General features: G+C 41.3%; 2 protein-coding genes across 2 annotated transcripts; both read right to left on the reverse strand.

Annotated features, from left to right (window-relative positions):
* Window positions 1-9,433: 9,433 nt before the first annotated feature.
* On the reverse strand, window positions 9,434-11,256 carry LOC311493161 (natterin-3-like; the record flags this gene model as incomplete). The annotated part of the gene is made up of 2 exons (XM_084551722.1): window positions 9,434-10,578; window positions 11,241-11,256. 2 exons carry the CDS (start codon window positions 11,254-11,256, stop codon window positions 9,434-9,436), a joined length of 1,161 nt encoding a protein of 386 aa, XP_084407848.1.
* Window positions 11,257-41,844: 30,588 nt separating this feature from the next.
* Window positions 41,845-53,135, reverse strand: LOC311493162 (natterin-4-like; the record flags this gene model as incomplete). Its single annotated transcript, XM_084551723.1, has 6 exons — window positions 41,845-43,313; window positions 43,725-43,803; window positions 47,599-47,797; window positions 51,982-52,286; window positions 52,436-52,523; window positions 52,882-53,135. The coding sequence occupies 6 exons, from the start codon at window positions 53,133-53,135 to the stop codon at window positions 42,193-42,195; spliced, it is 2,046 nt and encodes a 681-aa protein (XP_084407849.1). The 3' UTR covers window positions 41,845-42,192.
* Window positions 53,136-72,089: the final 18,954 nt, after the last annotated feature.

Here is a 72,089-nt window from a genome sequence, read left to right on the forward strand (position 1 = left end):
TCCACCCCACGTATGTTTCAGTCTGTGGAAGATATAAAAGGAGTACAAGCTAAATGTAATGCCTTACTCTACAACACCCAGCAGCAAAGGGGCGACTTGCGTGAACGTGACCAGCTTTGCCTGTCAGCAACACACCATCCATCTCACATGCATTGTGAGGACTTTATGGACAGTAGTGATGATGAACATTATGGACAGAGAGAGAGAATACCCATACTGAAACCAGGCCAGTTTGATGGTTCAGGCTCTTGGAAAAACTTTCTTTATCAGTTTGAAAACTGTGTCAGGGCTAACCCCTGGTCGGAGAAAACCAAGGCTGTTTAGCTTAGATGTAGCCTGACCGGTGCAGCTGGCGCCATTGTCCATAAAAACCCCAGATCTGCTCAATGGAGCTTACCAGCGGATCATTGATGAAATGGAAGCTGCCTATGGACCATGCTCAGAGTACGCAGCAGCTATTGGCATTGAACTGAGGCAAAGAGTGAGGGCGCCAGGTGAAGCTCTTCACAGCCTGAGAGACGACTCTATGAAAAAGTCTCTATTGTGTATGCTGATCGTACAGAGCGGGAGCAGGATGTCATCAGCTTGGAGATTTTCATCAATGCCATAGCCGATGCTGATGTGGTGCAAAAGCTGTTGGAGGAGCAACCACGCACCCTGGCCAAGGCCTATGAAATAGCCCACAGATATGAGACAACTAGAAGAGCCGCTAGAGCAGTCACACAGCTTATGCAACCAGGCCAGCGGACTTCAGCAGAACAAAGGGTCAGAGCAGCTATGGTACGTGAAAGTGCTCATGTGATGGTGTGTGGGGAGCCAGAGCAGGCAGCTGTTGGACCAGACAACCCGTTACAGAGTGGTCGCCACAACCCCACCCACAGTGGCAGCCCAAGAAAGGCAAAAATGTGAAAACTGGGAGAAAGTTGTTTGCCACAACTGCAGTGGTAGTGGACATTTACAGAGAGCCTGCCCTTCCCCTCGTCGACCCAAGCAGCATACCCCAAATGCCAGTTAGACTCCAGTACAAGCTCCAGGTACAGTAGTCACCTGCACCACAGACCAAGAGGAGGAGACGAGTATCCCAATATTGATATATGGAGTAGAAATGTGTGCTCTGCTAGACTCTGGTGCACGGAGAAATGTGCTGCCTCATCACCTTTTTGAATCCAGACCCCCTGAATCCAGACCCCCAATACAGCCATCTATTGCGCAGGTCTTACAGGGCATCTGCCATGGAGTTAATCTACCTGTGCAGATTGGAGGAAAAATTAATAATGTGAACTTTATCATGGCCAACACTGCAGAGAGTACTGGGGCTATCCTGGGGCAGCCTTTCCTCCACCAGGCACATGCCCAGCTGGACTATGGCCGCAAAGAGGTAACTCTTTTTGGCGAAAAACTGCCACACTTCAATTCCAGCCATCACACTCGAGTCCACATTGTTAGAGTAGCCCGCACCACAGTGTTGGAGTCAGGAGTATGTGGTGCCCGGTGCCGCCCATCTCCATGATGTTGCTGATGGAGACCTGATGCTTACCCCAACTAAAGGCTTCATTGAAAGGCACCATGTTCTAGTGGCCCGAGCAGTTGTGCAGGCATGGCGATCTACCACCATTCCCATCAGAGTCTTCAACCCTGGTGCTACACCTGCCACCCTGAAAAGAGGGGCTGTAGCCGGAGTTCTGCAACCAGCGAGGGTGTTGGAGAAGGTGGAACCCCAGCCGCCAGGAGCCCCTGCAATGCTTGTACCTATTAACCCTGTCTCTGCTTCTGTGCCTAATCATCTGCTGACCCTATATGCTGAGAGCTGTGCTAACCTCACGGAGCAGGATCGTGGTGAGCTGGCCCATCTGCTACAGTCCCATGGCGATGTTTTCTCCACGGGGTCCTCTGATCTAGGACGCACTAATCTTGTGCAGCATGACATCCTGACAACCCCGGGTTCCCCTGTGAAACAGCCACCACACAGAATGTCCAGAGAGAAACAGGTAGCAGCAGACCAGCAAGTGCAGCAGAGTCTGGAAGCAGGGCTAGCTCAACCTAGCAACAGCAGCTGGGCTGCACCCATCCCAAAAGAAAGATGGGAACCCACGACTATGCGTGGATTACAGACCTTTGAATGAACGGACTATTAAAGACGCCTATCCTCTGCCGCGCATCCAGGACACTCTGGACACACTGTCCACCGCCAAGTATTTCAGCACACTGGATCTAGCATCAGGGTATTGGCAGGTGAAAATGACGGCAAGAGCCCACAAGGCTGCTGCTTTCTGCACACGTAAGGGATTGTTTGAATGGAATGTGATGCCCTTTGGACTTTGTAATGCCCCAGCCACATTTCAGAGACTTATGGACCGTGTGCTGGCTGGGTTACAGTGGGAGACATGCTTGGTGTATCTCGATGATATCATAGTCCTGGGGTGGGATGGCGCTGAAATGCTGGAACAGTTGGGCCAAGTTTTCACCAGACTGTGGCAAGCCAACCTCAGGTTGAAACCCTCCAAGTGCTGCCTGTTTCGGGAGCAAGTGGCTTACCTGGGGCATATCGTCTCCTCTGAAGGCATTGCTACCGACCCCCAGAAGATCCAGAAGGTGATAGAGTGGCCAACACCCCAAAACATCTCAGAGGTACGGCAGTTCGTTGGCTTGGCTTCGTACTACAGATGTTTTGTGGAGGATTTTGCCACAGTTGCTAGGCCACTTCATGGACTCACCAAAAAGTATGCATGCTTTGACTGGACAGACGAATGCCAGGAGGCATTTAAGGAACTGAAAAGACGACTGACATCTACACCTGTTCTAGGCTATCCCCTTGACAGCGGCGAAATGTTCCTTGACACCGATGCTAGCGACTGGGGGAGCGGAGCAGTGCTCTACCAAGTACAAGGAGGGGGGGAGAGGGTCTTAGCCTACGGGAGCAGGCGGCTGTCAGCCACAGAGCAAAACTATTGCACCACCAGACGTGAGCTCCTTGCAATGGTGGAGTTCACTGCCCACTTTAGACAATACCTGCTAGGGAGACCATTCACCATCCGGACTGACCACAGCAGCCTGCGCTGGTTGACCAGGTTAAGGGAGCCAGAGGGCCAGCTAGCTCGATGGCTTGAGAAACTGGCAGAATACGACTTCCAGGTGCTCCATCGTCCAGGTGCCTCTGAGTGGGTGTGCAGGTATGGAGCTCCACACAGACTACACAGTGACCAAGGCACCAACTTTGAATCAGCAGTTTTCCAAGGAATGTGTGAAATGCTAGGAATTGAAAAGACACAAACCACTCCATTTCACCCGCAGTCTGATGGACAAGTGGAGTGTTTTAATGCCACCTTACAGAAAATCTTGGCTTCTACTGCAGAGCAGTGCCACTGGGACTGGGACTTGATGATCCCATATGCAGTTATGGCATATCGGGCAACCAAACACAGCTCCACAGGTCTGACACCAAACATGATGCTCTTTGGATGAGAAATAACAGAGCCAATTGACCTGGTCGCTGGCTTGCCACCTGGTGCTGACAAAGTAGACACCATTCCACACTATGTTCTACAGCTCAGGGAGTGGCTGGAGCTTTCCCACCAGCTGGCTAGAGAAGCCCTGGGAAAGTCCATTGAACGCGCCAAAAGACAATATGATAAAAATATTCGCCAAGCTCAATATCATGTTGGAGACGCAGTGTGGTACCTTGTTAAAGGCACTAAAAGAGTGAAAAACAAAGTACGGAAATTCGTGCCTTCCTACGAGGGCCCATATTTTATTGTGGGCCTACTGGACAACTTGATCTACAGGATTAAAAAGGGCCCGAGGTCAAAGGCCAAAGTAGTGCATCATGACAAGCTCAAGCCATACTATTCTCGCACCCAGCTGGACAACGCCTGGGTCTTCCAAGATGCGGATGCCTGGAAACCGGTGGAGGTGCTTCCTCCCCTGCCAGATCTTGACTCTACAACCTTGGATATTGGTCCCCTCAACCTGTAGGACACACTTTCAGCTGCTGAGGATACTGCCACATTGGAGACTCCCTGGAGCCCCCATCTTCACTCCTCATCACCAGCTACGGCCAGTAACCAGCCACCGGACAGCCTTGCTCAGTCTCAGCTGGATGAGATTGCGGAGCTGGGCCATCGTCCTTCAGATTCGAACCCCCTTCGGAGGTCCCGGAGGGTCCGCAGATCACCGGACCTGTTTAGTGACTGGGTCGGTTACTAGATACAAGGAACGAAGACCTTTAACCTGAGCCAGGGTGTAGGTGGATCACTGCCCTGCTCAGAGGAAAAAAAAGAAAAGGAGTTCCAGAATTGTAACCTGACAAATTGTAACAGGATGTTAATTAGGGCTGCAACTAACGATTATTTTAATAATCGATTAATCTGCTGATTATTTTTTCGATGAATCGATGAATCGGACAAAAAAAAAGCATTAATTTCCAACCCTTTATTCAAAAACAGAGCTGACAGAGCAGAAAGTGCATAAACAGGTTGCTCCTTGAACATCTCTGAGCTGTTAAAGTAATCATTTAAAAAATTATTCATTCAATCACTTTAAAAAAAATCGGAGTCTGCAGTTCGCCTCATAAGGATTGTTCAGCATGTTTCAGCTAATCAACGAAATCACTTCATTCAAGCTGTAACAGCCAGTGTTTTACATGGGGCAGTACCAGTTTATGCCACACGGTGGCGCCTCCTTTGTTTTCATCGCTTAGTTCAGCAGGTGTCACTCTTGTTGCATCCGTCTTTTTTTTTTTGACTTCCTCCATCTCCGTAATGTGGACGCTGGTGAAGGCTACAAACCACGAACGTTTTATTATCTGTTATTATATTTTGTAATATGCCGTGAGACGCCTTGCTACTTCATGTTGAAGCATACTAGTAGCAAACGTGGCTAAGCTTCTCTCCAACTTCACGTTACAAAGCCAGCAATCATTAAACTTACATCTTGCCCATCTCCCAAGTTGACAACGAGGTTCATGTGACAGGAGAAGTCTCGAATCCAAAAGGCATGAATACATATCGCTAACAAACGCTACGTGACAAAAAAAATCTCCCCGCTTCGCCTGCGCCGTACTACCGTATACTGAAGCTGCAAGGGCTGCTATCATAGCGGACCTTAAATCAAAAGTACGCAAACAAAGGCAGCTTTTTACCAGTGCCCACCACTGATAGTGGTGCGGTAGAGTGGGTATACAGGGAAAATGTTGAACTCTTTCTTGGTGTAAAAATGCACAAATTAATTTTTTTTTTTTTTTTAAATCAGTGGTTATTTTTTGTTTGCTTCAATAAACACATACACACACACACATATATATATAATTTTAAATATATATATGTATAATCCAATTATACACACACAAACATATTTAAAATGGCAGTTTTACCATATCTGGTTAAGTGCGCGGTCTTATGTGGACCTCTGGTAGTGTCGATGAAAAATTGTGGCCCCCTCCATCATTTTGGTTGCCCATCCCTGTTGTAGACTCTTATGTTGCATTTATGTCAGAAGGGTATGCAGTGTGCTTTCATGAACATTTTATTTGCCTTTCCATCAATGGGAGACCCATTCAAGGACCATGGGAATTGTGGACTCTTCTGGAAGGAATGTTTCGGCATAACAATGTTCTTATATGTCCTTCTTGAATAATGTAACTGTAGCAGTGCTGGAGTGATGTTAAGGGTTTAATCATCATCCAGAGTGGGGGTAATATTACAGGCACAGCCTGAGACAGCTGGGGGCCTTGGATATGTGTAACCAGGGAATTGTGGGAAAAAATAAGTGCCAGAACGGTGTGTGCAAGTGGGCGACATTACAACTCCGCAGGTGAAGCCAGGCAGTTAAAAACAGTGTCTCGATAGGCTCAGGGCTACAGCACCATAAGTTGTTAAGGCCGCTGTTCCTGTCGTCCAAATAAAGTTCGTTTGTGACCAGCATTCCACTTAAGTCCTCCTTCTTCTCAAGAGGTGCCCAGACATTAGCGTGTTACCAGCTAACCTACGAGCCGCAAGCGGAAAGATAAATAGAGGCCGGTGCGCTCCCAACTACGGTTCGGAGCCGACTAGACTGGTTCAGGTAACAAGCGGCCAGCATATCAGCTTAAATAAATAATCATATAACCTGTCATTGAGGACTTAAATGTGATCATATATCTGTCGTCCACATACTGAAAACCTCACTCAAGGAGTTAAATACTGCAAGCCAAAATGTATGAAGAGTGGGACATGTCCAAAACATGTGCATTAAGGTCGCCCGTGCCTGTTTGCACCGGTCACATGTAGGATCAGTACTGGGGTAAATCTTAGCCAGTTTGACCTTGGTTAAGTGAACATGGTCATATCTACTACATGAGGAAGATGAGTGCACTTGATCTAAAACTGACTTCCACAGATTATCAGAGAGAGGTGTGCCAAGATCTTCTTCCCAGATAGTCCTAATATTGGCAGTGGGCTGAGGATTTATGTTGGTAAGTGTGTCATAGATCCTTGTGATGGCACCCTTATGACCTTCCCTTGTGGCTAGTAGAGTATCTAGGGGTGTCTCTGGGGGTAGCTTGGGGAAAGGATGGTAACCCTTTCGAACAAAGTCCCTAATCTGAAGGTAGCGGAAGTGATGTGACTGGGGTAGATCAAATTTTCCTGCCAGTTGAGCGAATGATGCAAATACCCCCTCAGTACACAGATCTTTAACAACTTGTATCCCATTCCTGCGCCACGCGTGAAAAGACAGGTCTAACTGGGCTGGTGTAAAGAGGTGGTTTGACGCAATGGGTGCCATCAAGGAGGCTTTTTGCAAGCCGAATTGTTTCCTAAATTGTGACCAAATTTTAAGTGTGTGAGCAACGACGGGATTAATGTATAATGTACAAGTTGCCAGAGGTAATGGGGAAGTAACTAAAGAGTGAAAAGGAAGACCATGTGCTTCTATCTTTACCCACTGAGGTGCATGCTTGAGAGGATTGCTTTGGACATGTGTGATAACTTTCTGAATGTGGCTAGCCCAATAATAATGAAGAAGGTTGGGCATGGACATTCCTCCCAGTATTTTGGGTCTTTGCAGAAAGGCCTTACTAATCCGAGGTTTCCTGCCATCCCAGATGAAATTAGAAAACATCCTGTCGAGAGAGCTAAACTTCTTTTTAGAAATGAATACAGGGATATTCTGGAAAAGGAAATCACGAAACTCACAAGCAAACGACATAGTGATCCTACAAGATGACAACTCACCAAGAAACGAATGGAAGCTTGGCAAGGTTGTGGAAGTTCAGCCCAGCTCAGATGGCATGGTGAGAAAGCTGAAACTGCTTGTCAGTGATACTACATTTGAGAAAGGAAAACTACATACCAGAGCTATTCACCTGGAAAGGCCCATCCACAAAGTAGTTACCTTGATAGAGGCCAACTAAGTCACACACACAATTTCACATCCATACAGATTCACTCATTTACACACTCTCTTACTATATTTGTCCTAGAAATCCCTCATTTCGAGTTAATGAGTGATTTGGTGGGAGTGTAAGTGTTGTTATATTTGTGTTAAAATATTAATTCATAATTTCATGACATGGCGGCACAGTGGCGAGGTGGTTAGCACTGATGCCTCACAGCAAGAAGGTCACCGGTTCGAATCCATGGGCCGGCTGGCCTTTCTGTGTGGAGTTTGTATGTTCTCCCTGTGTCTGCATGGGTTCTCTCCGGGTACTCTGGCTTCCTCCCACCATCCAAAGACATGCTGGTCAGGTTAATTGGTGATTCTAAATTGGCCGTAGGTGTGCATGTGAGTGTGAATGGTTGTCTGTCTCTGTGTGTGGCCCTGCGATGGACTGGGATAGGCGCCAGCAGACCCCCGTGACCCTTAACAGGACTAAACGGGTATAGAAGATGAATGAATGAATGAATGAATTTCATGACATTAAATAATTGAGATAAAAATGATAGATGAGTAAAATCATTTCACCTTGAAAGGTGTGTGTGTTATAAGACAAAACAAGAGTTAATTTCATCGTGTTCATGAATTTGTTCCATGGGTGCTGTTGTGTTCTAGCCTGACGTAGCCATACTCAATTCTAGTCAGAATGTGAGTCTGATACCGCTCCATTGGGCTGTGATTATGGGGCGTGTTTCAACCGAACCAGGAAAAAAAATGCCTCTGCACTCAATTGGATAGACCTATAACCAATCAGAGCAACGGAGTGTGTGACGTGTGTTAATTGTGTCCCATCTTCTTAGCAAAACTTTTGCCGAATCCCGTAGGGAGGACAGCAAAAACATCTTTCCGATTAACAAATGCCTTGATCGCATTTATCTGTTCCTCTTTTAAAATTAATGCGCTGTCGATATCTTCTAGAACAGACTCGATGGCAGAATCAACACATCTCAGTTCTCCAGCGGCAGCCATCTTTGTTGTAAACAAATGCAACCCAAGCGCTCTTTGGTGACGTGATTACATTACTGTTGATCATCTGTCCATCATCGTATAAAGCCCGCCCTGAGAATCTGATTGGTACGAACAGCTCCTGTTCGAGCATAATTGCGCCTCAACAGAGCAACGCCAGACCGAACTTCCAGACCTCAAATGTTGTGGGCGGGACTAAGTTCGGCTGGCACCCAGGCTAGTTGTGTTCTGCCCCGGAACCAATGTTTATTACCTGTGCGCTGCCACGGCAGGATTAATTGATGCTATACTGCTAAGCATGGACTGATGTGTGTCAAGGACCTCTCTTCATGACAAGCGGCTAACGAGGTAATTTGTTTGTATTAGCGATGCATTTTGCAACTGTCTGTTGCCGGAAGAAAGCACTGAGAGCATAGGAAAGAGAGTTCAGTTTCCCCAAGATGGCGCCCGCCTGGATATGCGAGCCAGACGCGAACGGTACTGTATTCCCTTTTTAATAAACTGCCTGTATACTTGCAAAGTTCTCAATGCTTCGGTTTACATGTAGAGACCCTAGTTATGCTACCGTGTAAGTGTGGTGATATTGTGAGCCTTGTTAGTGGTATAGAAATAGCGATTTCTTTTTATGTGTAGGTGTGCCCCGAAGGCTAGCGTTATACGCTAAATAGCGGTTTGCAAGAAAACTGGTCACATTTGACTAACAAAACAAATGCATGAAAACAAATACCAGAGAACGGTCGAACTCGGTACACATGTGTTATTAACCCCAGGTTCATTTTGCGCCGGAGTTCCCCTTTAATTTTTCACGAGAAACCAATCAAAGTTAAATAAGTAGAGTTGAGTGGAACAAAAGGGTCACAATGCAATTTTTTGATTTTATTTTTATTTAACAATTTTTCAAACTAAATTGAACTTATTATTTAAAATTCCATTGTAACATATGCATAAATTTAGTCCATTTTTGTGTAATCTATAGATAGTTATTTTCTATGCAACTGAACGTTGCAGACGTTCACTTGGTCATCACTATCTTTTCTTGTCGTCAATTTTCTTGTCGTCAATTTTCACCAGCACAATGAAACGAGTGACCTTTTCTCCCCCTCATGCACTCAACTATCTTAGAACAAGGCGTGCCATTGATTAGAGGTTCACAGCGATCTACTACTGCCCTAACTTCTCCAATCTGGACGCCATTGTATGTCCCTGAGATCGATATCTGTCTGACCTCCCCGTTGCGGTAGGTGCGGTTGAGATGTGCATTAAAAGGGATGTTTGACTTGTACTTATAGCCCAGCATGCGTACTTTGCAGCTGTGGTTTGGTGGGACATGCATCTCTACAGAAACAGAGTGGGAGATTGTTTCTGTATAAGTATGTCCTCCTGAGAACTCCATTGTAACCGCAGCACTGATCTGAATACCTGCAGATGTAACGCCGGGGACTCCTCCAGTGAATGTATTACTTATACCAACCATGATGGAACTGCTGATGTGCCACGTTCTCTGCTCCTGCGTATTCTTTAAAAGGGTTGTTGTCTCTGTCACCGTACTACATTCATGGTTGATGATGGCAGAAGAGAGCATGGTTTCTGGAGGATACGATACAATCTCAGCTGCATCAGTGTTGTACTTGACATCAGAGATGTGCTGACTCACGACATCCTTATTTATGGTTAGGACCTCGTAGCTCTTGTACCAATATTCTTTTCCTTCCCAAGGTAGAAAGAAGGCCTTGTTTTTAGGATGCACCTTGCCAAGTCCATATTTGTTTTTCCCTACATAGATTTCATCATCTCCAACACATGTTTTGACCGCGTGTTGAGGGACTGAACCATAAGAATCAGATTTCCACTCCAGGATCTCAAAGTTGTCTTCATTAACAAGGATCTCAAATGACTGGACACGATACTCTTTATCTCCATAGGGGTAGTGGCAGTAGGAACCCTTGCTGGGCCTGTAGAACCCAGCTATGCATCTGTATTGGCAGACATAGTCCAAGTGTCCAACATAGTTGTTGTAAATTGAAACAGATCCGCTGGGGAGAGAACCAGACCAGGTCAGCCATTTCAGCTTGCCTAGATCATCAACTGTGGAGGAGGAAGCCTGATTTAACTTAGCGAGAAACAGGGCAAGATATGTTAAGGCTGATGTGTAAGCGGGGATTTCAGGAACTCTCTCCTCAAGATCGGGGTTCAGGTAGGTGACTGCATGATAGAAATAAGTTTTACATTAAATTCAAGAACAAAACAAAGTAAAATAAACAACAACAACAAAAAACACAACTTAAATTATAAATAAGACATATTTTACTGAGTTTAATTTGAAATAACTGAACCAAAATCACTAGGGGGAACTTAAAATGTGGGTCTAAATTAAATATATTATGCTGCAATTCATATTGGTCTGTAAAATCCATCACATGCTGCTAAATTTAGTGGATCAATTTTAGCTTGCGTACTTTCAAATGCTTTTCAACACTATGAAAGTTACTTTTAGTCGTTTTATTGTTTAATTAACCCTTGTGTACCGTTAAAAAACACTACCCTTTCATACGGTTAGTGGCTGAAAACAGCCACAAAGTTAGTGGCTGAAAACAGCCACTAACTTTTAATGGCTGTAAAAATATATCAGATAAATATTTTTTTCAACTTTTTTTTTGCATAAATCTGTTAATCAACCTCAGTCCTAATCAAAACTGCAAAATATATATATAAAAAAAAAAAAAAAAATCAGGATTTTAACCCTTTAAATGCCAATTTAAAAAATAAAGTCACTGATTGTTTTGTATGTGTATGTCCATCTGTATATATGTTCTTATGTTTGTGTCTCACTTGGCTCTATCGCCGCCTGCCCCCGCAGTGCTCACCAGCCACTACCTCCATCATATGTCTTTTGAACTATAATAGAAACTGTTAAAGGACTTAAAGTCATCACCGGAGCTCATCAGACCCAAACTAACTCCTCAGCATTTTGAAGGCATATCTGTTAAATTAATATTTCATGTAAATAAACAGTTGATTATTGGCAGCATTTATAGGCCCCCACCAGTCCATCCTGAATCAACTAAATGTATATTATCTACTATTAATTCTATTGAAAATCCATGTGAATTAATTATCCTTGGAGATTTCAATACCAACTGGCTTGACCGCTCCTCTACAGGTGACAAAAATTTGTTCCAAAGCATTAACTTAACTCAACTGATAAGTGAGCCCACCAGAGAAAACCTCCGATCCAAAACACTTATCGATTGGATTCTTGTAACACATCCCGAAAAGATTATTAAATCTGGAGTTCTCTCTGACTGCTTCAGCGACCACTCAGCCATCTATTGCGTATGGAAAATTCACTCCCCCAGATCTCCATCAAAATGTATTCGAATAAGACAATGTAAGAATTTTGATGCTGACAGGTTCATACACTGAAAAAAGTCTAACATTGCTGTTGTTCGTTTAATGTATATTTTCGTGCTCTAATAGCCTAAAATTATTCGTTTTTTCATTTAAACTAAACGTTCTAATTTATTTATGGTTGAAACTATTTTTTTTATTTGGATACAATATAAATTGCCAGCGGGACACTGAACTGAATTTATTCATCGGATCAAAGCATTTTTATTAGATTAAGCATGATTTGCACATGCGCATTGTTGAGTTTGAGATCCTGCTCTCTGACCTGTTTACGTCCAAATAAAGGAATAATAAAAAAAAAAACGTCCGTCACTGAACACAATCAGTGTTCGGCGGTCGCGACGGTACACTCCAACAGACCCTTTAGCCAGGCTGCGACACAGAAGAACACAACGAGCAACATTGATACTGGTAAGGTAAAAACATTAAACTTTGTCTACCGTTAACGCTTTGTTCCAAGTATACCTGACTGGCCTTGACTCTGGCCGTAATCTCAGCACTCCCGCTTCATATCTTACAAATGCTAACGTTAAGCTAGCGCTAACGTTAGCATTCTTCATTCATTCTATAAAGTTAACTTACGTTAGCCGTCCTCTGGTCGTGGGTGGGTTATGTTATCACAGTTCACTAGCTAAGAAATTCAAGCAATTATTTGTAAATGTAATGTTATTTTGTGGCGGCATTGATGGTAGCTACCACGTTTAAGTTAGTTAACGTTACAGCTAATGTTATGTTCGTGACTTAAAATGCGTTTGCTCTGCTTAGTGTTTTTAATTGTTAACAGTGGCGCGAAGAGCCTAGCAAATGTTTATTTGCTGACATTACTGTCTTAAAGTGCTCTGTGTTAAAGTTATTGAAGATGGTACCAACCATGACATGCTAGCTTGTCAGAAAGGGGCTTAACGCTCCAAAGTTTGTTGTTGTTGTTGTGTTTTTGACACTTGACATGTGGTAACGTTAGTTAATCCCCAGGTTCAAGCTGCAAACTTGACTGATGGTTATTTCTGCTGTCAATAGCATAAGGGCATCTGTGATCTTTTACTCACCCTCCTAATTATCTTGTGTTCAGTATTTATCAGCCATAATATTACAAGGCCCAGCTAGTTCTTGCTGGTAATGTTCATTTGCTACACTGTTAACAGAATTTACATGTGGTAGAAAAGCATCAAAATGTTAGCCAGCTTCCCTAAAATCATAAAATAAAGTATATCTGTTTATGTTAAAAGTTGGGTAATTTCTGCATCATGATACTAGCTAACACACTTGATGGCTAACTTAAAAACTAAATAATGTATTCTCTTTCAACTCAAAGGAAGCAGCCACCAATCAGTCGTGTTTCTGCTGTGCAACCATGTGCAGGCCCATTTCCAATCTTCCATTCCTATCAAAGGTTCTGGAAAAAATAGTTGCAGCACAACTCCACGATCACCTCAAACTCAATAACCTGTATGAGAAGTTTCAGTCTGGTTTTCGCCCTGGCCATAGCACAGAAACAGCCTTGGTCAGGGTCACCAACGACCTCCTGATGGCAGCAGATACTGGTTCCCCATCACTACTCATCCTCCTGGACCTCACAGCTGCCTTTGATACAGTAGACCACAATATCCTTCTCCACCGCCTGCAATGCACCATTGGACTCTCAGAAAATGTTCACAACTGGTTCACCTCTTACCTGACCGACAGAACTGAGTATGTCGCCCTGGGCAAAGCCAAGTCACACACCCACAACGTCACCTGCGGTGTTCCTCAGGGCTCTGTGCTGGGCCCCACCCTCTTTTCCCTCTACATGCTTCCCCTTGGCAATATTATTAGCAGACATGGCATAACATTTCACTGCTATGCGGACGACACGCAGCTCTACCTCAGGACAACCCCCACTTCTTCTGCTCCCCTACCAACTTCCACACTGACCACCTGCCTGGAGGAGATAGAGGCGTGGATGAGGTTCAATTTTCTTCAGCTAAACAGTTCCAAAACGGAGGCCATCCTGGTTGGCACACCACATCTGCTCCGCTCTTCTACCATCACCAATATCACTTTCTCTGGCCAAACCATCTCCCTCTCCACATCTGTCACCAACTTGGGTGTTAAAATGGACCCACAACTCACCTTTGACACCCACATCAAACACCTCTGTAAGACAGCTTTTTACCACCTCAAGAACATCGCCAAACTCCGTCCAACACTCACCTTAGCAGATGCAGAGAAGCTTGTCCATGCCTTTGTCTCCTCCAGGCTGGACTACTGTAATGCACTCCTCATTGGGATCTCTGGCAAGAGCATCCAGAGACTCCAGTACATTCAGAACAGCGCTGCCAGGATCCTGATGAGGGTGCGCAAGCAGGACCACATCACCCCCATTCTGAAATCCCTTCACTGGCTCCCTGTCCCACTCAGGATTGAGTACAAGGTCTCCCTCCTCACTCACCAGTGCATTCATGGACATGCCCCCCTTTACCTACAGGAACTCCTCACCCCCCACACTTCCTCATGCACCCGGTCTGCAACCTCAAACACCCTTCAAACCCCCAGAACCAAGCTCTGCAGCATGGGTGATAGGGCCATTGCTTCTGCTGCCCCTAGGCTGTGGAACGCCCTCCTTGACCACCTGAGGGCCCCACAGACTACAGATACTTTTAAAAAGGACTTAAAAACATATCTTTTTAAAAAAGCCTACAACTAAAATGTATTTTTTTCTTTCTTCTATTTTTTTTAACCTTAATTTTAATTTTTTTGACCCTGGTTGTTTTAAAGGGGAACTCCGGCGCAAAATGAACCTGGGTTTAATAACACATGTGTACCGAGTTCGACCGTTCTCTGGTATTTGTTTTCATGCATTTGTTTTGTTAGTCAAATGTGACCAGTTTTCTTGCAAACCGCTATTTAGCGTATAACGCTAGCCTTCGGGGCACACCTACACATAAAAAGAAATCGCTATTTCTATACCACTAACAAGGCTCACAATATCACCACACTTACACGGTAGCATAACTAGGGTCTCTACATGTAAACCGAAGCATTGAGAACTTTGCAAGTATACAGGCAGTTTATTAAAAAAGGAACACAGTACCGTTCGCGTCGGGCTCGCATATCCAGGCGGGCGCCATCTTGGGGAAACTGAACTGTCTGTTGCCGGAAGAAAGCACTGAGAGCATAGAGAAGAGAGTGCCCGCCTGGATATGCGAACCAGACGCGAACGGTACTGTATTCCTTTTTTAATAAACTGCCTGTATACTTGCAAAGTTCTCAATGGTTCGGTTTACATGTAGAGACCCTAGTTATGCTACCGTGTAAGTGTGGTGATATTGTGAGCCTTGTTAGTGGTATAGAAATAGCGATTTCTTTTTATGTGTAGGTGTGCCCTGAAGGCTAGCGTTATACGCTAAATAGCGGTTTGCAAGAAAACTGGTCACATTTGACTAACAAAACAAATGCATGAAAACAAATACCAGAGAACGGTCGAACTCGGTACACATGTGTTATTAACCCCAGGTTCATTTTGCGCCGGAGTTCCCCTTTAACTTACTTATTTTTTAAACTGTTTGCCCTGTAGCACTTTGAGATTGTTTTAAATGTAAAGTGCAATACAAATAAAATTGATTATTATTATTATTATTATTATCATTGCAAGTTCTATTTACAATGTAAATAGAACATCATTGTAAGTTCTATTTACAATGTCATAAGGATATTATGATCTAACATGAAATCTGGAGATTTCTGAAACAATAACATGTCTTTTTTTTCTTCTTCTTTCTTTTTAATGCAGGAAAATGAGGTTGAAGAGCTGGAACAAACCATGGCGATCTTTATCACTGAGAAAGAGGAACCTCTCCATCCAACCAAAGACATTAAGATTGTCGTCGAAGGAACAGAGGTCCTGAACGAGTTGCCCTCAGTTGCAACAGCTTTTGTGTTTAGTTGATAGTAAGGCTTACACCTGAATAAGAAAATGTATGTCCTGGTAAATTTGCCATGGGTACTGCATGATGTCTTAGGAGTTGTACTACTATTGCAGCTCGATGATTTGTCTTCTGATGACATCAATAGACTTGTTTCTGGTGTTCAGCTGAAGCAGACTGTTTATCTTCATACATTTGAAACACATGTTCAGTGTTGTCAATTTATGGAACAATAAATATGAGTGTGTTCTTAAGAAAAGTGTTCTGAGTAGTGATTGATCAAAATGTATTAAAAGCAATTTTTTTTAAATTTGATTTACTTTACATTTCAAATAATGACAACCATTACTTTTTTTTATTTGAGACAACCTAAAATAGTTATGCTCCAACCTAACATAATTAGTTTGCGCCAACCTAAAATAATTAGTTTGCTCCAACCTAAAATAATAAGTTTGTTCCAACCTAAAACAGTTTGCTCCAACCTAAAGCTCCAACCTAAAATAATTAGTTTGGTCCAACCTAAAGATCCAACCTAAAATAATTAGTTTGCTCCAATCTAAAAATAATTAGATTGATCCAACCTTTAAATAGTGGTTGCATGGAGTTAAACTTTTCAGGTTAAACTAAATAAAATTATTTGCTTTGAGTTAATGTCAGATATTTCGTGTGATTGATTACCTCAATTTTTTTACGTTGATCCAAGGTTTTTATTTTTTCAGTGTACATTAACATTCAAGCCACACATTGATTCCATTGTAAACAGAACAAATCGTAACCTCAGCATACTTTATCGCTCCATTAACTGTCTCACTCTTCAAGTAAGAAAAAAAATCTCCACCCAACTGCTACTACCAATAATTGATTATGCCGATTCCATTTATCAAAACACATCAGAGAAATATCTTCATAGTCTCGATGTTGTTTTTAACAGTATTTGCAGATTTACTCTAAGATGTCCATATAGAACCCATCACTGTATTATGCGCCAGACTCTAGATTGGCTGCCTTTCAACCTTAGGCGACGTTTCCACTCCAGCTTATTTATAAATGTGTCCATTTTAATTACCCCCTTTATTTAAAACAATACCTAGTCCCTATCGACCACCTTATTCTGTCAGACACTCACAACAACTGTATTTTCTTGTACCAAGAACCTCAAAAGAAATTGGTAAACGTGCCTTCAAACACAAAGCTCCTTTTGACTGGAATAACTTACCGCCATCCATTAGATCTGTTGCTTCTTTCCATCTGTTCAAGACTTCACTAATGTCCTTGTTTCAGACCCGATGCTGCTGTTATTAACTTAACTTCCTTGTAAATAACTTCTATTCTGCTCTTACGATGGGGTTGGGGTATGGTGGGTTGGGCGGAAGGGAATTTGGAGCCAATGTAAGCACCTTAAGTGTATGTCTTGTGTTGTGCTTATGTGACTGTATTGTACTGTTTGATTGTATCAATGTTTACGACCCCCTGGAAGACGAGATGATACATCACAAGGGGTTATCCTCTAATAAAATTTGAATTTGAATTTGATTTTGGGAAAAACACAAAATTACACATTTTCAATATAAAAAAATATCGGAAATGGGAGATTTTTCACCTGTTATGACAGACTTGGATATGTCAAAGGTTAGTAACATCATTGACTTTAAAGCATATTTAGTTTTTGTGCAGCATCTGATTTTCAATAAAACTTCCTTTCATACGGTTAGTGGCTGAAAACAGCCACTTACTTCGACTGCTGTAAAAATGTATCAGATAAATATTTTTAATCTGATACATTTTTTTTTTAATATAACTTTTTTTTGCTTAAATCTGTTAATCAACTTCAGCCCTAATCAAAACTACTAAATATTAAAAAATAAATCAAAATTTTAACCCTTTAAATGCCATTTCAAAAAAAATAAAGTCATTTATGAGATTATTAGTGTGTGTGTGTGGGTGTGGTGGGTGTGAGGGGGTGTGGGGGTGTGTGTGTTTGGCAATTTTACTGTTGACCACCAAATCCCATTACATGGGCCTGTTGTATATAAAGATTAGTTTCTGGATAACAAAGAACGAAACGATACTGTACTTGCGAGGTCATGTTATTTTATTTGTCTGCATGTTAGGGGTGTGTGTACTGACACTGAACGTGGTGTGTGTGTGTGTGTGTGTGTGTGTGTGTGTGCGTCTTCAGTCTTTAAGCAACAAATGCAAGTGGCGACCGTTCTCCTTTTAGTCGTTTGCACAACGTGCAGGTTCCCCTCTTCCCTCCTGAGCTGCTGGTGGCTGCTGTTGGCTCTTGCTTTTGCTCTGGCTCTGACGGGGCAGTTGCAGCAACCCGCATCTCTCTCACCAGTGCAGCAGCAACTGGTGCACGAGGAAGGCACTCTCCTTAGAATTGCTGGAGACACCAAAGAATTTCCAAGCTCTTCCAAGGAAAGCAGCCTCCTCCTGAAGTGTTTTCCCTGGTTCCAGGAGGGATCCACAGCAATGAAAATAACAAAAGCATTATATGCTGAGACGTCCACCATGTTAAAAAATAACACCTGTGGCCACCACTTGGTCCTCCTTATGATGCTGTAGGTGCCAACAACCTTTAAAGATAATAGAACAAGAGACCAATAAGTACTGATTTCATTAACGATAAGTATTTAATTTTATTCTAAAGCTGCACATGACAGTGACATAATCATGCAAACATTATCAAAACACAAAATGCATCTCCAAAATGCATCTCTTACAAGCACACAAATTCAGTAAAAATTTACAGGAATAGGATACATGTGGTAAATATGTTCTGGCACATACCTTGTCCAGATTGTCGACACCACCTTTGCAGCGGTTGTAGGCGACGACGATCTCTGGCTTCTTCTTTTGGCCTTGTGTCACCGATGGCTCCCGGTGCCTCGTGCTGAGCAGGATGACATTCCTGATTGATCCTGCAGCTCACTGTCATGGGGACTTAGTCTCCATGATAATTTTGAGTGCTTCTCTGATGCTGAAGTGCCTCTTAATGTTTCCTCTTGCTTGTCTCATGAGCAGATGGCCACCGGGACCTTACATAGACTTACTTTGTTTGTGTTTACTCTATGTAGACTCTCTGTAGTTCTGAGTGTCAAGGCTACTCTTCTCAAAATCAAAAGGCCAGCAGGTGCATAAAAACACTTGCACTTTGTTTTTGTTGACTTGTGTAGTTCTGAGAGCTGTTTTGCATATATCAATGTCAGTGCACAAAGGTCACACACATAATTTGAACTCATGCTCCTGAGGACAGCCCTGCAGTCACTACTTTAACCCTGTCCTTTCCACCCCCCCACCCACCCCCCGCACCACCAACACCACCACCACACACACACACACACCCACACACACCCACACACACACTAATAATCTCATAAACTCCATATATCAAATGGAAAAACTAAGCTTTTTATACAACAGGCCTATGTAATGGGTAAATGGCACGATTTGGTGGTCAACAGTAAAATTGCCAAATTTGAGTCCTTCTGAACTGGGGGAATCACCAAGATTGTAAAATGCATTGTTATATAGTGTTATGTCTGTGCATTCAAGTAATGTAGTTATAATGGGAGTCAATGGGGCAAAAACAGCCACTAACCGTATGAAAGTCTTAATGAAAACCTGATGCTGCACAAAAACTAAATACGCTTCCAAGTCAATGATGTTACTAACCTTTGACATATCCAAGACTGTGATAACAGGTAAAAAATCTCCTGTTTCAGATCATTTTTTATATTGAATATAGGTCATTTTATGTGTATTTTTCCCCATATCAGTGACTTTATTTTTTTTAAATGGCATTTAAAGGGTTACAATTTTGATTTATTTTTTTAATATTTAGTAGTTTTGATCAGGGCTGGACTTGATTAACAGATTTATGCAAAAAAAGTTGAAAAAAATATTTATCTGATATATTTTTACAGCAGTCAAAGTAAGTGGCTGTTTTCAGCCACTAACCGTATGAAAGGGTAGTAAATTTCCCCACAGTGTATTATTGGCCTATTGAAATTTTTGAGATCATATTTTCAAAGTTGATGTAAAATTAAGGTTCCTCAGCAAAAATCAGTTAATTTGCTGTAACAGAGTGAAAGTTGTGGTCAAATTAAGAGCAAAAAATTACTCCAAGTGGCTGTTTTCATCCCCAACCGTACACAAGGGTTAAAAACCTCCTGCTCTTTAGCTGCTAGATGATTTAATGCATTTATATTTGCTGCTAAGCAGGTGCTAGAACATTTTAGGTTTAATACATACTGTTCTCTCTAATCATATCTTAGGTAAAGCACAAGGAAAGACGCATGCCAGTTGCTTTTTACCATTTAGGCCTTGAGAGCGTTTCCTGACAATGTCCTGCAGACTGCCTGAAGACAGAGCCAGCAGCAGCAACAGTGACACCTGTAAGTAATAGAATCAAACTCATTGTTGGCAATACAGCCTTAAACCAAACAACAGAAGCACAGAAGTTTACATGATCTAATCTCTGCTGATTAGTGTTACAGCAGCATGAGGTCATTTTTCCTGTAACAGTTTAATAGCTAGTTTTATTTCCTAAACCACTTTGCTGTGAGGTAAAGGTCACTCACCATCATATCTAGTCACTTAGTCTTGTCCTGTAGGTGCTTTATGGCTGAGACAGAAATCATATCTGCTATTTGAGTTGATCTGGACTCTGATCAGACCTGTCCAGGGTGTACCCCGCCTCTCGCCGATGACAGCTGGGATAGGCTCCAGCAGACCCCCGCGACCCTTAACAGGAATAAGTGGGTACAGAAGATGAATGAATGAATGGACTCTGATCAGTCGATAGTAAGGTGAAAGGAGAAATCAATGACAGTTGGCCCAGGTGCTTGATTTTCAGTTAATGTTTCAGTCAGGCTAGATTTTTCCGGACTTTCCCCTAAAGTTTCCCGTCCAAATTCAGAATTTGCAGTATGGACAGATACATTTTGAGTACTTTATTATTACTGTACACACCATCAACTGATCCAACAGGTCAATTTCCTAGTGGGGATCAACAAATTATGTTTAAAAATCTTATCACGCCAATTGACTCTGGAGTAAACCTAAGAACTGCTGAACAGCTGACAGTTAACAAAAGAAATTTACTACTTTTAAAGGACAGCACGAGCAAAATGATTCACTGATCTGAGGCATTCTATTCGAGCCATCAGGATTTCATTATGAGACATGTTTCAAACAAAACAGAGAACAAAAAACTTTGCCTAAAACTGGATAGTCCTCCAACCAATCAGAGCAATTATGTACACCGATCAGCCACAACATTAAATTTAATTTGTGTGGATGTTACTTAGACATGTATAGCAGCCATCCCCAGCAGGATGCAACCTGACATACACACACACACACACACAAAAACGGTTTAGGAACAACTCAAAAAACATGAAGAACAGCACAAGGTGTTGACCTGGTCTCCAGATTCACTAGATCCCAAACTGATCAAGTATCTGTGGGATGATCCACAGAGGCCCCTCCCCTCAACCCATAGGACCCAAAGGCCCCCACCAACAAGATTCTGTTACCAGACACCACAGGACAGAAGGTCCATGTCCATTCACTGATGAGTCACAACTGTTTTGGAGGCACAAGGGAGACCTACACAACATTAGGAATAATGTTATGACTGATCTGTGTATGTGACATTAAGCGATTGAGTCTGTTAGTAGCTTGTCCTTTAAAGGTATTTTGTCAATATCTTTTACAACTGCTTCGCGGACTCTTGACAGTTGACAGATTGTTGATGTAAAGTGTTAAAAAGATGCTGAATAGAAATACGCTAAATTCATAGAGTGGAAAGGATTATAAATTGTATATGTACAGGAATTCAGTGGTCATTTAAATAATAGTTTATTATGAGTTAAAAAGTAAGTTCATGGTTAAAAAATGGTTTAATATGGTAAAACAAGACACCCCTATAAATATGTTTTTTTAATTTCATTTCATTGTGTCATAAAATGGGATTTCAGTGCCTATTTCATTGTACTGTTATTGTTTTTGGTATTAGCGCGACACTCTCACATGTCAGTAGGGGGCGCCTTGCGCCTGAGAGGAACACAAAACCCCCTAGAGGCAGATCCTGCAGAATAAATCCTGCAGTCCTGCTAAAAAGACGCTCAAGTTGTTCTGCCCCTTTGTGCTTACATTCAGGTGGGTTAAAATTCTTCTGTGTTCTCTGTTCTGTCTGTGTCCCAAAATGAGGGTCAAGAGTGTCGAGATTCTTTGTTGAAAATAGAGAGCATTACAGCAGAGTAGTTTTATGTTGTAATGGCTTTAAGACTAATGTTTGGATGTCAGGTGCTAACTGCTAACTGCTAATATGTAGACGGTACAATTGAACGGTAAATGAGACAAGGGGTTTGTTTTGTTTTGTTATGTTGATGAACTGAAGTGTTGCATTTTATTATTATTGGTGACAGTTAAGAATGTTTTGCTTGCTGTTCTGCCACATTAAGAATAAATCCTGCAGTCCTGCTAAAAAGACGCTCAAGTTGTTCTGCCTCTTTGTGCTTACATTCAGACCGCAGCAGAGGTTATCGTCATCCTCCCCGACACCCCTAGGTCAGGAGGGTAATATTGACAAGAATCAGTTCCCAACAGAGGGGTTGGTCTGGCTTCCAGGCTGGATGAACTCAAAATGTGGGTCTAAATTAAATACAATATGCTGCAATTCATATTAGCATTAGCTTGCAATTCCTGCATAAAACGTTTAGTTAACGATAAGCCTCTGACACCAAACATGGGTTCATAATCAATATAAAACATTGATGTTGAAGCCCTCTTCATATAAATTACTTTCTGCTCATTTTTTTGGTGGTAGAAATGTTATCATTGGATGTGTTATAGGCCTCCTGATACAGATAAAGGAAGTTTTAATTAAAAAGCTTTGGGGCGCTAGTGAGCACCGTATGGAGTAGTCGTGTTTTTCCAGGGCTCCTCTCCACGTTTGAAATAATTCGGTCATTTACTTAATATTTCACCCAATTTCCTAACCTGACGTAGCCTGACGTAGCCATACTCAATTCTAGTCAGAATGTGAGTCTGATACCGCTCCATAGCGAGGCGAAGTCCCGCCCCCCTACTTCCGGGTTATGGGACCTATCTTTCGAAAAAATATGAACGGCAGTCTATGGCGAGATAATAATTATTTTTTGGTCCCGATCGAATTGTGGCATGAATTTCACATATGATGTGTGTGAATTTAAAAGATAATTTTTCACGTCAAGAGATAAATTATTTGACGTAAATAAGCTAAACAACATTAGGTTTTGTATGAGATCGCATAGTGAACTACATCTCTCTAGAGATCCCTAGAGAACTATGGCTGTCTCCTTGTTGAGCTTTACCGTCTTCTTCCAGGACGAAGGCAGAAGCATCAAACGAGGTGAAAATCATTATAAATCGGGTCATGTCGAGAGCTGTAGTTACACGAAGGGAGTTTTGGTCGGTTCTGTACGCTCCAGCATGCGGGACTTGTAGTTCGTTTAATTACGTATTTTCCATAGCGTTTTACTTAACTATCTTGCGACAAACTGTGACATTCTTGACATGTAAAATCATTTTTTATTCTGAAAAACAACATATGTATAATCCAAGGCACAAGTCGATCGGGACCAGAAAATAATTTATCTTTCGCCATAGACTGCCGTTGGGCTGTGATTATGGGGCGTGTTTCAACCGAACCAGGAAAAAAAATGCCTCTGCACTCAATTGGATAGACCTATAACCAATCAGAGCAACGGAGTGTGTCACGTATGTTAATTGTGTCCCATCATCTTAGCGACCATCGGAGCCAGATAAATTAAACTTTTGCCGAATCCCGTAGGAAGGACGGCAAAAACATCTTTCCGATTAACAAATGCCTTGATAAATGCGATCTGTTCCTCTTTTAAAATTAATGCGCTGTCGATATCTTCTAGAACAGACTCGATGGCAGAATCTACACATCTCAGTTCAGTTCTCCAGCGGCAGCCATCTTTGTTGTAAACATATGCAACCCAAGCGCTCTTTGGTGACGTGATTACGTTACTGTTGATCATCTGTCCATCATTGTATAAAGCCTGCCCTGAGAATCTGATTGGTACGAACAGCTCCTGTTCGAGCATAATTGCGCCTCATCGGAGCAACGCCAGACCGAACTTCCAGACCTCAAATGTTGTGAGCGGGACTAAGTTCGGCTGGCACCCAGGCTAAGCCTGACGAGCCAGACCCACATTAAATGTAGGGTCTGGGCACTCTCCATAGATAGGGCTCAACCGGAGGGGTGGGATAAACAGTTGTCTTTCAAACTCCCTCTCCACGCAGTAGGATAGCACTACAATCAATCAGAGCAACGAAGAAGGTGACGTAGTCAGAGCGACGGAAAAGAGAGTTCCTTTCTCAGAGAAAAGCTTAACTGCAAGTCTTTCAGAGTGGCGGCCAAAGCCGATTCGAAAGAAAGTTGTTCGCTAGCAGCAGCCATCGCTCTGGTAGTTCTAGCAGGATGGGGAATTCACGCGTAATTCACGGAACGTATGGTCGCAGGTCAGTCGTCATCATGTTAAGCCCGCCCACCGACTCGTGATTGGCCCGGTCCATTTTGGATTTTTCGACATCTCAAGTCAACGGAGAGTAACTAGACTGCCCCTGGAAGCAAATGTAATTTGCTGCCGCTAGGGACGCGTCTAGATTCTAGGCTAGCAGACTGTTACAACAGACGACGTCTTTTCCTGACGTCGAGTGAACGTCCGTTAATGACGTCCACAGTACCTCTGTATAGGAGCCAGTTGTAGTCCAAATGTGGTCTTCTAGACGTCGTTTCTACGTTAAATTTAAACTCATTTTAGACTACAGTCAGGTCTACAATAAATCACAATCCAATCCCGACAGTTTTTTCCCCAATCTTTATTGCAAACGTCAGTCTTAGGCAGCATAAAATGCAGTACAATTTGTGAAAAAGTGGTAAAATACAATAAATAAAATTACCTTCGGTCTGTGAATAAAAATGTAACAATACAAATATAATACAAATAGAACAATATATATAATAATAAAAATAAAAGTAAAAAAAAGTGCCCTTATGAAGTCTTCAGTTGCCCGATTATCAAACAGGATGACTCCATCTGCACAAGTAGAAAAAGACAAATGATTAGCGATCGAAACGGCACTTAACACCCCCAGCTTTTTTAGAATGCGTCTGTATTGCCGGAAAAAAACAACAAGAACAGTTATCCCAACAATGGCGGCCAGCCAAAGTCTCGCACTATCGCTCTGATAATGATAGCGACCGAACAACTGTTGTTTGCAGTGTTCCCTGCAAACATTTCGACGTCTAATTAACGCTTTAATGTGTACAATTGTTCACGTTAAAGTGTCTGAAAATGTTAGCACGGTGGTTGTGTTCAAAAGCTAACGAGCTGATGGGAAAAGATGCAATGCTAACTGTAGCAACAACTGTTTAGATTAATACGACAAAGCTAAAACTGCAAACACTATAAATGAACATAAAGTTAACCCTTTAGGCGCCAGAGTCGCAAATTTGCAACACCCCACGGCACTGAACAAAACGGCTGTTTTCTCTGAATAGAGTGTTACATGTTGTTCATACTCCCCACCACTAGTTGGCAGACATCCTGTACTAAGACCTTAGTTTAGAAAAACGTCATGCTTCAATGCAAAAATTTCGAAGAAGTCCCATTCAAACTGGTCGGTGAGAGAGAGGAGACGGTGCGCCACGAAGCTACTTTGCTGAAGCGGTGTTGCTGGATTTAGGAGTTACTGAGACGAAATAAACATCAATGGCGAGCAAAAATTAACACGTAGGGATGTGCTTGAGCTCCTATTCGCTGATTCTGATTCTGAAGGGGAAAATCTAACTTTGGGAGATGACGATCGGCCGAATAGTGAGCTTACTAGTCGCGGTGCGTCTTCGCAGAGCAATGGCGCTGCTGCGCAGAGCGAGGAGGCCGCACAAGCACCAACACACGACCCTTTGCCCAACATAGGTGGGAGTGGAAATGATCTACGAACTCGTAGTATCAGTAGGGGAGCGAGTGGATGTGGTAGAAGTAGCGGGGCTGGTGAGAACAGCGCTGGGACCAGCATTAGTGTTCACTCATTCTACCGCGGTCACATAGCCGCCATCCGCGGCATCGGTGTAGCTACGCGACGCAGCAGTGTTCACGAAGCACAAAACACACACTCTTCTCCCAACACTAGTGGGGATAGCAGGGGGAGACGTGGGCGAAGTGTTCGTAGAAGGTCTGATGGGTGTCGTAGGGGCAGCATGGGTGGTCTGAATAGGGCTGAAAGTAGTGATGATGAGTCTTTCAACCCTTCGCGAGATGGAAGAGGGGGGGCGAGAGGCACACGAGGTCGCTGTGTCCATAGGAGAGGTGGACATGGTAGAGGCAACAGGGGGAGGCAGAACAGGGCTGGAAATGATGATGGTAATGGTGGCTGGGCTTTCTTGAGAGATGAGGAAGTATATCAGGAATGGATAAAGCCCTTTGATGAGCAAATTGGATATTGTGGTGACAGAGACCTTAGCAATGATCCAAGGTCTATAGATTTTTTGTCCCTCTTTCTGACCGACGATTTCTGGAATCTCATAACAGTGGAGACAAATCGGTATGCTCATCAGTATTTAGCCTCACATGAACTAATGCCAAGTTCACGGTTTCATGAATGGTATGATGTAACTGTCCCTGAAATGAAAGCGTTCCTGTCACTCCATTTGAGCATGGGCCTGGTACATAAATCAGAGATTGAGGATTACTGGGCAGAATTTTGGCCAACATCTACATCGGGATTTGGGAAAGTGATGTCTAGGAACAGATTCGAAATCATCTTGTCTTTCTTCCACTTTGCCAATAATGAGGAGTATGTTGAGAGGGGCCTGCCAGGTCATGATAGACTGTTCAAGGTGCGCCCAATAATGGACATGATCATTCCACGCTTCTCAGCTGTCTTTGGCCCACGCAAAGAACTGTCACTGGATGAAATGACAATAGCTTTCAAGGGAAAGTCCACATTGAAAATGTACAATCCGAACAAACCAGACAAATATGGTTATAAGGCTTTTGTTTTGAGTGAGGCCAAGTCAGGATACGTTCTGCAGTGGTCTTTGTACACTGGACAGCATGGTGATGAGGTCACTGATTTAGGCGCCACCCATGTTCTAGTTCGGGAGCTGATGGCCCAGTACATAGGGAAAGGGCATGAGTTGTATATGGATAGCTGCTATACGTCACCAGCTGTAGCAAATGAGTTGGCAAATGATGAAACTGGTGTGTGTGGGACAGTCAGTAGCCAAAGGCGAGGAATGCCAAAGGCCCTGCGAAAGACCGAGTTGCCCTTGGCCAGAGGTGATGACCCAGTGTTCATGAGGCATGGCAAAATGTTGGCGTGTGCGTGGCATGACGTAAAACGTTTCCATTTGTTGTCCACTCTTCATGGGAACTCGTGTGTCCGGAAACGGATCAGGTCCAAACATACAGACAGTGGGTTTAGGGACATAAACAGACCTGTGTGTGTGGATAGGTACAATTCATTCATGGGGGGAGTAGACACTGCTGATCAGAGGATGAAAACCTACCTCTTCCCACATCGGTCAAAGAAATGGTATAATCGAATAGTGAATGCCATTCTAAGCATAAGCATGGTCAATGCCCACATCATTTACTGCAGCATGACTGCCGGTCCACACAAGCCACTGAAGGCCTTTGTGCAGGACGTTATCACTTCCTTGCTTGAGGGCTTCTCCAAGAGAGAAAACAAAATACGGGGAAGGCGTTCAGCAGAGGGGGGAGAAATGCCACAGAGGCTTACAGAACGGCACTGGCTGCATGATGCTGGCGATCGTCCGGACTGTATAGTTTGCTCCGATCGTACCCGTCCTAAAGGTCGTCATCAGACACAATACAGGTGCAATCAGTGTGGGGTAGGCCTGTGTGCTGTGCCATGTAATGAGAGGTTCCACACTCTGAAAAACTACAAACAGTGTCATCTGGATAGATAGGCATACATTAGGCCTCTGTAGGCAAATACCCCCAAAAACTCATAAAAAACGCCTACTGTTTACATGAGTTTTATTGGTGTAGTAATAGTTCTAGTTTACCGGGGGGTAATATTGTTCTTACTGTTCTTGTTCTTATTGTTCTTGTTCTTATTTACACTCATACACAAATACTACAAACTTTTATCTGGATAGATGGGCACAGATAAGGCCTCTGCATCTAAAAGACGCTGTCTAATAATAATAATAATAATAATAATAATAATAAAGAGGAGAAGAGGAGAAAACAAGAAAAAGAGAAGGAAAAAAGAAAAGAAAAAGAAAAAGTGCCCTGTGGTGGTGGGTAAAAAAAAAACAAAAAAAAAAAAAAAACAAAAGAAAAAAACCGCATACTGTTTGCATGAGTTTTGTGGTGTAGTAATAGTTCTAGTTTATGACTGTTGGCTTACAATTTACTTTTTCCCTGTTCACTTGATGTGTGGACAACATAACAAATGGATGGAGGGGATGAATCTGATGAAATAAGTTCACCTCTCTTGCAAAATATCAGGTATTTCATGGAAATCACATAATCCAATATGGCCGCCATCATATGACGTCATAATATGCAAATTAGATGGGAAAATTTACTTTAAACATTAGGTCATTCTCAATATTTGTCTCATTTACACTTTGTCTCTATCTCAAACCACTTTCAAGCCAAGCCATGTCAAAATCTAGTATTTTTAAAAATAAAACCCGGCGCCTAAAGGGTTAACTAGGCAGTATGGGTTGATCGAACTTACCTGCAATTTAGTGAACGATGATTTAGAACAGCTGTAGAGGTCGTAGCCTACAGTGCAGACTCGGCCATTGCTTCCACAGAAGAGGAACACCTGGGCCAATCGGAGTGGCTCTTACGGTGTACGTTGTGATGACACAATGCCTCAGCCAGTTAGAGTCGCGAATTCGCACATATTTCGCCCAATATGACTGTGGCGCAGAACTCAGTTACATTTAGCCAGACCGGATTGGTTGCACAAACTACGGTCCAGAGACCCTTAAACAAACCAGGAAAAATACGAAAATGTAATATCATGTACAATAAATAAATAATAAATATTTTTTAATCTCAAATCAACAATGAATATGAATAGAAATTATTAATCATTCATATTGATTCATCATGTTGATAACAACAAGTTTGATATTTATCTTAAATAAAAAAAAATACATTTGTCAATTTCCTGCACCTGTCTTAGACGTCCATATGACTTCCAGAAAAGTTATCTAGTCTGACGATCAAATGTTGAACGGCATATTGACGTCCAAGTGGGGTCATGGTTAGACGTCGAAATAGCGGACCTAGTTTGCACGTCGTGTAGACGCAATATAGACATGATCTGCACGTCAATCAGACGTCTAATGTTTAGTGGGTAAGGGCCATGGACCTTTAGAGTTCCGATTATGCCCTTGAACAATAAGATACAATGCCATCCTTATGGCTCGTCAGGCTAATCCTTATGGTCAGCTCATGGACAATCTTCATTAAGTGCACACAACTGGCACAGCTCGAATGAAGGAAAACTGGAGACACATAAACAGGCCAAGTTGTAGCAGCACTAAAGGAACAGAACTGACCTGAAACCTGGTAGCCTATTGCGTGACACACGTAAAAGCCTCTCGCTGCGACCTGTGTGTGTGCAGCGCTTCTAGATATTGGAACAAGGGAACGCATTTGCAGCACTGCTTGACCATTTGATTTTGAAATGAATGAAAATAAAGAAAGTGGGTTAATACTATTAATCAAAACAAACCTTCTTATTCAAAATTCAACATGAAAAATGGTCTATGTCAACGCCTTATATACTTTACAAGCAGTTTGGTTGGCAATAACGTTAGCAACAAAAAAAAACAAAAAACTGAACAGGGTCTCATCAGCTTTTACATGCACATCAGCTAAATTGGAAGACAGCGACAAGGCTTGTGGACCTTCGATTAAATGCCTAGTATTTACTACCAAGTTTGTCACTCTAAATCCATTTTACACAGGCTATACTAAAATGCAATAGGCTACCTGCAGTGCTAGTACTAGGCTAGCTACAGACATAAGCGTGGTGGTCCGTGGTGGGTAACGTTAGCGCGATGTCTACGATTTTGCAGCTAACGCACAAAAGACACGACACAGATTCAGCCTGAAAGCTTATGCGAACATTAGTTGTGGATGTTTAAAAGAACTTAGACTACCAGCTAACCAGCCTAGGCGCTATAATGTTAATACCCAGCTTGCCTGACAGGTTGTCAGAATATAATATCAACTAAGTTCGTGAACTTTATGTTTGTAAACTTTTATGTTTAATATACATATTTAACATATTAACGTGACATCAACACCAGTTTACTTTTAACATTTTACTTGTATAATGCACTTACCAATAATGACAAAGATGGTACGGCAGCATTCTGCAGTCTTCCACTCTGCATAAAGGACGGTAGAGTTGCGCGGGTTTGTACGGGGAAAAGCGTTCCGTTAGTTGTGGCGCGTCCGGTCTGCGCAGCTCCCGTGGATCTGGCCCGCATCCGTTGGGCGGACTCAATTCAGCTGTGGCGCGTCTGGTCTGCGCAGCTGCCCCGGATCGGCGCCGCACCTCCCAGACGGACTGTCACACTCGAAGCTACAGACAAGTCTGGCACAAAGTTGGTGCAGATCTGCATAGCGAGTGCGACTGCTCAACTCAACTCAACTCAACTTTATTTATAAAGCCCTTTAAAACAGCTGTGGCTGACACAAAGTGCTATACATAAAATACAACCTAAAATATAAGACATCAAACATAAGAGACAATATAAAAGCAATAAAAACAATATAAAAACAATAATAAATGATAAACAGTATTAAAATAATAATAAAACAGAACAGAAAACAGGGTCTCATGCTGTGTTAAAGGCCAAAGAATAAAAATGGGTCTTAAGATGTGTTTTAAAAATGGACAGCGAAGGGGCTTGTCTGATGTGTAGGGGGAGATCGTTCCATAATTTAGGACCGGCAACAGAAAAGGCTCTATCCCCTCTGAGCCTCCGTTTGGCTACGCGAATCTGCTGATTTGAAAACGGATCTGGCACAAATGTAAATGCTGTCTGGGTTGTTCCTGTATGGTCCAGCAGCCCTAGTAAGAGGGTGATGTTCTTGTTCGTTTTCATGTGTTCCTCTTGTCTTTCTCATTATTTTATTAGGGCATGTTTGGGTATGTTTGTACGCTGCTACTATGCAAAATCCGTATGCATCCTGATATACTTTCGCCAGGTGGTGGCATCACTTTTACTAGTTGGAATGTGCGTGGGCTGGGTCATCTTCTCAAGCGAGCTAAAGTGTTCTCTCATTTAAAATCTCTGTCTGCTGATGTAGTGTATTTGCAAGAAACACATATTAACAAGATATGCGATCAATTGTTTAAGATCAGGCAGAAACACTTCGAGTTGGGGGATAAGCCCCATAAATTACTGGCCCAACAGTTAAGAGGCTTGCAAGCTAGTAGAGCCATTCACAAGATTAAATCAAAGACTGGAGAACTAGTTATTGATCCTAAAAGTATAAACGATCGTTTTAGGGAATATTGTGAAGAGTTATACATGTCAAAAGCAAAAGGGAATGTTTCTGACTGGCTGGAGCGTCTTAGACTCCCTAAATTAAGTGAGGCTGCTCGTGAAGCTTTGAATTCTGACATTACCACGCAGGAGATTGTGGATGCTATAAAATCATTTCCCAATGGCAAGGCTGCTGGCCCAGATGGTTTCTGAATTGAACTGTATAAAAAATTTTCTCTGAAGATTGCTCCCCTTCTTTTGAGGATGTTCAATCATTCATTTGGAACCCAGAAATTTCCACCCACATTGTATGAAGCCAATATTTCATTGTTACTAAAAGAAGGTAGGGATGAAACTGAACCTTCATCTTTTCGTCCTATCGCATTACTGAACTCAGACATAAAAAATTTTACCAAGTTATTAGCAAATAGGTTAAATAAATATATATCATCCCTCATTCACACTGATCAAACTGGCTTTGTTCCAAATAGATTTTCCTTTTTTAATTTCAGAAGATTGATGAATATAATGTACCATAGGTATAGTAAGGGCTCGAGGGTGGCTGCCCTCTGCCTAGATGCGGAAAAGGCATTCGATCAAGTGGAATGGGCGTATATGGTAAAGGCCTTGGAGGAGTTTGGATTTGGTAGTCAATTTGTATCGTGGATTACAATGCTATATGCTCATCCATCTTCCTCCATTCTCATGAATCAAGAAAGATCATTGCCGTTCCGATTACACCGCGGGACACGCCAGGGCTGCCCCCTCAGCCCATTGCTCTTTGCCATTGCCATTGAGCCTCTTGCCATTAGTATCAGGAAGCACCCTTCTATTGAACCCATCCGACTGGGTAATGTGGATCACCATATTTCCCTATTGAGAGTGAGGAGTTGTCGTCATGGTACAGAGCCCCTCCCCTCGATATCGCGGTATCTCGCAGGATCCTCACCCTCTCCGCCATGTTGGCAGGATACCAGCGGCAAAACATGATTGTTTACGTGTGTTGTTAACTCGGTAGTAGAGGAGGTTCTCGCAATTCCGCACTGTTTTACCATGCCTGGAACTCACTGCTGCGTTAAAAACTGCTCCAGTACCTCACACGATACTTATGGAAAACATAGGAACAATATGGAATACAGTTTTTTAGGTTACCGAAATGGACACAGCATCAGGGAGAGTCTCTGACCTGACGAGGAGACGCCGGATTGCTTGGTTGGCTGCAATAAGAAGAAAGGACCTTACTTTCGATCTCACCCCTCAGTCGATGAGAGTGTGTTCTCTGCATTTTCACTCGAGTACGTTCTCTAAAAAATGTATTTATGTTGGTTGTTAAAGCTACGAAGTGTAGGTTACCTAGCTGTTAATGTTGTTGCAAACCCTGAAGTGCATCTGAAGTTTGCTGCCTAGCTAACTATCTAACAAACTGTTGCCTCTTCGAAAATGCTCAATGGCCAACCATTAATGTTAACTAAAAAGTAGTTGAGATTCTGCTCATGACATGCTACCTTGTTGGTAGCATAATGTCATAATACATAATAATACAGTTTTCCTGCGCTGTCTCCCTGCGCTACAGTGTGAGAGCAAGTTATTTGGAAGTTTCACGAGACTGACTGTATACTGTCCTGCCAGGTACGGCGAATAAATCAACGAAAACAGTGGTTCGGTCTCTGTTGGTCTTAATAAACACAACGCACGAACACGACCGCACCTACCGCTGTTTTGCGATAGGTGTAAGCTTGTCCCTGTAAGGTCCATTTTCTTTCGCCTTAACTTTCTCCATTGCTTTACTTTCTTACTTTTCTTGTATTCGTAGATCTGTCCCGCCGAAATAATAAACGCGCAGGAAGAGCTCTGGAGTGTTTAGTCGGCCTCTGTTAAGTTCTGAAGGCGTTGCCCCTGGCAACCGATAGCGTCTCCTACCATCATGGCCGACCGGCTCAGACCCCGCCCAAATCAACCCAAATCGGCACGTGACTCCTCACTCTCAATACGCGGATGATGTTGTTCGTTTTATATCACAACCAGAGAAATCAGTTCCTGTATTGCTGGATCTTGGTGAAAATTCAGGATACACAATTAATTGGCAGAAGAGTGAGTTCATGTCACTGGGCGCGGATCTCAACACTGAATTTTTGCATAATCTCCCGTTCAAAATTACAAACAGGCTGAAGTATCTTGGTGTAGTTTTGCCGAGAGATCCTAAATTAATTTTTAAGCTGAACTTTCTTGAGAAAGTGGAGAAACTAAGGAGGGGAGGAGACACTGAAAAATGGAGGACTCTTCCTCTTTCTATGGTGGGTCGAATAAATGCCATCAAGATGGTTTCCCTGCCGAGGTTCTTGCATCTTTTTCAAAATTTACCTATTTTTTTTGGCACGATCTTTTTTCAAATCTTTGGATTCGATTATTCTTCCTTTTATTTGGGGCTTTAAAGCTCACAGAATTTCAAAAACTCATTTATATAAACCACGGAAAATGGGTGGGTTAGGACTGCCGAATTTTCTGCATTACTACTGGGCAGCGAATGCTAGAGCCCTTGTCTATTGGCAGGAAGGACATAATATGGAGGTATCTGCCGAGACTCCCCCCTGGGTTGCCATTGAAATGAGTGATGTCAAAAATAGTTCTCTTCCAACACTCTTTTCTCAACACCCAGACCTCCTGCAACTGTTAAGATGGATAATATGATCATTTTTAATTGCTTAAAAATATGACAGCAAATTAGGAAGGACTGCAGACTACCAGACACTTCTATCCATGCCCCAGTATATCGCAATCATGCATTCTCTCCATCCCTCTCAGACGGGTCTTTTAACAGTTGGAAGATAACCGGAAGATAAAATGATTTATAAGCTTTTGTTGGGTCCACCTGAATCTAGAAAATTGGTCTCTGGCTTTGCAAATATATTCTCTGAACGAACAGTTTATGCTACACACTCTTTGAAAAACTCCTGGGAGGAGGAGCTGGGAATGCAGATTGGAGATGATGTTTGGAGGGAGGGCCTTGGTAGGATCCGATCTTGTTCTATTAACACCACGCACCAGTTAATCCAATTTAAGGTGATGCACAGGCTTCATTACTCAAAGACCAAATTGCACAGAATCTTTCCCACCATTTCATCGCTATGTGACCGATGTAAATCTGCAGAGGGCTCTCTGACTCACCTCTTTTGGACATGTCCGTTTTTGGTGTAACATATTTAAGTGGTTTTCTGACATGTACAGCTGTGTGTTTGAACCTGACCCAATGATTGCATTATTTGAGGTTTCTCCTTCTCTACTTAAACATAGAGTTTTGATGCAAAGCACAATTATGTATGGAATGGTAATTGCAAAGAAAATGATTTTAAAACTCAGTTTAAGATCTGGTTAAGTGAGCTCATTGGTATAGTGCATATAAGGTTCAATATGGCATGATGGACAATCTTAATAAATTTTCGGATATTTGGCAGCCATTTTTGGCTCACCTTGACAAATATAACACTGATTTTGACCAGCAAGGAAGTTCATAGAGTACCATCCACCTTTACCATCTCTGTTTAGTACTTGTGTTGAGATTCTAGTGTCAGTGATGCATACCTGCCAACACTGAGCTATGAAAATGAGGGAGATTTTCTGGGGTAGCGGAAATGTGCTAACGTACGTCCCGAAATGACTCTACAGCCTTATGTGTCATTTTAATCGCAATAAAATACAATATACAATTATACATACAATAATAACAGAAAACCTTACTGTCAAAAATTTCAGTTTTTAAACCACACACGTACTAATATAAATGTACATTATTAATTGTAACTGAAGAAAACCAAACATATTTCGTTTGTGAATTAATAAAATTCAAAAATAGCAATTTCCAGTCTGTAGAGCACTTGCGTTAAATTAATATAGTTACCCCCTTAATAATGGGGTCAAAATAAAGACACACTTTTACTGAAGTCATCACAGAAAACTAAAGGCATATTGTTCTTCGTGACCAGCATTGCCATCACGCCCCTCAGCAAGAATGACCCGATGCTTGGTGTTCTCTCCGCGCCGCCACTGCTTGTTTGCGTTGAGCACAAAGTCGTTTTTCCCTCCGCGTTCTACGCGGAAGTCGCCCCGACGCAGTTTACAAGACGCATGGGAGACGCTTACGTGACTCGCGACAACAACGGTGAACGTGTCACACCGCGCAGATTGAAACTTTGAAACATATTTTTCGTTTGTTGTCTCCATCTTGCTCATTTTGTGTAGCCCAGGAATTGACGTAGGCAGTGACGTATGGGACACAAGGCACGCAGAGTGAGAGTGTTTGGGTTGGGTTGCCAGGTTGTCAGGTATCAGGACACATGAAACACCATCGACTCATTTCATTTTAAAATCGGGAGATAGCGGGAGAAATTACAAATCGGGAGCAGGGCAGGAGAAACTTTTAAAAATCAGGAGACTCCCGCATAAATCGGGAGTGTTGGCAGGTATGGTGATGCAACAGTGTAGCCTGGGTGCCAGCCGAACTTAGTCCCACCCACAACATTTGAGGTCTGGAAGTTCGGTCTGGCATCGCTCCGTTAAGGCGCAATTATGCTCGAACAGGAGCTGTTCGTACCAATAATCACATCATATAACATAACATAATCAACCACGTCACCAAAGAGCGCTTGGGTTGCATTTGTTTACAACAAAGATGGCTGCCGCTGGAGAACTGAGATGTGTAGATTCTGCCATCGAGTCTGTTCTAGAAGATATCGACAGCGCATTAGTTTTAAAAGAGGAACAGATAAATGCGATCAAAGCATTTGTTAATCGGAAAGATGTTTTTGCCGTCCTTCGTACGGGATTCGGCAAAAGTTTAATTTATCTGCTGGCCATTTTTTAAACACGGGCATGTCGCGTCCCAACCGTGTTATTAAGGACTGACAGGACCAACAAATGCGACACGATTTGTTTGCTGTTTTGTGGAGATGTAATCCTAAACTGAGAACTTGTTCGTATACGCATTCACCTTTAATATTTATCTCAAAAATGATGGCCGTGTTGGTAAGTACTCCATGTATCCTTAAATTCTTTTTACAACACCGGCAAAAATTGTTTACGCTCATCTTCTTCTTCTACTTCTTCCAGCGTGCGTGCAGTTGAGTTCTGTTGACAACTATGCGTCACTTAACATACGTCACACACTCCGTTGCTCTGATTGGTTATAGGTCTATCCAATTGACCTTTGGCTAAGCCCCGCCCCCCTTAGTTACTGTTGCTACGTCCGACATTCTCTTCTGGGCTGTGGTTTTCTGGTTATCTATAAGGCTCTAGTATCAACATGGCTTATGCTGTGACAGCTCTTCCTGCTGAACTTTTGTCAAACTTTTATAAAGCAGCAAATAAAGTGTCCGATAGAAGTAGGCAAAAGGGGCTGCAATATGCGTTCGAAGGGTATATTCAGGACATACAAGTGAAACGCAACGAACAACAAGGCATCCAAATAGAGGCAAAAGCATACCGGTCACAGTCAAAAAAGGAACCACCGCATATCCTATTAATAATAATAATAATAATAATAATAATAATAATACATTTAATTTATAAGCGCCTTTCAAGACACACAAGGACACTTTACAAAACACAAGGACACAAAACAAGACAGAGCAGGAAAAATAAATAAAAAATGGAACAGTGCAGTCACGGGGAGTAAGCTTTCTGGAACAGGTGGGGTTTGAGTCTGGATTTGAAGATAGGGAAAGAGTCGATGTTTCGGATGTCCGGTGGGAGTGAGTTCCAGAGTTGGGGAGCAGAGCAGCTGAAGGCTCTGCTCCCCATGGTACTGAGGCGGGCTGAGGGCACGGAGAGGTGGATAGAGGAGGAGGATCTGAGGGAGCGGGAGGGGGTGACAATGTGGAGGAGATCAGAGAGATAAGGAGGGGCGAGGTTATGGATGGCCTTGAAGGTGTGGAGAAGAATCTTGAAGTCAATCCTGGATTTGACTGGGAGCCAGTGGAGATGCTGGAGTACGGGGGTAATGTGGTGAAACGAAGGGGTTAATCGAGACGGAGGCTGGGACTGAATATCAAGGAGCAACACTGTTCATGCGAAGCTGGGTACGTCTCTATTCACTTCTATAATCGTTATTACGAAGCAAACGGACTAACGTTACGCACGTATAACGTTGTATTTCTTCAGCGTGTGCTAGCGTATCAACAACTATGCAACTTAAGCTGTAACGGTGATGTATTGGTTAGCTCCACAGGGTTTTGCGCGCACATCATTGGGCTTATCCATACCCTGGATATATACCGACAGTATAGCCTGCCGAGACTGAAAATACGAGACGCCTGCGTTAAAGTCACTGGAGCACTGTGAAAAAGTGTCGGACCCCTGTGGGAGCTGTGATTGGTCAATCTACATTCTAGGGCGGGGCTTAGCCAAAGGTCATTTGAGTGCAGAGGCATTTTTTTTTCCTGGTTCGGTTGAAACACGCCCCATAATCACAGCCCAATGGAGCGGTATCAGACTCACATTCTGACTAGAATTGAGTATGGCTACTTCAGGCTAGCAGCAGTGTACTTAATTATTGTTTTTAAATATGCCCTGTCTTTTTTTTTGTTTGTCTGTGTTTTGTTTTGCTTGTTGTTTCTATTCTGTATTTTTTCTGTCTGTTTTTTGTTACTTGTTGTATACAAAATTCTAATAAAAATATATTAAAAAAAATGAAATTCGTCCTTATTTCATCTTGTAAATCATTTAGAACAGTTTCTCAGTAGTACTCGATAAGGTGTTTTTTTTTTATTCTTAGCACTATAACTCATATGCTTCATGTTTGATCTATGGGTTTCTGAGACCTCTGCACCACTATCATGATCAATATCTGCCTAAAAAGTACAAACAAAACCCCTTGGTGTTATATTTGACAAGGATATGTCCTTTAATTTGCACATAAAGCAAATAACCAGGACTGCCTTCTTTCACCTTGTGTAATATCGTCAAAATTAGGAACATCCTGACTCATCCAGGCTGGATTACTGTAATTCATTACTGTCTGGCTGTCCAAATAGCTCTTTAAAAAGCCTCCAATTGAATCAAAATTCCGCAGCAAGAACATTGGCTATTTTTTTAAGCATTTTTGCTAATTTTGACAGATTTAAACCGCAGTTCTTAATTATCTACACCTAAACTAATTGTGAATATTTAAGGTTTAATTAATACTAAATTACTTTAAATCTACTCAATAACATTGAATGACACTTTATTTTTTGTGTCTAATCTACCCAGTCTGGATGAGCAAGGCTAAGAGTAAGACTTTCAAATGAATTAAAGCTCTGCTTAGGTCTAGCATTAATAGATAAATCAGAGTGGAAGATTGCTGCCACTCCTCCTCCTCTGCCTCTCCTCTCCTCTTGTCAAATCATTCATTAAAAGAGATTTAGATGAGAGAGATCTGACATTTAAAAGATCACATTTGATTTTACCATTCTAATGTTCTACCAATGAATTTGTATTGCTTTGTATAAGGTTCCTATGAATAACTCAGATTTTGTTGTTGTTTGATTTAAAGAGTCTGGGAGCAGACAAAACATCTATGGAATTTAGAGAATTTTGGGTGTGAGTCATAGAGAAGCGGCACAGAAGTGTGTGAAACTGCAACTCTCCTGGTCTGAACTCTGGGTTGTCATGGTTCCGGGGGGTACTGCAAATATGTATTGTCTATATAAATTGGCACTGTCAGTATCGTTTAATAGTACTTTACAGTGTGTTGTAAGATAGGCTAATGTAGCTGGTCGATACAACCCCTACCTTCTACACAGATTATGCTTAACATCTACTCACAGCCGCTCTAAAAGTAGTTTATGTCTGACTTTTTTTCCCCCACTTTTTTTATTTGAATGTGCCCTGCATTTGCTCATATTTAAAGAAATCCATTCACCCTTCTATATGTAAGTAACTACTATTCTTGTTTATCTCTATATAAAGACAAGAGAGATCTGACATTTAAGATCTGACATATATATATATATAGATACACACTACCGGTCAAATTTTTAGAACAGCCTAATTTTTCCAGTTATTTACTGCAATTCAAGTCGTGCAAGTCTAATGAATAGCTTGAAATGGTACAAAGGTAAGTACTGAACAGCCAGAGGTTAAAAAAAAAACAGGTTTGGTTACCCAAAACTGAAAAAGAATGTACATTTCAGAATTATACAAAAAGGCCTCTGTCAGGGAACACGAAGTGGGTTAACAATTTAAAGCTGTTCTGCAGCAATGAAGGCTGAATCAGCCTTGAAAGCTGGGGCTACTAATTCCTACAGGTGTTCCAACTTTTCTTCATTACTTACAACCCCCTCTGTCTGCATAAAAGCAGTGTTGGAACACACTGTGGTACCAGACCCTCAAGAGCATTTGGTGAACAAAGGCAAAAAAAAAAGGCAATTAACAATGGAAGAGAGACAGACCATCATAACACTTAAAAATGCACGTCTTTCCTACAGGGAAATTGCAAAGAAAGTCGAGGTGTCAGTGAGTACAGTTTTCTTCACCATCAAAAGGCACTCAGAAACTGGGGGAAACTCTGACAGGAAGAGGTCTGGCAGACCCAAAGCCACAACTGAATCAGAGGACAAGTTTCTGAGAGTTAACAGCTTGCATGATAGGCGGCTCAACAGCTTCAAGCACAGCTTAATAGTGGTCGTAGTAAGCAAGTCTCAGTTTCAGCTGTGAAGAGAAGACTTCGAGCTGCAGGTTTGACAGGACGAGTTGCAGCAAGAAAGCCAATGCTAAGATGTCAGAATAAGACAAAGAGGCTCACCTGGGCCATGAAACACCGCCATTGGATACTGAAGACTGGAAGAAGGTGTTATGGACTGATGAATCAAAATTTCAAATCTTTGGTTCATCATGCAGGATCTTTGTACGCCGTCGAGAAGGCGAGCGGATGGTTCCACAGTGTGTGACATCAACTGTCAAACATGGAGGAGGAAGTGTGATGGTCTGGGGCTGTTTTGCTGGATCCAGGGTCAGTGACTTGTACAGAGTGAGAGGCACCCTGAACCAAAACAGCTACCACAGCATTCTGCAGCGCCATGCAATACCCTCTGGTATGTGCCTAGTTGGTCAGAGGTTCATCCTACAGCAAGATAATGACCCAAAACACAAGTCCAAGCTATGCCAGAACTACCTCAGGAAGATGGTAACGTTGAAAACATGGAGAGGCCAGCACAGTCTCCAGACTCCAGATGTTTGGGATGAACTGGACAGAAGAGTGAAAGCCAAGCAACCTACAAGTGCCACACATTTATGGGAACTTCTGCAACAGACTTGGGAAGAACTTTCTGAAGAATATTTGATTTCTATTGTAGAAAGAATGCCACGAGTGTGTTCAGCTGTCATATGTGCCAAAGGTGGCTACTTTGATGAGTCAATAGTTTAGAATACATTTTGGTCTATAAATTGATTCCATGATTTCTTTTTCAACTCAAATTGCTTATTTGTTCTATGCTTTCATTTCAGAGTGCAATGAGACACTAAACTGAATCATTTTCAGTAAAAAAATGGAAAAAGTGTGGTGTTCTAAAACTTTTGACCGGTAGTGTATATGTGTGTGTTTATTTATTTATTTTTTTAATAAAACTTATCTCTTGTGATGGTAAATTGTGAAAGTTTAGTTTTAATCCCCACTGTCCACCCTAACACTCATTTCCATTTAGTCAGAGACAATTCACGCTCTGGCCGCTAGGTGTCACTGTTGGATAGTCTTCATTGAGCACCGTAGATCAGTAATTTAAAATCTTCACTGGAAAATATAGCAGGTTACATTAATGTCTAAAATATATCTTTGTTACTTTTTATTTTTCATTACATTAATTATAATGTAAATAACTTGTATTTATTAAGAAGACATAAGAAGAAAACGGAGTTAATGTGCAAGGTGATAATGTGTCAAAATGGCAAAGGTAAACACGAGTAGCAGCTTTGAATCAATAGACTGTATAAAGATGATGAACAACGAAACAGCTCCTCAAAAAAAGTAAAGCTGAAGCCAGTAGAGCTCCCCCTGGTGGCTGGCTGCAGTACAGGTCATAAGCTCCACCCCCTCCATGTAAGTGGATGGGACCTTTATCCATATTTATATACAGTTCTAGTGTTGTGCAAGTTCAGAATAAACAAGAACTAGTTCAAGTTCATAGAATGCTGGTGAACTGGTGAATATTCAGCCATGTTGCAAAAAACTAGCAGTAGCAAATTACAGGTAAACAAGCCGACCATCACGATGCATGCGACATTCAGATATAACATCATCCAGGTCAGAATACATGATAACCGGTAACTCCGGACTCAACGGGGAATAGCACTAGCGCACGATAACAACATACTGGTGAAATGAACAAGTTTCACAGAAGATAATGCATTATTTAGAGGCTGCGTTTCGGTGCCCCAGTCACTCCCACTATATGGATATACGCAAATCTGAATATCTCCTGAATGATTCCAAATGACGCCAAAGTTAGTTAGAGTAAAGGATTGTATTTTATGCCAGAAATAAGGTCCAGATTGTAAAAAACAGTAGTTCCCCTTTAATGTTTCACCATAAACTAATCAAAGTTAAATAAGTAGAGCTGAGTAGAACAAAAGGGTCACAATGCAATTTTTTATTTTATTTTTTTTAACAATTTTTCAAACTAAATTGAACTGATTATTTAAAATGTCATTGTAAAATATGCATCAATTTAGTCCATGTTAGTGTAATCTATAGTGTAATCTATCAACCAAACGTTGCAGACGTTCACTTGGTCATCACTATCTTTTGTTGTTGTCAATTTTCACCAACACAAGGACCGAAACTAGAAGCACTTCAGTTTCAAAAGAATTGAATTTTCTGACTATTATTTCATATGTCATATAATCTAAATGATTTCTTTGTGTGGTACACACAGTAATACTGGCAAGTTTCACAGGTGTCTCTCAGCTATCTTGGGACGTCCTTATGGGACAAGGCATGGCGTCGGTTAGAGGTTCACAGCGTTCTACTACTGACGTAACTTGTCCAATCTGGACGCCATTGTATGTCCCTGAGATCGAGGTCCATTTGACCTCCCCGTTGCGGTAAGTGCGGGTGAGACGTGCATTAAAAGGGACATTTGACTTGTACTTATAGCCCAACATGCGGGCTTTGCAGCTGTGGTTTGGTGGGACCTGGAACTCTACAGAAACAGAGTGGGAGTTTGTTTCTGTATAAGTATGTCCTCCTGAGAACTCCATTGTGACCGCACCACTGATCTCAATACCTGCAGATGCAACGCCGGGGACTCCTCCGGTGAATTCTTTTTTTATACCAACCATGATGGAACCGCTGATGTGCCACATTCTCTGCTCCTGCGTATCCTTCAAAAGGGTTGTCGTCTTTGTCACCTTACTACATTCATAGTTGATGATGGCCGAAGTGCGCATGGTTTCTGGAGGATACGGGACAATCTCAGCTGCATCAGTGTTGTACTTGACATCAGAGATGTGCTCTCTCACAACATCCTTATTCATGGTTAGGACCTCGTAGCTCTTGTACCAATATTCTTTACCTTCCCAAGGTAGAAAGAAGGCAGTGTGTTTAGGATGCACCTTGCCAAGACCATATTTGTTTTTCCCTACATAGATTTCATCACTTCCAACACATGTTTTGACTGCGTGTTGAGGGACTGAACCAGAAGAACCGTATTTCCACTCCAGGATCTCAAAGTTGTCTTCATTAACAAGGATCTCAAATGACTGGACACGATACTCTTTATCTCCATAGGGGTAGTGGCAGTAGGAACCCTTGCTGGGGCTGTAGAACCCAGCCGTGCATCTGTATTTGCAGACATAGTCCCAGCGTCCAGCATAGTTGTTGTAAGTTGAAACAGATCCGTTGGGGAGAGAACCAGACCAGGTCAGCCATTTCAGCTTGCCTAGATCATCAACTGTGGAGGAGAAAGTGTTAGCTTGCCTTTTCTGTTTTAATTTAGCAGGAGACAGGCGACGATATGTTAACGCTGATGTGTTGGCTGGGATTTCAGGAACTCTCTCTTCAAGATCGGGGTTCAGGGAGGTGACTGCATGATAGAAATAAGTTTTACATTAAATCCAAGAACAAAACAACTTAAATGATAAATAAAACATATTTTACTGAGTTTAATTTGAAATAACTGAACCAAAATCATTAGGGGGAACTTAAAATGTGAATCTAAATTAAATTTATTATGCTACCATTCATATTGGTGTGTAAAATCCATCACATGCTGCTAAATTTAGTGGATCAATTTTAGCTTGCATACTTTCAAATGCTTTTCAACACTATGAAAGTTACTTTTAGTCTTTTATTTTTTAATTGTAAACCTGCTTTTTAGCTGCTAGATGATTTAATGCATTTATATTTGCTGCTAAGCAGGTGCTAGAACATGCAATTCTTTCTAATCGTATCTTAGGTAAAGCACAAGGAAAGACGCATGCCAGTTGTTTTTTACCATTTAGGTCTTGAGAGTGTTTCTTGACAATGTCCTGCAGACTGCCTGAGGACAGAGCCAGCAGCAGCAACAGTGACAGCTGTAAGTAATAGAATAGAAATCATTGCTGGCAATACAGCCTTAAACCAAACAACAGAAGCACAGAAGTTAACATGATCTAATCTCTGCTGATTAGTGTTACAGCAGCATGAGGTCATTTTTTCCTGTAACATTTTAATAACTAGTTTTATTTCCTAAACCACTTTGCTGTGAGATAAAGGTCACTCACCATCACATCTACGAGTCACTTAGTCTTGTCCAAGGTTTGGCTCATGTAGGTGCTTTATGGCTGAGACAGAAATCATATCTGCTATTTGAGTTGATCTGGACTCTGATCAGTCGATAGTAAGGTGAAAGGATAAATCAATAACAGTTGGCCCAGGTGCTTGATTTTTAGTTAATGTTTCAGTCAGGCTAGATTCTTCTGCCTTTCCCCATAAGTTTCCCTTCCAAATTCAGAACTTGCAGTATGGACAGATGACAGGTTTTTTAAACATTTTGATATTTGATATATACTGATTTTGTTATTACTGTACACACCATCAACTGATCCAATGGGTCAACTTCCTAGTGGGGATCAACAAATTATTAAATTAAGAACTGCTGAACAGCTGACAGTTAACAAAAGGAATATGGCCATTTACTGCTTTTAAAGCACAGCACGAGCAAAAAGCAAACCAGCCTAATGCAATCCCTTCAATCTTGATCACACTGTCAAGTCTCTGTAGTAAAATATTGTGATCAATAGTGTCACACAAGTATAGAGACAAATCCACTGTCTGAAGCCATGAGGAGATTATTGTTAACTTTAACCAGAGCTGTTTCTGTACTATGATGAACTCTAAAACCTGACTGAAACTCTTCAAACAGACCATTCCTGTTTAAATGGTCACACAACTGATTATAAGGTGTGATTAAAACAGTTAGTTGATCCGTTTACATTCTGAAAAACCAAATCTAATAATGAAGTACTAAATCACATAAAACTCAGAGAATTCATCTAAAAACTCAGAGTAAGGAGCAGGTGGGAGATACACCACAACAAAAAGAATTGATTTTTGTGTTTTCCAGTCTGGATGAGCAAGACTAAGAGTAAGACTTTCAAATGAATTAAAGCTCTGCTTAGGTCTAGGATTAATAGATAGTAGAGTGGAAGACTGCTGCCACTCCTCCTCCTCTGCCTGTTCTTCGAGGAATGTGGGTGGAGTACGTAGACACATTTAAACTAACATATTCATCATCCTGCAGCCACGTTTCAGTCAAACTAAATAGATCAATCTGATGATCAGTTATCAGATCATAAACTAAAAGAGATTTAGATGAGAGAGATCTGACATTTAAAAGACTGCATTTAATTTTCCTATTCTTCTGTTCTACCAATGAATTTGTATTATGTTGTATAAGGTTCCTATGAATAACTCCGATTTTGTTGTTGTTTTTTTGATTTAAAGAATCTGGGAGCAGAAAAAACATCTATGGAGTTTAGAGAGTTTGGGGTGTGAGACAGTCCTAGAGAAGCGGCACAGAAGTGTGTAAAACTGCTACTCTGCCTCCTGGTCTGAACTCTGGGTTGTCATGGTTTCAGGGGGGTAGCCTACTGCAAATATGTATTGTCTATATAAATCGGCACTGTCAACAAACTGAAATCTCAGTCCTCCTGTCTGGAGGAAAGCCAGGTGGGATGGAGATGTGGGCTCTTCCCACTGATCCTCACACTTTATAAATATAGGCCTGGATGAGGCCTTCCTTCTTTTTTCTCCCTTTGTCTCCAGACTCTGCATGTGTTGGTGGTCAACAGAGTTTGCCTTGTGTGTTTTGACTCGCTTCATTGTAAGTATCTTAACATATTTCAGTGCATTATTTTATAACATGACCAAGTTTAGAGAGAAACTTTTGGTTTGATTTACTTTATGGATGATGCCTTAAGCATTTTTTATTTAGAATATTAATTGTATTTTATTTTCTAGCATATTGTTGCATTTATCAGGCATGATTTACATTGCCCTTTCCTTTCTTTTAGAACCATGGCACTTGGTAGCTTCAGCACTAAAGTTTGAGACAAATAAACTATAAGAAAAGCAACCTCTGTTTCCTGGTGGTTTGTGTGGCTCCAGTTGAACCGTGATATCCACAACAAATAGTGTTCAATAGTACTTTAAAGTGTGTTGTAAGACAGGCGCTGGTCGGTGCAACCCCTACTTTCTGCAAAGATTATGCTTAACATCTACTCACAGCCGCTCTAAAAGCTTATGCTTGTGTTTCTTTAGGTAGTTTATGCTGGACCTTTTTTCCCCACTTTTTTTAACTGAATGGATCCTGCATTTGTTCATATTTAAAGAAATCCATTCACTCTTCTATCAACTCCTATGTAAGTGTCTGTCACGTGTGCCAAGCATTTAACAAAATGTTGTTTGTTTCGGATACTACTATTCCTGTTTTATATATATATATATATATATATATATATAAAAATATGTTGTTTTTTTTTTTTTTTTTTTTTTACTTATCTCTTGTGACAGTGACCAGAATGTTTAGTCTTAATCCACCCCAACACCCGTTTCCATTTAGTCAGTGACAATTCACACTCTGGCCGCTAGGTGTCACTGTAGGGCAGTCACCAAACATTAGTAATTTAAAATCTTCACGGGAACATTTAGCAGGTTAAATTAATGTCTAAAATATATGTCAGTCACTTGTATTTATTAATAAGACAGAAGAAAAAAAAGAGTTAATGTGCTCGTCAAGGTGAGTCAAAATGACAAAGGTAAACATGACTAGCAGCTTTGAAACCATAGACAGTGTAAAGATGAACAATGGAACAGCTCCTCCAGTAGAGCTCCCCCTGATGGCTGGCTGCAGTATAGGTCATAAGCTCCACCCCCTCCAGTGGATTGGACCGTTATCCATTTATATACAGTTCCAGTGTTGTGCAAGTTCACACTAAACAAGAACTAGTTCAAAGTTCAGTTCACACACAAAAATGAACTAGTTCAAGTTCATAGTTCACATTTTTTAATTTTGAACTAAGTTCATAGACTCCAAAACGACAGTTCCCGTAAATTTTTTCTTTCTTTTTTTTTTTCTTCAATAGAATCTCTGACTGACCTGCCCATCCATCCCTGCCCGAGATATTTTTTTTTCTGCCAGGATCTTTTTTGAACAACCATTGACTGTACTAGGAAATCATTCAAATGTTTGTGTGGATCAGCAGCTTCTGCGGTGCCAGAGGTGGCTTCTCCTACGGCTTCACCAGCAGCCATAATGTTTGCCGTAAATCGCACGTCGGCTGACAGCTGTTGGAAAAGTTTTTTTTTTTTTCCTGATAGGGGTGAACGTCCTTCTTTCCCTTCAGATTGAGCGAAACTCACGTCTAGCTCACAGTTGAAAAAATGATGCATTAATTTCAGTTCACAAAAATATGAACGCGTTCATGCACAACACTGGTTAGGGCTGGACTGAACCATCCCTTAGTTGTGCTGCAATAGGCCTAGGCTGCTGGGGGACGATGCACCCAGCACATGTACTCTCTTCTCTCTCGCACGAAGCTCCTATCCTCTAATTTCTTTTCTCTGGCAAAGAGCTCCTGTCCTCTAATTTTCTTTATTACTACCCATGCAATTCTGTGCTACTGCTGTATAGCATGTTAACTGTAGTGTCCCATATCTGTAGTGTCACCTATATCTTCTATTTTTATCACCATCGGATTCTACATGTACGCTTTTGTCAGATGTATGTATCTATGACAGATACATGCTTATCTAGTTCCTTTCTCTTCTCTCTCTCTTTCTGCCAGCCTTAGGCAAGGTAGAAAGAAGGCCTTGTGTTTAGGATGCACCTTGCCAAGACCATATTTGTTTTTCCCTACATAGATTTCATCATCTCCAACACATGTTTTGACTGCGTGTTGAGGGACTGAACCATAAGAATCAGATTTCCACTCCTCAATCTCAAATGACTGGACATGATACTCTTTATCTCCATAGGGGTAGTGGCAGTAGGAACCCTCGCTGGGCCTGTAGAACCCAGCCGTGCATCTGTATTGGCAGACATAGTCCCAGTGTCCAGTATAGTTGTTGTAAATTGAAACAGATCCGTTGGGGAGAGAACCAGACCAGGTCAGCCATTTCAGCTTGCCTAGATCATCAACTGTGGAGGAGAAAGTGTTAGCCTTAGCAGGAGACAGGTGATGATATGTTAACGCTGATGTGTTGGCTGGGATTTCAGGAACTGTTTCCTCAAGGTCGGGGTTCAGGGAGGTGACTGCATAAAAAAAAAAAAAACGTTTTATATTAAATCCAAGAACAAAACAAAGTAAAAACAACAACAACAACAACAAAAAAAAAACATGACTTAAATGATAAATAAAACATATTTTACTGAGTTTAATTTGAAATAACTGAACCAAAATCATTAAGGGGAACTTAAAATGTGAATCTAAATTAAAGGTGCAGTAGGCAAGTCTTATAAAACTAACTTTCTGTCATATTTGCTGAAACTGACCCTATATGTTCAAGTATAATTGCATAAAGCAGGTCATTTAAAAAAAAATCGGCTCCTCTGGCCCCACCTAGAGCCTGTAGCGCGATTTGCAAGACATCCACCGCTCCACATCCAGATGCACCAATCAAGTTCAGGGGTGTATCTAACAGAGTGTCAATCACTGCTCATGGACACGCATTTCATAGCGCCCTCCCCTCCCTCCACCACCTCGACCTCGACGGGTCGCACCACTTGTCCGCGGGCGTGTAGAAGGAGCCGGGATGTAATCCTCGTCTGAGGCCTGTGCCTCAGCTTCACTCTCAAACGTCTAACCACATCAACAGGTAGCGGTCATATATCTACCACATAGCAAATTGATAAATCTAAACTGTGGAATAAAACGCCACAATGAATGCTTCTAACTGTTATTGATAGCAAACATCACCGATGTAGGCTACTTTCAGAAACATCCTAACCTTGGTTTTGTCCTAAAGTTGACTATTGCTAAATATTTTGACCTAAAGTATAACGTTGTACTTTAGGTCAAATTATTTAGCAATAACGAAGGGTATTATTAAACTACGTCGGTGTGTTCCATGCTAGTTTGTTTACTCGCTCTCTCTCGGTTCTCTGCTCGTGCACAGTATTCCAGGGCCAATATGCACGCGCTCTATCGTGCACAGCTCTCCCTTGTGGGGGGAGGGGCTTGGGACACCGTTTTGGGCTTTAGCGGAAAGTGGGGAGGGACTGAGAAGTTGTCGATGTTCAAATTTTTTGGCTAAGTCCTGGATCTTCGCAATCCTGCCTACTGCACATTTAAATTTATTATGCTACCATTCATATTGGTGTGTAAAATCCATCACATGCTGCTAAATTTAGTGGATCAATTTTAGCTTGCATACTTTCAAATGCTTTTCAACACTATGAAAGTTATTTTTAGTCTTTTATTTTTTAATTGTAAACCTGCTTTTTAGCTGCTGGATGATTTAATGCATTTGCTGCTAAGCAGGTGCTAGAACATTTTAGGTTCAATACATGCAATTCTTTCTAATCGTATCTTAGGTAAAGCACAAGGAAAGACGCATGCCAGTTGCTTTTTGCCATTTAGGTCTTGAGAGTGTTTCTTGACAATGTCCTGCAGACTGCCTGAGGACAGAGCCAGCAGCAGCAACAGTGACAGCTGTAAGTAATAGAATAGAAATCATTGCTGGCAATACAGCCTTAAACCAAACAACAGAAGCACAGAAGTTTACATGATCTAATCTCTGCTGATTAGTGTTACAGCAGCATGAGGTCATTTTTTCCTGTAACATTTTAATAACTAGTTTTATTTCCTAAACCACTTTGCTGTGAGATAAAGGTCACTCACCATCACATCTACGAGTCACTTAGTCTTGTCCAAGGTTCCTGTAGGTGCTTTATGGCTGAGACAGAAATCATATCTGCTATTTGAGTTGATCTGGACTCTGATCAGACCTGTCCAGGGTGTACCCCGCCTCTCGCCGATGACAGCTGGGATAGGCTCCAGCAGACCCCCACGACCCTTAACAGGAATAAGTGGGTACAGAAGATGAATGAATGAATGGACTCTGATCAGTCGATAGTAAGGTGAAAGGAGAAATCAATGACAGTTGGCCCAGGTGCTTGATTTTCAGTTAATGTTTCAGTCAGGCTAGATTTTTCCGGACTTTCCCCAAAAGTTTCCCTTCTAAATTCAGAACTTGCAGTATGGACAGATGACAGGTTTTTTTTAGTTCTAGGGGACTGGTGGGAAGTTTGAGGTTTAGGAACTTATACTGAAACTATTGTTTGTAAACAACCATAACCATTGTTTTGTACATAAATTAAACCAAGCAGTAGATGTAGGGAAAACACTTATCGGACACCAGAATATTGTCATCGGGATCAGTTTTAATAGACTTACAGTAGCCATATTACCTAATGATACAAAAATGTTAATTTCCAATCATTTGTGCTTTGTGCGTGTATGTTTCAGCTGCTGTTTGGCGTAACTGACTAACATCTGGGGCCACAGACCAGGAAATAGACTCGACCATCAAAATATGGTTACATCTCTCTCCAGGTAGAGATGGTGGCAGACTGAAGAGGATGAAGAGAAAGCTCACAAAACGTCAGTCAAGGTTCATTCCATATATTCAAAGTTCCATTCAATATATTCAAAGGTTCACTCCATATATTCAAGGTTCATTCGATATATTCAAGATTCATTCAATATATTCAAAGTTTCATTCAATATATTCAAAGTTTCATTCAATATATTCAAGTTTCATTCAATATATTCAAAGTTTCATTCAATATATTCAAGTTTCATTCAATATATTCAAGGTTCATTCCATATATTCAAAGTTTCATTCCATATATTCAAAGATTAATTTCCTGAACAGCATGCCATAGTATATATACATATGTATATGGCACATAAATATAGTGGCTAAGTTAAGGCTGACATCAGGGTTTGTTCTGCCTGGGTCACGTCAGCTAGAAGGATTGTAATATCAGAGGTTTCATTTGCATTAACGTTTGAATCGGTGTCCATGTGCGTATGTGCGTGCCAACATTTTATTCAGTTTCTGGAAATAAAGAGTATCGTGTCCAGTCATTTGAGATCCTTGTTAATGAAGACAACTTTGAGATCCTGGAGTGGGAATCTGATTCTTATGGTTCAGTCCCTCATCAACACGCAGTCAAAACATGTGTTGGAAGTGATGAAATCTATGTAGAGAAAAACAAATAGGGTCTTGGCAAGGTGCATCATAAACACGTGAGTTTAGAAATGACCCCATACGCCTGTGTTTTGTATGGTTCATTCATACAGGATAAATTACAGTTTTTCTCCATTGTTTACACACATTTTCTGAAAGCATGCCTCATATTCTCAGAACTCTACACACAAGTCCAAAAACACACACACAATGGGCAAAACCTCTCAATTCTCCTGCAAAATTAAACTTCACATTCAAAACAATGTTATTTCTTCTCAAAATGGTATTTCGTTTCAAGTGACACACACAAACCATCGTATCAATAGACATTTATAAAAACCAGTTGAACACTGACGTGCTCAGTGTAAAACACACTTCTCCATTCATCGTAATGACTTAGGCCTTTTTTGTTCAGTGTTACACTTACTACAGACAGTATATACATAAGTGTGTTGTAATGTAAAATATTTGAGAATATTGTTTTTATACTCAGAACACACAAATACACGGTAATAAATATATTTTATTTTTCCCACAAAAACAATGTACACAGTGTACATCCCAACCAACACAAAGTTCCACATACTGTACAGTGGTCTACATACAAAACAGAAGAATTTACTGTATACAGTTACTGTAAAAAAAAAAAAAACTATGCTGCATCCTGTCTTCTGTTTCGGTCTGGCCACAGTACCTCATCCACATCACAAGCAATGTTTTCCCTGGCCAAGCGGGGGGGGGGGGGGGGGGATATTGCCTAGCATGGCGAATCCAGCCATGAAAAGCATCAACTGCTATATCTCTACATGCGTCTTCCATAGCTTGGAGAAGGGGTATATGCGTTTGTGGATTTCGGTCATACACTTTCCATCTCCAGGCAGAAAAATTCCTCAATAGGATTTAGGAATGGGGAATATGGAGGGAGATAAACAACTAAAAAACGTGGGTGGGCAATGAACCAGTTGCAAACCAGAGCAGCCCGGTGGAAACTTACGTTGTCCCAAATTACAACGCACCTGAGCTGCTCTGGGCCATCTGTCTGCTCTGGTGGAATGAGTGTGTTGTGTAGTGTGTTGTCCAGGAATGTGATCAGATGGGCAGTGTTGTAGGGGCCAAGGGTAGCATGGTGATGCATGACACCGTGGTGCGTAATCGCTGCACACATTGTGATGTTCCCTCCGCGCTGGCCAGGGACTTCAACAATAGCACGCTGCCCGATCATATTCCTTCCCCTCCTTCGTCTTTTTGTGAGGTTGAATCCAACCTCATCAATGAAGATGAACTGGTGCTCCACTGCAGCCACCTCTAGCTCAAGGACTCTCTGAAACACACATGACAATATCAGAAATAGACATGGGAGTGGTCACTATTGTAAAACACAATCATTGTGATTACAATACTGAAATATGTATACAGTAATTTATACAGTGTTGCGAGTATGCATCAATTAAGGGATTGTATAGGACTCACTTGCACATAGTTATATCGCAATTCTTTGACTCTCTCTGAATTGCGTTCAAATGGCACCCTGTAGACCTGCTTCATCCTCAGATTATTTCTGCGCAAGACACGGTCCAGTGTTGATAAGCTTACCCTATCAATATTTTGAAATATGTCATTGTTTTCTATTATTTTTCTTTGTATTTGCCGTAATGTTATGGCGTTATTTTCTAGGACCATGTTGATTATTTCAGTTTCCTGTTCAGGAGATAGAAGACGTTCCCGACCACCTTGTGTTGGTAATCTTTCAGTTCTGCCAAACAAATAGTAAAATACTGTAGGAATACATTTCCCAAATACTTGAAACATACTTTATTTTTATAGAACAGTCCACAGGCATTTCTGTACTACTGTACTCATTGAGTACTGTATTGATATGCAGTACTGCAATTTTCTATTGAGAGTAGATTTCTTACCTATTCTCATTTCGGAAGGTCCGGATAATGGATGCTACAGTGTACCTGCTCAAATTTGGCTGTACTCTTTGCCCAGCCTCCCTCATTGTTAGACCATGGTTGATCACATGGTCAACCAAAGTGGCTCGGATCTCATCAGAGATTACAGTCCTTGGCCTTCCTTGTCCTCGTTCTCGTCCTCCCCGTCCTCCCCGTCCTCCTCCTCTTACTCTCACTCCTCTGGCTCTGCCTCTGTTTCCAATGTTGGCATCCATTGCTCCAAAACAGAGCTCACCTGTTGCCCTTTTTATGCTAAAGCTCTGATTGCTAATTGTAAACCTGTGTGACAGGTGTTTACCCATGTGATGAGTCAGTATGCATAGTAGGACAACTTAACTTTAGAATTTGAATGGTAGTGTGTTCTTTGTGGAAATAAGAGATTTTCGTCATGAAAATTGTGCCAAATGTAGAGAATTGTGTGTAGTGTTGTGAAAAAAGTGTGTTTTAGAATTGCAATTTGAGTGTAAAGCAGGAATTGTGCTTGTAGTTTAGCAGAATTGGTTCAAGGGGTTGGTGCACGAGTTACATGTTGTGGTCATTGTGTCTCAAGTACCAGTTTTTGTGTGTAAACAATCGAGAAAAACTGTAAATATTGTAGAACAAAATAGGTGATACAGGTTTCATTATGGTACTACATGTACAGTACAGTAAATACATCTCTGTAAAAGTACTGCAGTAGTAGAGAGAATACTGCAGACACAGTGGAATCATTGAACAAAGTTTGTAATACAGTATATTGATGCAAAAGATAGATAGATAGATACTTTATTGATCCCCAAGGGGAAATTCAAGACAGTACAATCACAACATAGGTTTACAGTATTTGAATCAAAGCAAAAATACTGTAATTAGCTATGAAATACAGTAGAAAATAAAAGACAGTACTGTAAAACATCAAATGCAGTGTTCCTCAACTTGCTTGCTTGTACTGTACATGTAAGAAACAAAACAGGAGTGATTACTGTACTTCTACATTGTCATCAACTCTGTGTTGTGGATTTGGCCACAGGTTCTCATCTACATCACAATGGATGTTTTCATTAGCCAAACATCTTGGAAAAAACCTTCGGGCATGGCGAATCCAGGCCTGACAGTGGTCTGCTGTGATGTCATTGCAGGCGTCATCCATGGCCTGTAGAAGAGTGACTTGTTCATGAGGGTGCCTATCATGAACCTTCCATCTCCATGCGGAGAAAAATTCCTCAATCGGGTTAAAGAAGGGAGAATATGGGGGTAAATACAGGGTGGTAAATTGTGCATGGGCCTGAAACCATGCTTGCACCACATGAGCATGATGGAACCTGGCATTGTCCCACACAATGACCAGTGATGCCAGTAACTCGTTACTTAGTAACGCGTTACTCCAATCTGACCACTTTTTTCAGTAACGAGTAATCTAACGCGTTACTATTTTCAAACCGGTAATCAGATTAAAGTTACTTATCCAAGTCACTGTGCGTTACTATTTTTGTCATTTTCCTTAATAAAAATATATTTGCTTTCTTCTTGCGTTTCTGGGAGTGAAGTCACGTAGCCGCCACAGTCCCGCCCACAGCCAAAGAGAGCGGAGGTGCCGGAAGTACGGTTCCCATTCATTTCTCCCATTGACGTTTTGGAAAAATCCGTATCTAAAGAGTTTTAGAGCATGTCCTTTATTTATTTATTTATTTGTGATCGTACAGTAGACAGCAACGTCACAGTAGCCCACACAGCAGCACAGACTCTTCAGTCTTACGGACATTCGCGGGGTTTGACGTTCCACGAGTTCCACCAATCAGATGCATCACTGTGGGATTGTGGGATTGTTCAGGATTGTGGGTAATGAAGTACTTATCCAAGACATCGCGAATAAAAGGCATTTATCTCAAAACAAGGTTAGTGCCCCATGAACTTTTAGTGTCTACATGAGCATATACAATCGCTTAGTACAGCCGTAGCTGGTTTTAAGTCAACCATGTGCAGTTAAGTTTTTATGGCTTATATCCGAACTGTGAATGGAGAAATTGCATTGGATTCTTACTTCCGGCATCGACTGTGGGCGGGACTGTGATGCTCTATGTAACTCATAAAGTAACTTTAATCTAACTTAAAATCAAGTAATCTGTAAAGTAACTAAGTTACTTTTTTAATCAGTAATCAGATTACTTTTTCAAAGTAACTGTGGCAACACTGACAATGACAGGTCACACCTTCAGCTCTACAAACCTGATCGAGCTCATCAAGAAAGGTCAGTGGTGGACAGTAACAAAGTAAATTTACTTGAGTACTGTACTTAAGTACAGTTTTTGAGTATCTGTACTTTACTTGAGTATTATTTTTGGGGGATACTTTTACTTTCACTCCAATACATTTGAAGGACAAATATTGTACTTTTTACTCCACTACATTTCTGTTGATGCTCTCGTTACTCGCTACTTTTGAGCTTACGTCAGCTGATTATTTTTTTATTTTATTTTATTTTTTTCAAAATTCTGAGAAAATAAACTGTTTCTGCTGATTCGCTGATTCGCTACGTCATGCCATACAATCCATACAATGCAGGAAGAAACTGGAGAAACACCTGGAGAAACTCCCACCGAGCACCCATGGCCTTATCTCAAACCCATGTTTGAGATTTTTGCCACAAAAAGTGATTCGTTTCAGTTTAAATGTTTGTTGTGCTTACTGCGAACAAATTATATCACGGCCTACAAGAACTCGTCTTCCAACCTGAAAAAGCACGTCGCGGTATGTAAAGTAGCTACTGACGTTAGCTAGCTTAATGTTTGTTAAATTGCTGATGAACATTTTAAACGTAATTGTATGAGCTTGAGAGAGAGAGAGAGAGAGAGAGAGAGAGACTGTCTGCAAGAGAAAGAGTGTGGATTGTAGAGTGGATTATATAATGACAATAAAGCTACTTTCCTTTCCTGTATTTCCTGAGAAACTTTTGAAATACTTTTACTTAAGTATTTTTTTAAGCAAATACTTCAGTACTTTCAGTGAAATTTTGACTAAGCTACTTTTACTTGTATTGGAGTAATATTTGACAGGAGTATCTGTACTTTTACTCAAGTAGTGAAGGTGTGTACTCTGTCCACCTCTGAGAAAGGTGACAAGGAGAGCTGCATTATATGGTCCAATATGAGGTCTGCGTCCCACCACACCATCTTCTGATATAGCCGCACACATGGTAATGTTGGCCCCACGTTGTCCAGGTGCTTGGATAGTTGCCCGCTGGCCAATGAAATTCCGACCTCTCCTCCTTGTCTTGGCCAGATTAAAACCTGCCTCATCCAAATATATGAATTTGTGATGGCCGTCATCAGCATCCAGCTCCATCACCCTCTAAAAATACATTTTGGAAAGAGATTTTCAGATTACTGTACAATGTAGAATGTTTGGGAATGTTTTTACAACAGCCATCTTGAAACTGAACTTACCTGAACATACTCAGTCCTCATTTGCTTCACTCTGTCTGCATTTCTTTCGAAAGGCACACGGTATAGTTGTTTTATAGATACCTGGTGCCTTTTCAGTACGCGTGCAATAGTCGGCAAACTTATGGATCCCACATTGTTGAACATGTCTTCATTGTCCAAGATATGCTGGCGAATTTCTGTAAGGCGAATATCATTTCTGGCCCGAACCAAATCGACCACAGCCTGCTCTTGTTGGTCAGTTAGAATTTTGCCTCTGCTTCCACTATGTGGCCTGGTCACAATTCTACAGGGAACATTAGAGTAAGGAGACACTTGGTCTGCAAAGTCACTTGGAATTGGTATGCAGTCATTTGATAGTAGCATAATGTTTAGTGCATGCTGATACTGTAACTTACCGGTTCTCATTGCGGAAAGTTCTGATTATTGAGGCCACGGTTGACCTTCTGAGGTTTGGTTGTATCATTGTAGCCGCCTCAGTCATTGTCATGCCATGATTTATGACATGGTCTACAACTATTGCCCGAATTTCATTGGACACTCTATGCTGTTGATGCCGCTGTCTTGGTCCGTGGCCTTGTCCTCTATCACGTTCCCCCACACCTCTCAAACGAAGCCCACGATCACCTCCCAGAAGGGGTGCCTGTCCTCTACCACGTTCCCCCACACTTCTCAAACGAGGCCCACGACCACCTCTCAGACGGGGTGCTTGTCCCCTGCCATTCCTTTGACCAACATGTCTTCCTTGTCTTCCTCCCACCACTGCTTGACCTCCATTGTAACCTGGATCACCTGCTGGCTCCATGTTACGTATCACTATGCTCTTGCAATTGGATCCCAATCAACTCTTTATATACTCATTCCACAATGTGCACTCAATCATCAGTAACGAGTTGGCAGAATTGGACAAGCAATTACAAGGGCCTGCATCTATACAGTGCAGTACTGTCAATACTGTAAATAGTCTGAAAAGGTGGTACAGTATTTGGGACCATAGACACAGTGTCTGATGAAGCATTGTAAAATACAGTATTAGGCTACATCCATGGATATTGTAGTCTAACTGGTTCATGCTCCACGCTAATTGGTGACAATGAATCTCGTTACGTAAAGTATCTTGAAGCTTTCATGTTTGGACATGGAAGATTGTTTGTCTGTTTCCATACAACTATGCATTTAGAGTAATGCAACAGTTACTTATCATTTTGAGCAGTTGTATCAATTGATAGTTAGATCATTGTAAAGAAATGAATAGACACTCATTTGAAATGTAATGTGTGAATTGCTTTTTGAAATAGTAGTACTTTGATGTTACAGTAAGAGTAATGCAACAGTTACTTATCATTTTGAGCAGTTGTATCAATTGATAGTTAGATCATTGTAAAGAAATTAATAGACACTCATTTGAAATGTAATGTGTGAATTGCCTTTTGAAATAGTAGTACTTTGATGTTAAGTTGTATCATATTGAACAGGTGATTTTTTTTTGAATGAACAAATGATCTAAGTTTTATGTGTATTGTATCCAAGCAATTGAGAAAAGGGTTAGAGTTTTGAAAAATGTGCATTTTGATCATTGGTTGTGAGTTTTGTGTCTAGAGTTGTGAAAAATGACATCAAGGTTCTGAAAATAGTAGCAAAGTGATTGTAAAAAACTGTAAAAATAAAATTATATTTCTACAATAAAACATAATGAGAGTAGATACTTTCAAACAATAATGTAGTATTTTTGTCCTTTACACACTATCTTAAGTATTTTATAATATGAAGATATAGACATGAACAACCTCTGAAGATACTGTAACATGCATGTATATCAGAGAGGCAGCAGGAGGCAGCAACACACTGAAAAGAAAAGCAAACCATGCTGTGGCTTCCCTTGAGATGACTTTTACATTGCTGCTGTCTACATTATTCAAATCCTTTGTCTCCACTTGCATTTCTGTTTTCAGTTAATCACTTTAAGAACCAATTACATTTTAACCAATCAAAACAAAAAAACAATCAAAAAAACATTTTTTAGTTAAATTTGTAAATACATTCAGCTCATCTTACTGCTTTCACGTCAGAGTTATGTTATTCCTTCACACTGCCTTAAAACTAAAAGCTTTGGACCAAGTGGAAACGTGCTGGTACGCAGAATGGAAGTAAAACAACTTTTAGAGAGGGAGCAGTTCAGTGCCTTGCTCAGGGGCCTCCTCCTGACTGGACGTACGTCTGCCACATTGCAGGTAAAAGACTGAGGGCTGCAGGACAGTCTGCTTAGTGCTCAACTGCTCTGGATGTTCTAGTGAAATGGTTCTCACTGCCACTTACCCAGAAATAAATAAATCATAGACTCCCTGTCTATCTATAACTCTGTCTCTTTGTTTCAAACAGCCATACACACACAAGTCGAGTCCAGTGCAGATTTAGAAAGTATAGATTGTGTAGTAAATACAGAAATCCGTCTTAACATTATGACCACCTGTTATGTAGTTCCGAGTTTTGGCACCAATACTGCCCTGCCCATTGAGGCGTGGACTCCTCTAGACCTCTGAAAATGTCCTGCCATATCTGGCACCAAGGTCAGAGTTGTTTTTATCCAGAACATCCTACAGATACTGCATTGGATTGAGATCTGGCGAATTTGGAGGCTAAGACAACACCTTGAACTCATTGCTGTGTTCTTCAAACCTTTCCTGCACCATTGAGCATTATCCTGCTAAAAGAGGCCATCAGGGAATATTGTTACCATGAAAGGGTGGTAATGCTTTGGTAGGTGCTATGTGTCAAAGTAACATCCACATGAATGGCAGGACCTAAGGTCTCCGTCTCCCAGCAGAACATTGACCAAAGCATCACACTGCCTCCACGAGCTTGTCTTCTTCCCATAGTGCGTCCTGGTTCCTTGTGTTCCAGAGGTAAGCAACTCACCCAACCATCTGATGTAAAAGAAAACGTGCTTCATCAGATCAGACCACGTTCTTCCATCTCTCCGTGGTCCAGTTCAGTTTCTTATGTGCCCATAGTAGGCAGACCCAAAAACCTGTGTATATCAAGTCTTTCTGAGTGATTGAGAAAATTCAGCTTTTTCTTTTAATAGTCAAAGCATATCTTCTGCAGACTCACACACCATTAGCTAGTTAGTTTGTGCACAGAGCTGGCGAATACTGTTAATAGATAGTTGTCAACAGAATATCGAAACATAAAGTGCTTTCATAAAATAACAATTTAAATGATGGGTTTGGAATATTACCATTGAGTGCGATGTCAGTGCACACTTGAAGATCCAGGGTAATCGAATTTCTATTCAAATTCTTCAGACTATCTTTATTAATGGCTTTCACCATCTTGAGAGTGTCTGACTCCATTCAACTAATTTACAAAACGAGCAAAGTGTTGGAGCGTGAATGGCGCTGAGGGTGGTGTGTGATATTTGCAGACAGCAAGCAACCTGCCTGTCATTCAGTTATGCATAACTTCAAACCTTGATGTAATTTAAATGAATTAGTCACTGTGAATAGAGTGGACACCAGACCTACTTCCCTTACCACAATTTTCTTTGTTGTTGTCGTGAAAAGTTGTCTAGAGTCTCTCCGTTGAGAACTAATTATGCTCCAGAAAAGATCTGCCAGATAAATCAAATCGTTCGGGCGGGACTTTTTGTAGCGATGGACAGAAGACTAACAGCAATGTTGTCACACAGATCGTCTAAGCTGTAGTGTTGCTGCTTGATTTGTTCTGAAGAGCAGTCTCTTGCAGGCACTTGAATAATTGTCTGTATGTTCATTAAAGCATCGAGACTGTGTCATTTCGTGATAGCACAGTTCAACCTTAAAGAGCATGTTTGATAAAGGAGGGCTAAAATCATTGTTTCAAATGATTTGGTAAAACAGTAACAATCCATATCCTGAGAGCCTCACTAAATTTATATAATGTCAGACAGAAGGTCAGAGACAGGGACTGCCTTGTCTTTTCGCGCTGTCCTCAAAGGTCATGTCACGCTTCACTTCGGCTGAGTGAGCTGTTCTGTTTGGGGTGCTCGGATAGATGGCAGCCAGCGCTCAGGGTGACGGTGATCAGACAAACAGCTCATTAAAGACCCACAAACTAACCAGGACGTGGCTGTTTTAATGAGAAACTGACAGTAATGAGTAGCTTAGCGCCTGAAGCCCTTGTTCTCTGAGGTAAGCTATGTCACTGTCAAGTACATGACACAGATACATTTAAAGCATTTTAAAATGATTTTCAGTCTTGTTAATATTAAAAAAAAAATCTGGGAATGACTCTCTTTATAATCACTGTTGCACTTTTTATGCAAGACAACATGGTGTGTCGTGGTCAGATGCTGGTTGCCTGACAGCCTAAACTCAGAGTTACTTGGGTTACAAAGAATTTGTTCCATGACCATCCCATGCATGTTGGCGTGTAATGATTTGTTGCCTCTATGCACAGATTGCTTCCCTGTGTTGTTAGTCATGTCCAGTTCACATGTTCCAACAGGAACACACGAAGCCAGCATGTAATCAAACAGCCTCAGACTTCATGTTAGTTAGCACAATGCACTTTGTTTCATCAGCTGCTGAGGATCATAGCCTTTACAGTCGGCCTCATAGCGCCACACGCAGTAAAGCTAATATATGATACATTATTGATCACTTAAAGTAGATTTCTTTGCAAGACTACCTCAGATGTTAGAGGCTGGAACAGAACAGCACGCCGGGAGATTTATTTTTGTGGTGTGAAAAGAGTTGGCTTCGTGTGAGCTGAAGGTCAAAGCAGAGAGAAAGATGATTTATTTATTTTTTTTTGCCAGGTGGGCAAAAAGATTGAATGCAAAAGTATAAAATGACTCCAGTATAAATGCATGAAACAAACCTTCATAATTAAATGCTAATGATATGTTATAGTTAGCTGCATCAACGCAGTAGTCTTAGGTGCTTCAGGTGAAGCAATCAGCTTTATTTAGTAAAGTACAGCTCATTTTATCCAGCGGTTCCCAACCAATATGGCTGCATTTCTCCAAGATAAATATAAGTGGTTCTGAAATGATTAAAATTCACAAATTTGATTATTTTTTCTCAAATCTTTGATATTTAGTTAAATAATTAGACGTCTCTGAGCAGGAATTGATGGAAATCATCATAGATGATTGGAGAGGAAATCAGGAAATTAGTTTGTAGACATCTGCAACATGACCCCACTAAGGGACCCAAACATGATGGGAACTTTGAGTTTAATCCTTAACACTGTAATGGAATTGGTCAGTGGATCAGTTAGATGAATGTGGTGTCAATGCTGTCTTTATCTTTCAGAGGTATTATCTTCTTCACCTTCATAATGCCACGTTTCTGTTCCACTGAGCGAGGCATCAACGGCGTTCGTGCCCATGGTCGCACGCCCAGCTGAGCACAGAGGATGTTCATTGTCGCATCAGAGGAGAGAAGCTGCCATGTTCACCATGAAAAATGCATGGACTTTTTCTCTGAGCACACTAGCATTCCTGAGCTTCATCTTAGCTCAGCAGGATGGTGAGCGCACAGGATTGTCTCTCTGTGTGTGTGTAAACTGGAACTGGAAGGTCACCAGTGTTTTCCACACAGCCCATTAAGTGCCCACTGGTCCAGGCCACGCAATGGAAACCTTCAGCTTTCTGTTTTTGTTTCACCCACAGACGGAGCTTCTCTGTTTGGGTTGGAGATAATTTCATACAAGTCATCTGTCTCATAATCATGGCAGCCATATTAAGTTATAATACACTATGAAGAACTTATTTTCAGGCTCGGACGCCTGGGATCAATGCTGCTGAGACTGATTTCACTAAACCCAGTTTAATTGCATTTAATGCACAATTAATACATGGACAAACTGTTATTAGGACATTGGCCCAAATCGTAGCTTGGAAAGTGATTGCAAAGTGGTCAAAGCAGAAGTCTGTAGTAAATCATTTTACTTTGCAAAGGGCAGTAATGCACCCTGTACCGTCAAAACTGGTGAAAATAATAAAGGAAAACAGCAAGAAATGGATAAATACACAGGTCTTTTGAGCATCAAACTGGAAATTCAAATTCCTGTTAGATGCTTCTCTCGACAAAAATTAAGTCGTTGGCATTTACTGTTGATCTGAACAGGAAGCTTTCTGAGCTGAGATGTTGCTAAGAGTAATACACACTTGAAAAATACTCCTTCCAGCTATTAAGATAAGATAGATAAGATAAGAAAACCTTTATTAGTCCCTCAATGGGGAAATTGCAATAGTGGGGGGAGGAAAAGGGGAAGAAAAACAAGAGGAGAGGGGAGGAGAAAAAAAGCAGCTCCCAGACTACACTCCTCTGGGGGAGTACAGTGTGGGACCAGGAAAAAAACCTCAGTAACATAAGCACATATGAGCACACTTTACAACATAAGAACTCAAAACAACTTGCACCGGGGGACTGGGGAAAGGGGGGTGGAGGTGTTCCAGCGCAGACAGGCATCCGCGGCCGCAGCCATCTTCGGCGCCGCCTTCGGATTATAAAAAAAAATAAAGAAAAAGTGCAATTAATTTGCAATTTTCCACAAAATCATACGATTAATTGCGAGTTTACATTTGCTGCCATCTACCTATAATTTGGATGTGATCATTTCTGTCTTAACTTTCTGCATTATTTGATGTCTGTTCATATTGGACTGTGTTTAGTTAGCATCCAGTATTCTTTGGTAATGTTTCAGTTTTACAAAGAAGTCTTTCATATGGATGAAGACAACAGTAAAGACGTTTCATCTTTGCTCCAGCCTCTGACTTCATTTGAAAGAGTCTTAACTATCTGTCAGTTCTGTCAACCATTACTGACAATATCAGTGAACATGTCACAGCTCGTGAGCTCTGACCTCTCTGAAAATTTCCATGCACAAGGTTTGGGCAAGCAATCGCATTTAAAGGCAACATCACTATTTTAGATGCAGCATTTCTTTGTTCAGCTAAATGTCTTACAAAACTGCGAATAACACTAGAGCAAACCAGACACAAACTTCTGATTTTTATAGTATTTGCAAGAGATTCTCAACAAATGCTTTTATTATGGCTTACTGACAATAAAGTAGATTATAGTAAATATTAAAAAAGTGCTTGATGAAACTGTTTCTTCATGGACAAGCAACAAATAAATGTGGACATTTTCACTTCTTTTTTTTACACTTTTAAAATGAATGTTTTCTCCAGAATGCTTCCAGAAAACTAGCATTGGTTGTTGCCTCTGAACCTGCAGCGCCTCAACTTTACTTTATTGTTGTGAACGGTCTCCTTTGCTGCCACCTCTCTCGGTCAGCGTCTCCCGTGACCCGTCCAGCTCATTGACGTAACGAATGCAGACCTGCTGTTTCCTCTGGGCCCGACCTGCCCACTCTTTCTCTGCGTGCCCTCTGATTCAGCTGTTCCCCTCTCGCTGATGTTTATGTCACTGGCTATGCTAATATCCTGGATGCTATGCTAATAAGAGCCGATGAATATTCATTGACTTGTTGGAATACATCGACGGTGACAGTGAAGCTGAGACTGGAGGAAAGCAACGATTAACCTTTGTGTCTAAATGTGCTGTCAGACCTGAAGCAGGTAATGAGGCTGCTGGTTTGATTTCCTGAGAGGTTGAGGGTTTCCAGATAGATCGTAAATGAAACTGTTAGCCACCATCAGGTGAAACTTTGTACATGTGATGTGAAGCAGAGGATGAACTCTGCTGACTTTGGTGATACTTCCTATTCCAATCCCCTTCTGATTTGTGGTTTGGAATAAAAAAAAAAAAAAAAAAGGATGTTTAATTTGTGTTCTCGACATTTGTCTCACCTACAAGATGCTTTAAATGTTTTTGAGCATGTGTCACTGTAGTCATAGTTTCAGGACAGTATTAGAAAGTATGGATTAATGGATAAAATAGAACACAATTCAAACATCAAAACTTCTTCCTACCAGCTCACCATGGCCATGTGAAACAGAGGATGAGGAGCATAGTGTTCAGAAAGTGCCAGTTGTTGCTTTGACCTTTTATTTTTGTGCAGCAGCCTCATTTACGCATGGTTTGTTGAAGTGATCACACATTGAACCTCATCTGCATATCTTAATGGCCTGACCTTGGCTGTGACCAAGTTTTTAACCTCCATTTATTCACTGACTTTTCCAGCAATGTCATACTATATACTGTCTCAAAGTTTAACTAGTCTACTGTTGATGCTGTTAATCATTCAGGTTCCAAATATACCTCAGCCAGCTGGTCAGATTTATTTTCTTAGTGTTGAAAACATTTGCAGAGCACTGAATGTTACGCTAGTTTTCAAATGTTCCAACTCTTGAACACGGTTTACGTCGTGGGGCGTCGTGTAGCTAAATGCAATTAGAATTTAACTAGATAACATGAACTAAAACTACATAAAATACCACTGCTGACTATATTCACAAATGGTTAATGTGATAAAATGCCAAATAATGCAGGGATTTTATTAACTTCCTGATTTGTGTCCCTGAGAAACACTGTAAATGAATATGGTTTAGTGCAATCAGGAACCCCATGACACACAACACTTCTGCATTCCTTGGTTCTAACAGCAGTCAATGGGAGTGTAACAGCTGTTTCTCTATGACACTGGGCTGGTGAAAACAGGGGGCCTGGTGCCCCCTCCCACCTCTAACCCTATTCATCAGTGCTGCTGAACCTAATCAAAAATCAGATCAGCTAAAGGAATTCATCAAACACCACAAATCAAGAGCCACAACAAACATCTTGCAATAGCTGGAAGAAGAAAGAGGAGACATCGAGAGCCAACAACTTTCCCCCTAGAATTCTTCTGATGAGGCTGGATTATCTTCACCTGAGGGAGAGAAGACAAAACGCGACAGGAGATGTCTTCCATTACCTCTCAAGATCCTCTCAACACCAGAGGATAATGGACATGTTTCTAACCTAATTATAAGATAACTGCTCCACCTCTTGTTCATCTTGAGTTTGTTTGCTCTAAGACTAGCTTGAAACAAACACTTGTTAGAACAGATAATCCTTTGAACCTTGTCCCATGGTGTTAGTGGGGCAGATATGGCTGAGATGGCGTAGGGAGACGGAAGCTGCTCGGGTGCTCTTAGGCTTCATATTCAGTAAAAGCCTCCTCAAACGGAGATGCTGTCTGCTCGCTTCACTGGAGACGCGCTGGGAAATTCTTTGAAAAAGGCTTTTTCTTTTCTAAAAGTGGGATCAGAGCATCAGAGAGGACCAAACCATCAAATAGAAATCTTTATTTTTCATTATTAATAATACTGTTCTGGGCACTGTTGGAGGGGGAGGAGGTGTCTCTGGAACCAGCTGGGTTTAGCTGTTTGTACCAATAAATCTGCTCCCTTCACAAATTACAAAAAAAAAAAAAAAAAAAAAGAATACAAAAAACAAGCAGCTCTTTATCTTTTAGTTTGTTGTTTCAAGGCTTGTGCACATATGTTGAGTGATTTTTGTACTTCAGGTCATTTTAGTTTTTGCAGAGGCTGTCTTTTAGCTGAACTGTTCTGTCTTTAAAAAATACATGCCGGCGCACTTTATCTGTTCTCTCACGTTAATGTTTTGTTTGTATACGAAGAGGTGAACGCTCCAGAACTAAAATCACATTTCACTTTTATTACCTAACCTAACTTGGCGTGTGACTGTTGGAAACATCAGTCGTTTTGTGTGTTACTCTTTATTTTGGTCAGTTTTTTGTTGTTGGGTGTCTCTGTGTAATTGTCAGGGTTTAGTTTCATTGGGTTTCTGTTTATTGTATTTTGTTGAGTTCTTGGTTTTTAGTTTTTCCGTTTCCTGTTTTATTTCTTGATTCTTGATTTCCTGTTAGGTGTTACTCCCTGTGTTTTCCCTTTTGATTAGGTCATTGCTTTCTCCTTGTGTTGTTTCTTGATTTGTTTCACCTGTGTCTCGTCACCCCTCTGTTCCTCGTGTGTATATATAGCCCTGCCTTCCCCTTTGTTCCTTGTCGTGTCATACTGTTTGTTTGCCTTGTCCATGTTCCATGTCGTAGATTTCCATACCAAGTCATAGTTTTCATAGTTTTTTGATTTTTGCTTTTTTTTGGATATCCTGCCACGTCAGCAGCGCTTTTGGTTTTATTAGCTTTGTCCTTTTTTTGTTAATTAAAAACCTTTTTTGCCAACTCCAGCCTCCTAAGTCCTGCATTTGGGTCCAAACCTCCAAACCCCCCTACCCTTCGTGACAGTTATATGTCTGTGACAATCTTTTTTTGTGTCTCTTTGTGGTCCTTTTGCATCTGCGTAATATTGACTGTATATAAATATGAATGAACCCTGAACACCGTTTCCTGAAGAGTGGTTTTGAAGCTCAGTGCGATGTTTCCAGCCATGGTCATCTTGGCAGTGCCTCAAAGCGGCCACTCCCTTAATTCTGCATAACTGTTGTCATGAATGAATAAATTAGCAATGGAGACCAAAATTGTTTAAATTAAAGCAGGACATTTTAATATGGAGGTCAATGGCGATTGACTCGCTTCTGTAGTCAGCCTCAAGTGGCCATTAGATTAATTCCATGTTGGCCTGTTTTTCATCGCTGGTGCATGCAGCTTGTATTTATTCTCTTCGTAAAAATGTTCTTTTGTTTCTTTGTTGTGATTAGTTTGATTCTCCATCAAGAAATGTTACGAACTGCTTAAAATATGGGCTTTGAACAAATTCTCCTTGGCTCCTTGGGGGTATTTATGGAGATTAAAGGACTTTTAGAACTGTTAACATCTTCCAGTGTAGTATTTTTCTGTAGAATAGGTTGTTTATGGGATGGGATAAATGAGCCATGATTCAGTAGAATGCATCTTCCTTCAGCAGCAAGGAATTATAAATCATTTATTAAAACTTGCTAGTTGTGGTTACAAAGAAAAAATGTACACCAACATTAAAGTGATGAGAAAGTGTGGAACCAATAAAGAAAAGTCGACAAAAAAACTCCATTTGCTCTAAAGTCTGACCAGTCAGCTAAACTCCTACAAAGCTAACAGCGTCTATGTATCTTTTCAAAATTACATTACACACCTTTAACCACTGGAGACAAATCAAACAAAGTAATAACATAATCTTATGCCTGAAGACAAGAGAAACACAGCTTCTTTCCTCTGTTTTGTCTAAAGGTGAGGGTCTGTTTGTGCAGCGTTCAGGAACACAGGGCAGTTTGAATGGATCCAGACGGCTGTCTGGGCTGGCCAATGACGCAGAGAGAGGGTGCAGAGTGGCAGTCTGACATCACGGGCCGTAACATGAGGATAACTCTATATGTTTCATAAACACTGGGGTTTGGTGGGAAAGCCGGGGAGGTTTAATGCAGCACTAACATATCATTTCCCTCACCTTTGGCTCTTTCAGGGGATCCAGCTAGGGCTTGTAGCTCACCACAACACTGAGAGCCTTCACACCAAAGCCAGTAGGCGTCCAGGAGCCTGTCTGTCCTTTCACAGTCAACCTGAAATGATAATACAGCTGCCGGGTGCCAGAGGCCAGGAGGCACCTCTCACACTGGAATCCCTAGACTAAATAAATGAAGAAACAGACACCTGTAAGCTCACAGGCCAAATCAGAGGAGGAAGTCTGCTCTGATGTTCACACACTAGAGTACGTAGATGAAGATCTGCTGACTGCACCAGCTCTCAACATGACAGTTTTATAATGATGAGAAATCGTTTGTGGACCACTAACTTAGCTTTGCATAAACAACTATGACAACAAGTGTCTCTATTTATAAATGAACATAACTGAACATTGAACATTGAACACACATTCTTGTTTTGAGGGAAAACAAACTACAGTTGTCTGTGAAGGTTCTCAGTCATCCAGGTCATGGTTGATTTATCAAAAAAACATGACAACTGGACTCATATGGTTTCTTGAAGATGTTTCATCCAAATCTTCCGTTCTAAAAGAGTGGTGGAGAGTTGGGGTTTAAACATGAACATCTGTACGTGTCACCCATCAGAAACTCACTTGACTAGGGTCTGTTGATGACGAGATACTTACCTGCAGCTGGAGGAAACTGTTCCTGTTTTCTTTCTCCAGTGAATGGTACCCTAATGACACTGGAGACTCAAATCTCTGGCTAATAATGGGTCATTGGAGAGCCATTCATCAGTGGAAGAAAAAAGGATCAAAACACTTGGGTTTTGACTAAAAGAAACTAATTAGTCTGTCTATACGTATTTGTCCAGTGTTCTGCTGGATCATCCATCCACCCTGAGCTCCTCCCTTCTCACTTTAATAAACAATTTGTCACCAGAATTATGAGGGAACAGATGATTTGTGCACACATTTAAAAACCCAGCTACACAGCTGTTCAGTCCCAATCCCTTGAGTTCCCGTCACATTGTATGTGTGGAAATTCTCTTACTTTCACTATTCAACATAGCCCTGAGTTCTACTGTTGTTTTTCTTTGATTTGATTTCACCAAATGTTTAAGTGATCGCCAATCATGATCAATCAGGATTTTTTTTTTTCGACCACATTTCTTCCTGGAAGACAATGGTTTCCCACTATCCTTCCAGTTTTTAATAATGCGTTGGACAGTTCTTAACCCAATTTTAGTAGTTTCTACAATCTCCTTAGATGTTTTTTCTGCTTGATGCAAGCCAATGATTTGACCCTTCTCAAACAGACTAACATCTCTTCCACCACCACGGGATGTGACATGGTTGTTTAAGAAATGAGAAGCTACTCATTGCATCAGTTGGGGTTAAATAACTTGTTGTCCGCTGAAAGATAATCACCCATGCAGTAATTATCCAATAGGAGGCTCGTACCTATTTGCTTAATTAAATCCAGGTGGTGACTTTTTTTTTTTTTGGGCCAGGCAGAGTATATATATAATTCTAATACAATATAATACTTATAATGTTTTGTTGGCTTCTCCCACTGACATTTAATTCAACCAATAGGATCAAACTAGCAATAAACAAAACCCCTTCATGATTTCACTGCTGTTTCACATAGCCTCAAAAAAAAAAAAAAAAAAAAAACATCTTTTCTCTAATGCTCCACAGGAACCTAGTATGACTTTGTTCCTGTGATTTGTGGCTGCTGATGCTGCTGCCAGCATATTGCTACAGTCCTAACCTGCAGGCCAGTTTGTCAGAGCAGATTTAACGGTGACTGAACGCCAGAGGCCACAAGAGTCATCTCTGCTAAAAAAACAATTTTAATGAGGATCTGTCAGAGTGGATAACAGCGACAGAGATGTGTCCGTGTTTGTCTTTATGCTAAATGCCACTCTGATTCACTCAAAACTCTGTTGAGTAGAGGCTGCTGCATGGTAAGTGCTGCTGTGCTATGAATTTTCTGTCCAGAATGCATTCATTTGTGCTTGTTGATGCTTCTGCTGTATTTCTATTTATTGTACTTGTCCAATTTAATGCGCTCTGATCCAGTTATCTTGAAGAAGGAAATGGTTTCTCTTGTTTCTCTAGTCCAGGTATTTACCACATGTACTGAGACAGATAACATAACACAGTTCCAAAGACTGATCCTGATTTTTTAATATTGAGTATCGGCTTATCTGAGTTCCAATCCAATTGTAAATGCCCTTGATTTCCTTCCCTGGAGATTCCTGAAGTCTTTTGTTCTCTTCATTGTATTCTCCTAGACGTGACTAGATTAAGTCCATTAAATAGGGCTGTCAAAGTTAATGTAGTGTGGAGAGGGTAGCTCGTACCATGGCTCTTCCACAGAGCAGACATGTTTACCAACTGCTGCTAACCAACTGCCTCTACAACAGGCGAGGAAGAAGAAGTTTTGATGCTACAGGGACAAGGTTTTAGTTTATGGCAAATCTAAAACAAATAACTACAAAAGATCGGGCTTGGCTGAAGTCCGATCCCGTTATTGGGGCTGATCCAGGGACATAGGGACATCCTTAGTTAAAGAAGACATGGACATGTAAAATTACTAATGTTGCATAAAACAAGATCCATACTTGACAGGCAAACAGAAAACACTTAATTCCAATGACACCCTGGTTCCTCAAGGAGACCTGAGAGCTAATGAGGACAGTGGAAACACGTGAGTAGATGGGTGGGGAAAGTTGGGTGGAGGTTGGATCTGAAATGACAGGAGACTTAGCGGAATATAGAAAACAGGCGGTCATGAATATATGGATAAATCCACTGTGCTTGGGTTTGCAATTTGAATTTTGAGCAAAAACAATGGAGTCAGTAACAATGGAAACAGGGTGGAAATGACGGAATATCATTTGAATAGGACAAGACATGCTCTTTGACTTAATGTAAGTATAACAAATGTTGGGTTCCTATAAAGATAACTGATCTTGCATGCCAATTAAATGTCTTGCTCTTTGTAGTGGAGGAGGGGAAACATCCTGTCAGTCTGCTGGCTCAGGATGATGCTCTGACTGACAGAACAAGAGCTCGGATCAGTCAGACCAAGGCATCTTGTGAGCAATACAGAGCAGAACGATGGCGTCTGGTGGGTATCATGATGCTGTGTCACATTAAGGATTCTGCAGCTCCTCTGTGACGCTCTCAGTCTCATGAACTGGAGTGGAACAAATCCTGGAGGACACAGATCCTCGCTGCTTGACAAGAAACATGAAACTAGACACCAAGTGTTTTAGATTTTAACATATGCTCAGAGAGTCGGACTTCAACAGAGCTCAGGGATTTTGCTGAGACAACATAAGAGAGAGATTTGATTTTTTTGCACTTATATAAAACACAAAAAAGATTTGCTTAGCTTAGCATAAAGACCATAAGCAAGGAAACATGTGTAAAAAGCTCTGTTATTTATTTATTTTTGTGCTTCTGTGCAGCATCTCTAGCAATAGTTTTCATGGAAAGCATGCGCTGGATGTTTATTATGCACAGTTTAATTTATCATGGTTTTTCCTATGTTTCTTGGTGCTTTAAGCACTAAAGAGTTCAAGACTTTAAAACCCAGAGTGTGATTTTTGACGTTAAAACTCAGGTGCTGGTTGTTGTGAAGGCTCTGTGTGGACCTGTCGTCTGTACCAGACTGTGCCTCATCAGTGCTGACCTGTTACCTGACCTTGCCAGGTGTAGAAGAGCTCACTGTAAGCTGATCCATCGGGCTCATGTGGAATCAATGCTAAGCAGAGGACATACACTGGGAGCCTGTTTGCCTTATTGAGCGGTTTCAGAGGAGGAGAGAACAAAGTGCTGTGTTTGAAGGATGGATGTGTCCCTTATTAAAGATGTTAGATGGCCAAACTTTACCTCAAGACCTATCCTTAGTAGACCTTTGCCTACTATACTTTTTTTTGTGATGGAAAGTTGGTCTGGAGTCTCTCCGTTGAGAACTGATGCCCCAGCAAAGATCCACCAGGCCATTCAAATCATTTGGGGGGCATTTATGTAGTGATATGTAGTAACTGACTGAAGAGAAACAGTGACGTCGTCATACATGTCATCTGAGCGCCCTGTGTTAACTACAAACAGGTGTTTGTTGTGTGTGCGCCATGAAGAGATGGGGAGATGACACAAAGCTGTAGGTAAAGCTGAAGCCTGGAAGCCAGACCAACTTTCCCGCCTACATATTTGGACCAGAAATTAGGTCTGGAGTCTCTCCGTTGGGAACTGATTCTGCTCCAGCAGTGATCTGCTAGGTCAATAAAATCATTTGAGTGCGATTTATGTAATGATAGAAGAGTAACAGCGACATGGTCATACACGTCATCTGAACGTCCTGGAGTTGTATCACTTTACAACGAAACGGCTCTGATTCGTTGGAAGACTATCCAGTT

Source organism: Chelon labrosus (assembly GCF_963514085.1).
Source record: "Chelon labrosus genome assembly, chromosome: 9".
NCBI classification, from domain to species: domain Eukaryota; kingdom Metazoa; phylum Chordata; class Actinopteri; order Mugiliformes; family Mugilidae; genus Chelon; species Chelon labrosus.